The sequence below is a fragment of the Condylura cristata genome, unplaced genomic scaffold (genome assembly GCF_000260355.1).
Source record: "Condylura cristata isolate star-nosed mole 26May11 unplaced genomic scaffold, ConCri1.0 scaffold00009, whole genome shotgun sequence".
Classification (NCBI taxonomy): domain Eukaryota; kingdom Metazoa; phylum Chordata; class Mammalia; order Eulipotyphla; family Talpidae; genus Condylura; species Condylura cristata.
The window spans coordinates 38208812-38280900 of NW_004567110.1; the positions used below are offsets into that span (position 1 = coordinate 38208812).

Below are 72089 nucleotides of genomic sequence, written 5' to 3' on the forward strand. Positions count from 1 at the left end.
TATACACAATTAGAAAAATTTTTATCTGATAAGGACTTTTAAGATCTACTCTCTTTAACAATTTACCATACAGTACTATTAAATTTAGCCACTGTGTTACACATTACCTCCCAGGATTTACTTTTTAACTTCAAGTTTGTACCTTTCGAACATTCGCCTATATACCCACATCTCATTCCCTACTTCTGACAACCAACAATCTGTTCTCTTTTGAGTTTGTTTTTTTTAAGATTTCTCATATATAAGTGAGATTATGTCAAAAACTTATCTTTTAGTACTTGTGTAAATTATTATGAGAAAAAAAATTCTTCAGATAAACAGCAATAAAAATGTGTTCACATTTAAGTCATTCATTTCAGCAAGAGACAACTAACAGATTTTTTATAAATTATTTTAGGCTATATAATGAAGTCATTATTTTCAGAAAATAATTTCTCTTTCCAATTGCTTGAAACCACTGTCATAATAATTTGATTTAGATTGGAAAGAAACAATCACAGTCTCTTTTCAATTAAAAGACATACTTCATTTTCCAATACCATCATTCTCTTCACTTCTTCTAAAACTCATTACAAGACAAATATTTTTATTCAGTCCAAGAAACTTCTGGAAATACAATAAAGGGTTACAGTATAATTGTAAAGTTTTACTGTTGTATTTTATTTTTGTTGGGAACATTATAATAGGTAGAAACTACAGTTTTTTTAAATATATATAATAGTTTATTTTTACATCATTTTGTCCATTTTTCCATCTCAGAAAATATTCCCATAAGGTCGTACATCTACTATAAAAATAAAGTGTAGGAACACTATAGCTTTCTCTTGTTACTAGTATGATATAATATCATTAAAATATATTGTAAGACATATATCAAGGAATATGACTGTTCCTATATGGTCAAAGAGAATCCAAAGAAAGATTTTTTAAAAAATGACTACAATACCAGTTTGGAGATTTTTAAAGTCAGCAAAATCAAAATTCATCCCTCCCAATACACGCTTTTAAGATATAATTTCACAGAAAAATAAAAGACTATTCTTCGAAAAGTTGGTCATCAAGCTGGACTTTGCAATAACATATTTAAGGGCTAAAATAGGGCTCATATATTTTTTATTGGTTAAATGTATTTACTTATTTTCTTACATCATTATTACTTTTTGGAGAGGATTTGATTTCTCTCCTCACATGTAGTCTCAGCAGTTCTCCCACCACCATACACACGTGACCCATCACCACAGTTCCCTGTACCCTTCCCTCCCCTGTCATGACGCCTCCCCCTCCCACTGCCCTGCAGTGTGTCTCAGATCTATGGTCAGCTTGCAAGTTTTGTGTTTTTCCTGACCCTTTGTAGGCCTTACAGTTTGAGACCCAATGCTATATTTATTTTGATCTTGGACCATGATTTCTCTTTAATCCTAGAAAACAAAACTATTGCGCAGGTCTAGGACCAATAATTAAAATTCTCCATGTCTTCATCACAGATCTATCTAGCTAAGCTCCAGGACTGAATCTACAACTACCACGTAAAATCTCAAAGCACATCTGACACTTAACCATTCTAAAGCACTTTCACTCAAATTACCTAATCTGGGCACAATAACCATATTTTAAGTTAAACAAGTTCTACTATTCCACTAATTAAGCTAGTGTGAATCATATTTATATTTATTTTATATTAAAAATATTATTCATATTTATATGTATATTTACAAGCATTTGTTGAAGCTTTACTTATAAGCAAGATTCTCATAATGTTAGGTGTTATCAGGGTACAAAGGTGTTATCAGGGTACAAAGATTAATAGGTGTTATCAGGGTACAAAGATTAATCAAATTAGACATAAATTCTGCCCTGAATAAGTAAGTGTTGCATTTGAAGAGGTAGAAAGTTATAAAATATGTTCACATAATAGCATAATTTAAGCAAAAGTGAGTAGGTGATATTAGAAAGATACAAAAATATGATATAACCCATTGTCTTAGTTATCTATAAGATAACTAACTCTGAATTTAAGTTATTTAAATAAATTTGTTTATTCATAGCATCCCACCCACAGCTTTAATTTCAAATTTTTCTTGCACATTGTAAACCAGAATATAAAAATATTATGTACTATATTTTGAGAGCGACCACATATACATTAGAGTATATTATTATAATTATTCCCTTATATTATTAATGCTGTTAATTTAGTTTGCCTAATTTATAAACTAAACTTTATCATAACTATGTATATATAAGAAAAAAATAGCACAGATAGGTTTCAATACTATCCACAGATTAAGATATCCTCCAGGCATTTAGTAACGAATCCCCCATGGATAAAGGGTGACTGTATCTCTTTTAAGAACTTATTAATCCTAAAAGACTCTACCATGCAATGGCCAAGTGGTAAGCAGACAAAGTTAGTAACAGGTAGACATGATCACTTGTGAGGGCTGCTCCACTTACTAGTTGTTTGGTTAAGACAGACATTTAGCCTCTCTGAGTCTCTATGTGGTGAATTGTATTTTCTAAAATTGGCCACATCAATACTACTCTTCAGAACTTCACCACCCTTCTATCAAGAGAAGTCAACTTATTCTCCTCTTGAAACTGGGCATTCCTCATAGTCACAGTTACTCAATGAGTAGAACTTAGCAGGAGCTAAAGTTGTCATGACTTCTAAGGTGACACACACTCTCTTCTTCCACCAATCCAGTCTATTTCTATATCCCCACTCACCTTTGAAATGTATCCACCATCCTCTCAGGAAGTATAAACCAAGTTTGTAAAAATATCACAGAGGTTCAGCATCCGCCACTCCTCTTGTGAAAGGATGAGGCTTCAATAATCTCAGGCCCAGCTTTCAAGTCTTCCAATTGAGGCTTCATTTGGTGAACTCCTGGCTATCTATGGAACTCCTGGCTATCTATGAGTATAATAAATGTTTGAGCATAATTTGTAACAAAGAAGTAACTACCATACTCAATTCCCCCATATGTGAAAATAGAGTAAGAAAAATATTTGGAGGTTCAAGTTTAAAATGAAAAAGTAAACATTCAATGCAGTATCACTATATTTTATACATAATAAATATATGGAAATTACTAGTAACATTTTAGTCCTTCTCAAAGACTGTACTCTCTATTACATCTTGCATTATTGTGCCACCTCTCTCTTCCTCCCTGGTAGAAAAGACAAGCCCAATTATGAAACTGAACTCCCAGAGATAATTCCAGAGTTAAACCATACTTTAGTTATAAGGAGAGAGCAAGCAGTTTGTACACTCCAAATCCCTTCCAGAAAACTACCAGTCTGAAGTTGCGAATTGAGATGAAGGGATTGACTGAAATAGCCAAGCAAGAACAAAATAAACACATACCCCTTTGTGATAAACCTTTCAATTTTTCTTCTATCATCACTAGAGAAACACACACACACACACACACACACACACACCTGCAAAGAGCACTTGCATAATCAGAAATCATGGTGATTGTTATTCACTTCCAGATTAATCATTTCATTTTTCATTCATTCATTCATCCTTTGGACAGACCTTTACTAGGTACTGTGCAGGTACTAGTTATTCATTGCTATCTTTTACCTGGTCTCTCTACCTTTGAAAATTTACAGTCTAGAGGTAGAGGAAAACACATGAAAGTCTCTGTGGTTTTGAGTTCTTTCTTCTGCCAAAAAATACTTAATATTTTGTTTACATAAAATATGTTTTAATTTGAGTTGTCAACATTTAAAACAAGTTGACATTAATGCATTTCCAATCTATATTGATATCCTTCAAGAGTTATCTATATTCTCTCATCATCACCTCATTATTGCCACATATATCAACCACCACTATTTCAAATATATCAGTTTGTCTTATCTTCAGTAAATGAACAAAGTTAAATAATTACGATAGTACCATATAAGTACAGAGGTTACAGTACACAGACTGCTGTTCACATGAACTTCATAATTACTTGTTAAACAGAGAATTAAAATGCAATTCTATTAAAAACAAACTTAGTAAAAATAAAAAGAATCAAACACACTTTCTACCAGTTACACTACTGCTACCTGAAGTGCCCTGTTGTTCACAAGAACCAAGTCCCCAGGAGTGGTCTTGAGTGGTCAACATTCCTGTAAACTATCATATTTCATGATGCTTGAGAAAGCACCAACTTGGAAAAATGTTTAGTATTCACAGCCAAAGAGCTAACTCTACAGCCTCCCTGAGAGGTTACCAGAGTAACTCCATTTTGCCACATAGTCCTCCTTATTCAAGTCTTCACCAAAAGTCCAAACTCCATGTCGTCCTTTATCTCACAATCAAACCGCTTTTTACATCCCATAATTTGATGCATGTCTCTTCTCTTTTCCTTCTAACTAAACTCCCTATTTTCATAGGGTTGGTTTCCTCTCTGTTCCTCTCTGTTCAGGTCTCACATGAAATGTATTCTGAAACATCTTCTCTAACCATGCCATCTAATTTGGTTATGCACTATTATAGCTCTCCTTACTTCATAGCACTATCAGAGTTGTAATGAAAATTTTGGTTTTTGTTTACTTGCTCATTACTTTTGGTTTACTAACTTATTACTTTGCTTCCAACTTGGACAACAAGATCCATAAAAGTCAGGGTAATAACTATGTCACTTAGTACTCTATATGTAATGGCTCAATAAGGTTCTTGCACCAGTATATGCTTGATTAATATAGGTTGGATGAAAATTACTAGATAAATAAATAGGTAAACAAGAATTCATCATTATGGGAGTAATGAAATTCCTCCCATAAATTTAAAATTCCCAATAAATACCTCTGGATAACATTTGCTAAAGTTAAGATCAACTTATATACCAGAGAATCCATACTAATTGACCTGTATACAATAGCAATAGCTTTATTTTGCTATACAATAGATTACTTTAGAGTGACTTAATAACATTTCTTTCAAAATTTCTAACTGTGAAATGCCAAATTTTGCCACAAGGTGGCTCTTCTACATTCTAAATTAACTTTCATAAACAGTTCTGAGCATATAATTTCCATAGAGAATATATTATCTCTTACATGTTCTCCCAAAGAAAAAGTAGCACAATTTCACTGTGGTCCTCTCTTTCATTGAATGCTGACCTTGGAACCCAGTCACCATCTTGTAAGGAAATACGAACAGAAAGCAAAGAAAGGTATGGGGAGGTGCTCTGGTCAACAGCCCTAGTGAAGATTCCATTCATACTCACTGTAGACGTGAGTATGGATGAAGCCAGGGGTGATTCCAGTCCTGAGCCTTGAACCTGCCCAGGGGTCACTGAGTGGTACAGATCTGAATTGTTTCTGCCAACCCCTGCTCACAGTTCCAAATACATCAACAAAGCAAATGCTGTTACTGTCTTAAGACACTAAGTTTTTTCATCATTAGTCACCCATCAATAAGTAATCAGAACAGGCACTGCAACTCATAAAAAAAAAAAAAATGTATTCCTTCAGAGTGGCACAGACTAGCCCAGTCCTCTCAGTTCATTGTCCAATACCTCCTGACCTCTGCTACAACATCTGGAAAATCAAGGTGATTAATACCTGCCCTTTAAGAATTGCTAACTACTGTAACAAATAATCTTTCTTGAATCCTGCCTCTCTCCAATTTATTTTGGACCCCAGCGTCATCTGTTTGACAGTTATTCTGAATTCCTTCCCCTGACTTCCTATTGCCCAATCCTAAAAGTTCTTCTCTAAGCTCTTCAACCTTATTTTCAAGGTCCTTAGGGTCCTAGTCTTTCTTCACTATGTTGCTCCATCATGAGTACCCTGGAATCTACATTTTTTTGGTAAGAGCTCTGATTTTATTTTTCCTTTTTCTCTTCTTACCTTTCCTTATGAAATACAAATTCCCATTGTCCAACAAAGTCCAGTACCTACATAGTGTTCTGGACACAGAAACATGAGTCTCACGTTCAAAAGCTTCAAGGATGGAGTAGATCTTAACTATGAGTTTCTGAAAAGAGGTGACATCGGATTATCAGCAAAAGCTGCCTAAACATCCTGTTCATGTAACAGTCCTTTCCCCCAAGGTTTACCATCCTAAGCAGCAAGGAAAAGTCTTTTTCCCTCTCAAAACAACACTTTTACATCTTCTCTCTCCATTATACCCAATTCCCATCATTCACTATCTTTAATCACTAGTCTTACACTCAATCCTACAGCAAAATTAATCCATTCTAGAATATTCTAGATCAAAGAATCCTGAAGGTACAGGTTCCTAGATTTCCCTCAATTCTTGAGAAGGGAAACATATAAGAAATTAGTCTGAGCCCCCTTTTGGCTACTTTGCTTATTAAATAATAGTAATAAGCCCATTGACAGATAATGCAAAAGACCTATATGCAAGATTTAACTCCTTCACCTTACAGTCAAGGATCTATGGAAAGAACACTGTAATATATATTCATATAGTCACATTTTGCCCCTAATGCATCTGACTTCACCATATTTTTCACCTTGAGACTTTAGGAAATACTTCCTGCCTGAAATACCTTTATCTCTCCACTTCACCTGCTTAACCTCTAATCACCTTTCAAGTTTGAACTTAGATTCTATTAATTCCAGCAAGCCATCATTGAATACCCACCCTAGAGCCTGGATTGGCATGCCCTTATTGTGTGAATACTCTGCTCCCCACTCTGTCTCTGATGAAGCCTCTCACCACCCCTGCACCTCTGGCCTATACCCCAGTTCTGTATGAATAAATAAATAAACCTTACCAAAAAAATAAGCCAATTATGGTACTATCTGCACTGTTTGGTCTGTCTCCTCCCAATGTACCATACCAAGATGGCAACAACTAATTCTGTTTTGATATTTTTCTCTTGGTTTAGTGTGTGAAAAGCATAAGTGCTTAATAAATACCTGTTGTTGGTGAAAATAAAAAATGAGATAACATATATAAAGTGACCTACAGAAAATATGACACTTAATCCCACATACAAGTAAAATGCCCCTCTCTTCTTTATATCTCTGTGAAGAGATCCACCCTGGCAGTTAGAACACTTTTGTATTTTTTTATTTAAATGCCTATTGCTATTTAGTTACTGACAGTAGTTAATAAATATAAAGCTAGTAAAAATGTTTATTTTTAAATTGCCAGCACTTAGAATACTTCTTCACACATACAGAGCATTCAGCAAATATGGCCTAACCAAATGAATGGAAAGACAACTATATTATAAAGGCCAAAATCTATACAAAGGACAAATAAGAACTTAAGAAGAAGGAATGCCAACTAAACTCAGAAACATTATGAAAAACCACCTAAAGGATTTTAAATGTGAGCTTTAAGAATGGATTCTTTTGAAGGAAAGAGAAGAAATATCATAAACAAATGAAAGGAGGCATTTCATATTTATGACAAGTACTTCCAGCAAAGCAGGGAAAAAAATAAAATTAAAAATGACTATACTGTGGACCTCCCTGGTGGTGCAACGTGTTAAAGTGCAGCACTGCAAGCGAGCAGCAGCTGCTTGAGTATGAGTTCAACCCCCAGCCCCACAGGTGACCTACATGGCGTGGCAGACCTCTCCTGACCTGCCCGCTGCTCCCCTCAGCAGTGTACTTTGTCAATATGCCTGTTCTGCGCCCCACTCTGTCTCTGGTGAATCCTCTCAACACCCTTGCTCCTCTGGCCTATACCCCAGTTCCGTAGGCATAAGTAAATAAATATTTTTTTAAAATTTGGTTTAAAAAAATTGGTATACTGCAATGGTAGGCAGTGGTCATATCATAACGGTTTGTAGGTGTTGGCTATCAGGCTAAAGAATTTTACCATTTACCTCATAAGTGACTGAGCAATAATAAAGGACACATAATAGGTGAATTATAATGCATGAGGATTTGTGTTCCAGAATGTTCACACTAGAAGAAAAAATTAAGAATGAATGTCTGATTTCAGTGAGTATCTGCATAATCTGGAGTTTAATAATTCCAAGGCAATATACGTGGATGTTTGAAGGAAGGTATTAGTAGCAACAAATGAAAGAACAAAGATTTGAAAGGTATTTAGAGAAACACACTTCTTCAGAGTATAAGAAATAGAGAAGGGGAAATCTGGGACAATTCCCAAGTTTTAAGCTTTGGATGATCTGTTAGATAGGAATATCAACACCAACAAAAGTAAACAAAGGAGACAAGGAAAAAATATTTTAGCATTCTATGGGACATTTAGGTAAATATATTCCACTAGCTACTGGAAATAAGCCTAAGCAGTATACTCCTTTCATTTCTCTTCACTTCCAGGGAAAGGAAAACCGGGGATAGGGTCAACCTTGCCATTTTTCCAACCGGGTTATGTTTGCTGGGCGGATGCTCCTTGTTACTAAGAATCCACAATGACATCACTACCCCTGTGCATCACTAGAGGGAGATTCACTCCCTCACATCTATTTTACACACAATAAATGAAAACAGATACTACTGGAAGTATAAGCTGATTTTTATTGAGAAAGAATTTTTCAAAGCTATCCCAACCTTTTTCTAAAAGCTATTCATCTTTACCTATTTAATTGGGAGATGGTCACTGGAAAAATAATCACCACTGTGGTGAAATGTATGAGTAAAGGAGATTTATTTTCAAAATCAAAGATGAGGCCTAGCTTGGATCCAGTGCCAGAGAGTTCTGGTGGACTGCACAGACCTCAGGCAGGTTATAGCTAATATAGAAAGATCATGCTAATATTCTGTAACAAAATATTTGTTTTAGAAACAGATACTCGGCAATCTCCTTCGTCTGGCAGAAGATAGGTGGCTGGTGAGTGCATCAACTCTGTAGTCAGATGCAGTCTACATATGAGAAATGTAAGAAATGCAAAAATCAAGAAATGCAAGAATCATATCCTTTATTTTAAAGGGCATCTTTTTGTGTGGACTTTTGGGTGTGGGCAAACACTCCATTGTTTATTCTTCTTGCAGTGACAGCATGGTGTAGGAGGCCTGGAACAATGGCATGTTAAGGCTCTGGGCTAAGAAAGCTGACTTAGCCCTCTACTGCTCCTCCTGTGCCTAAGACTGACGTTTCTACTATTTCCTCCTACAGACATTATGCAAGCTGTTCTTCCCCTTATCTATGATTCATATACATCTCCGTCCTTGAGCACCTCTCATTATGTCAGTAACTCTCCTTGTAGAGATCATTATTGTTTTTCAACATCCAAGTTCAATCTCCTTTCCTAAGAGCATCCAAGTTTTTACTGAGATAGCTAACTCAGCCCCATCTACCCCATAAAGTTTGGGTAAAGTCAATTCAAAAGTCTCTACCTCAGGGGGAAACCTGGGTTGACTTAAACAAGCAAATATGTTCCATTCTTCCAGCCACAGCCAACTGGAATATTTTGCTGGTTGAAATATTTAGTCCAGTTAGTATATAACCCAAGACTTTTGCTCAGAATAGTCAAACAGAATTCCTTTATTTCACCAGAATAAACAAAGAAACATATACCTATTATTTTTGGCAGTCATCCCATATAGTGAAATTCTAAAAGATAGGGTATTGTGATACTAAGCAGCACAGAAAATGGAACCATTTGGTCATAAGATCATCCACACCTGACATTTCTCCTATTTCTGGATTTTTTTCAGGTAACTGTTCTACTGCATCATTTTATTATTAATGTTTCAGTAAGTATAAGCCATATTTTCTATGAAATTTATCCCTAAGTCATATTAAGGCATTCATAATGTGGTATTTAAACATAAAAAATGAGCTGAGTGAGAAAAGCATAAAGCAGGGCCTATTCCTGGCTGAGGAGCTGGCCATTTAATAAGATTGAAAATTTACTCATTAAACTGTTGACTATTGTGATGGGAAAGAAACAACCTCTTTTTACAAACATTACTTTTCTCCAAAAGGACATGCCATCTTTCAACTTCAGGCCCCCTCTAATATTAACTAAGTGATGTAAGTGACTGAATCACTTCTCTGAACTAGCGCCCCTTAAAAAGAATTTTGGAAAACATGGTTGGTTCCAATACTTGTGCACTATACTCCTAGAACATAGAGTACTTAGTAACCTGATTCCTCAGCTTTGGAATTTAGCTGCCATTTCATTAAAATATAGAGACCTATCTCATTTTCACCAAGTTATATATCTATGTTTATATCTATAGTTATAGTCATAGTCATAGCCATACATACATTTACATCTCCATTTATGTACACATGTATGTCTCTCATCCACATTCATCCAGGTAGCTATGTATCTGTATAAAGCTATACATTCAGCTGCATATAAAAAAAAAACAAAAAAAACATGCTATTGTACCACTAAGAGTGTTATACTGTTAACTGAGTTAATAAGTATAGGTGCTCTATGAATATTTATTCAATGAATGAAAAGTGCCTCAATAAAGTATAGGCATGATTGTATTAATCACAGTAAAGGTAGTAACAACAGAAAATCTCAATCTTAAATGGTTTATCAATGAGAAAATTTATTATTTCATCACTTCAAATGCAGAAGTAGAGCAGACTCTAAACATAGTAAAATCAAAGGCTCAACAATATTATCAAGATGTTTTATTCCCTCTTTACTCTGCCACCCTCATATTGGCTTCATCCCAAAGTGATTTCCTTGCAGTTGCAAGATGACTGCCAATGGCAATCAGAACTCAGTGTTCTTGCTTGTACCAAACTGAAGAAAAGAAGAGAATACTTCCCCCCCAAGCATAGGAATTAAGTCCTTCCTTTCTCTTGATCTTTTTGTCCTTCTCTTCCACTGCATATGTGGCTAGCAGCCAAAAATGGCACTGTTGAATTTAAAAGTAAAGGTGTACTTTTAAGCATAATAACTAGTTCACAGAATCTCTCAGAAGCTGGAGGACGACACAGCCATGAACAAAGCCTATAACCAAACCACAAAACTACTCTTGTGAGTATGCTGCTACTACTGAGCGTTAGGCCCTATACCTTGGACAATGACAAGCATGGGGAAGGATTCACATGATTAGCAATGCCTAGGGCATGTATCCATACTCTTGTCTCTAAGGGAGACTGATGCAGCAAATAAATGTCAATTTAGAAATTCATAGTGGAAAGAGGGCTGTGGCCTTTCATGGAGATTCACAGAACAAATAGCAGGGAAAAAAAAAAAAACTGACTACAACAAACTGAAAAGTTTCTACACAGCAAAAGAAACCACTACAAAAACAAAAAGGCAACCGACAGCCAGAAGAAGATCTTGTACATCACATATCTGAAAAGGAGCATTATGTTACCCGAGATCTACAAAGAACTCACACAACTCAATATGAAAACAAATAACCCAATCAAAAAATGGGGCAAATGAGCTACATACACACTTCTCCAAGCTATATGTAAGTTACAGATAGCTTACAAATACTAGAAAAACTGTTCATCGTTATTTATGATCAGAGAAATGCAAGTTAAAATAGGAAGATAACACTTCACACCTGTAAGAATGACCCATATCAAACAAACCAGAAACACCAAATGTTGATAAAGAGACCCTGATATACTGTTGTTGGAAATATAGACTGGTCTAGCCCCTATGAAAAATGGTAAAGGGGGTTGTCAAAATATTAAAAATAGAACTACCATATGACTTAGCAATTCCATTCCTAGGTATCTACCTGAAGAATACAAACCACTAAGTTGATGGGATATATGCACTCCTGTGTTCATTGTAACACCACTTACAATAGCCACGTTATAAAAACAAACTTAAGTGCCCAACAGTCGGTGAGTAGAGAAAGATGTGGTATACACAATGAAACACTATTTAAAAAGATGAAATCTTGCCATTTGTGATTACATGGATAAAACTGGAAGGGAAAGGCTAAGCAAAATAAACCAGAAAAAGAAAAGACAAATGCCAAATGATTTCACTCATATCTGAAATACTAAAAAAGAAAATAAACAGACAAAACAAACCCTAGAAATCTGACCGTACACTTGAGTCAACAAGACTGGAGGGTGGCAGTGAGGAGTATAGGGAGTAGGGGATGTCCACTTTACTGTGGTGGAGGACTAAGGGTGCATTGGTGATGGGTGTAATGTGGTGGCAACACACATCTGAAGAAATGTGAACCTGTAACCATAAATCATATGCAGTGTTGTGAACTATTATGTCAATAAAACATAAAAAATAAATATATTATTTATTTCACTATTACCAAGAAAAAATATACTTAAGGATTTTTTTTAAATGGGGCAAGAAATATGTTCTTCATTTCTTATTTTAAAGAAAGTTTTGTTAATATTGTCAGAGAATCTGCTTACATTCATTATACACCCTGAAATAAGTTCTTATATATTAAAAATTAAAAATTGAGATAACATATGATCCAGCAATATCACTCCACAGATGACAGGATACAGAATGTTGACTCAACAGAATACTACAAGCTCTTTACAATGAGGAAACATTGTACCTTGGGACAACATGGATGGACCTTGAAGTGATTATAGTTATAATAAGTGTAGTAAGTCAGAAAGTGAAAGAGAATTACTGAGTGGTTTCATTCATCTGAAAAATATAAATAGAAAAAAAAAAACCCGGACTTGAAAAACACAACAAAATAACCCGGACTTGAAAAACACAACAAAATAACTTAGTGGTAGATATTATGGTTACCATAGGTTATGGGTACACAGGGGAGAGAAAGTAGGATAGGGTTAATGTAATAGATAATAACTTGGCACTGGAACTCTGGAGGAGAGAAGCATGTGCACAGATTAAGGTATGAAGTTGTACTCCCAAAATTGTATTGTTAGCTACACAAATGGCAAGTCAAAAAAAAAAAGCTGAATAAAATAAAAGATTCCAGGGGTAGGAATTACCTAGACACCAAAAGATCCAAGTAGTTGGCAACCAACAATAAAGTCCACTTCACAGCTATTAATTCAGTGACTCACATGCTATAACGCTCCCTGGGGAAAAGAGTTCCAGGTAAACAAAACTAAATAGGCTGGCTCATCAGATTCCTACCACTTCAGGATTCAAGCAAAAGTGAAAATCCTCCATTTCAATTGGTGCACTGCAGGTCTTGGTTCAGTGGAGACAGAAATTCACTGGAAGCTCTCCAGCTTGCATCTGAAGTGTAAGTTTGACTCAAAAAAGGCTGAATGTCTAATCTATTATTGGAAAGGCTAGTGTAGAACTGTCAGGGCAGGCAGTGACTCAGTCACCAGCAAAAGCAGTGACAGCAGCTCAACCAGCAACAGTGACAGGGAGCAATAGCCAGAATATATGCCTCAGAACACAGAATACACCCCTGGGGGTGTATTCTGGTCTCTGAAACTAGAATTTCTTAAAATTAAATGGGGTCTTGAAACTAACAAGATTTGGATATTAATGCTAAAAATGTCTCAGAGATAGATGGATCGCATGTGTGATTAAGAAAATATCTGTCATCTTCTTTCCTGGAATCAGCTCCTAGGAGAAAAAAAAAGCATTTTTTTTTCCCTCTTCTTATGCAACTTGTGAGGCAGATTTCTCAAAATGCTGTGCCATCAGATTTGTGCAAGATTTCTTGTCTTCTAGACAATCTCAGCAATCAAGATAGAATCTTGAGTACTGATTTGATACCTCAGTATAGAATTGATTCACTTCCCCCTGCACCAGCCATTCTGATCATATTTCTCTAGTTTATTGTCATTAAAAAACATAAATTTAGCTAAATTCTTAAAGTTTATTTCTTGTTACATTTATTGTCTGGTTCTACAGACAATAAATATTCATTCACTAGATTATGAACTCCATGAGTAGAGTGACTTTGCCAGTGTTGTTACTGACAAATTCCTGTAGGCTTAGCAAAGTAACTGACACATGTGGTAGGCACTCAGCAAATATTTGCTGAATGAGTATTAAGATCTGGTTCCTCATAGAGTTGAGGTCATTTAATGCCACATAAAAAGCAAAAAGTTCATTTCTGTAAGTCTTTAATTCAAACAACTTTGTCTCCCTTTATCATGCAGCTCTATAAAAAAGATCTCCACTTCCTGGAATACCTTACTTCCCCTCCAGAAACATACTTCCACCATGGTCTTTCTGGTTTGTCCAGTCTTTCAACAAGGAAAAAAATGTGACATCAGAACCAGTATCAGAGAACAAGTCAGAATAACAATAGAGGGGCCACTGACAGAACAGGCAGAGAATAAGTTTATCAAGCACAGAGTAAGTTTTATTCAGGCACAGAACAAGTTTATCAAGACAAATTATTTATAAATTAAAGCCAGAATCCATGAATTAACTAGAGCTGATAACAAAGAGAAAGAAAAAAAATCATTTGCGATAGAAAGTAAGATGTTAAGAGGCATGAAGAACACTTTGTTTTCTACCAACGCCTTGCTGAGTGTTGTTCTTTGCACATAGAGGCATTCATTGCTCCTCACAGTGCTGGAGAGTATAGGTGAAGTAGGCATCTAAACATGGGCTTCAAGGAAAACAAAACTGGGCTTGAGTCCCAGCCCTGTTATTCTCGCAGAAATAACATCCCCATGTCAAAAGGACAAGCTAATCAAAGACTCAGGGACTCAAGCTGTATAGTTATCTATTATAATAATAAAATCTACCTCATGGGATTATTTTGAGTTATTAAGCAAATTAATGCTAGCAAAAGCAATAGTGCAGTTTTGTATTTATAGTTAACCGCTTTTCATTTATATATAGCAAATAGCTCTTTTCTAACTTTTTGGAGTAGCTGAGCTATCTCGTTGACTCAAGAAGTAATAACAGTTATTGTTCATTTTGCCGGGCATTGTATTATGCACTTAACAAGCATGATCACTTCAGTTTTCACAGCAAGCCTTTGAAGAAGCACTATTACTGTCATATATGACAAATGAAAAAGCTAGAAGTAATGAAAATAAAAGACCCAAAGACAACCCACATGATTTAAGCCTCCTTGAAGATGTATCACGATCATCTAGAAGATGAGCAGGAACGCAGATTGGAGGCCTGCCACTTCTTCCAAGGTTATAATTTCCCCTTGAAAGCATTTTCTTTTTTCTGTTTTTGGAAGGCTTGCTGATACTCTGGATTATTGAAACCTGGTACTGGAACCTCAAAAATCAGAATTTTTTCTGCATGTATAAAACAGGAGGTGGAACATATCTCAAACTTAATTAAAATAAAGAATTAAATATACGGTAATATCAGATTCATTGGTCTATTTAATTCAGTTTAGCTTTCTTTTGCATTTTATTTATGCTTTGGCTAATGCCTTTTACAGATCACAGCCAACCAGTCTGTGATATCTATTCAGTTATCTAATTCAGGTTTCAAGTGACACACATAAAGTCACAATATAGAATTTCAGAAATCACCTAACTATGCCAGTGGTTTAAAATTATGTTGAACAAGTGAAGGAGTCCTCTCTCTTTACTCTTTACCAGAGTTGCTTCATTTTGTTTCATAATATGAGTTTCCATTTTATGTTTCTTTGAAACCAAATTCCACTGAGAATGTGTAGGTATGTTAAAAGGTGTATCAATACAATTTCTAAGCTGATATATTCCTGGGTATCAATTGCAGAGGCACATTTGGGGATGAACTCTAATGGCAAAGGAAACAAAAGTAAAAATAAACAAATGGAACTATGTAAAACTAAAGAGCTTTTGTACCAAAAATGAAATCACCACAAAACCCAAAAGGTGACCTATGGACTGAAAGAAGATAAATGTACATCATACATCTCGTAAGGGATCAATTTTCAAAATATATGAAAAATTCATACAACACAATCAAAAGTGGACACTTCTCCAAAGAAGACATTCAGTTCCTATAGACAAATGAGAGAGTACTCAATATCACTCATTAGGAGGGAAATGCACATCAAAACCACAATAAGACACCATCACCTCACCCCTGATAAGGAACTATTTCAAAAACTTAGACTCAACAACTGCTAGTGAGGACTTGAAGGAAAAGAACACTTACCCATTATCAGAGGAAATGTAACTTGGTACATACTCTATGGGAAACAACATGGAGATTGAATCTTCAAAAACATAAAATTGGAAGTAGCTGTGATATAGAAAATACTACAGAATATGACAACTAATATTAAAAAATTTATGAACTCCACATTCATAGCAGCTTTATTCACAATAGCTAAGTCTTGAAACCAACCTGAATGTCAATCAATAGATGAGTAGGTAAACAATATATGGAATATATATACTCCGTGGAATATTACTAAGCTATTAAAAAGAGAAATCGTGTGTCTTGGGACAAAACGAATGGAATCTGAGGTGTGTATGCTAAGTGAAATAAGTCAGAAAGTGAAAGACAATTGGCAAGTTATTTGCCTCACTTGGAGAACATTAAAAAAAAAGAAACTGCCAAAACAAACTAGCAATGAAAGTCTTAAAACTATGAAAAATATATTGGTTACCAAAGCAAATAGGGAAAAAAGAGGAAGTAATAGGGGAAAGTAGATGACACTTGGAGTCTTGGTGGCAGATGAGTGGAACATGTGCACGTGTTGAGGTATGAAGTTGTACTCCCAAAATTATAGTTATGTGAACTACTGGAAAATCAATAAAATTTTTAAAATGTAAAAATGCAATTATCCCTTCCCAAAAAAGTTTAAATACTTCTTTTCACTCATTTCTTCATTCATTTTGGCAAGACCATGTGCCAGAGGTCCTGCAAACCCTGGAGAACAAAGTCTCTGTCTCAAGGAACACACGTTTTAGTCAGCAAGCAGACATGCAGAGGTAACCAGATCGCAATGGCAGGAAGGTGATAGCAAAAGCTTTTAGAGAGCATAGGGAAAACATGGTAGAGGAGAATTCAAGCAAGTTTTTGGAGGGAAGGCCTCCTAGAGTTCAGCCTTAGAAATGGAATGAGAGAAACAAGTGAAGTCCAGACAAAAGCAACAACAAATGCTAGTAATATAAAATAAATAAATAAATGGAAAACTCAGAAAAATAAATAATTGATACTGGCCAAACATTGAGGTTCACTGCTTGTGATACTCAATAAATAGTTCACTGGTTGAGTAAATCATTAATCTAGAGGAAAGAAGACTATAAAGCTAGATGATAGTCAGTTCCTAAAGAGAATCTAGCCCTACACAAATAATTTGGATACAATTTTTTTTAACTACAAGTTGAAAATGCAAATGGTTACGTGATCTTACAGAAAATACAAATGAAGTGGACCCAATTTTTTTAAACTTTGTAATAATGGGGACTATATATGAAAAAGTTGCATTAATTAGGTACCAGATAAGGTACTGTCAACACACAAATGTCTAATATATGACCCATGTTCTTAGGTTCCACACATAAATAAGACCTCACAATATAGTGTGATGACTAATTCCACTTCCATACCAACTATGATGGTATCACAGAGGGATTTGTTTGATTACATCTAAGGAAATCAGGAAGATCGTGCAGATGAGATTATGTTTCAGATGAACCTGAAAGATGAGGGTCTATTTCAAGCTATACTCTTAACACTCTCCCTCCAATCCAATCAAACTGGTTTCTTCACTGTCCCACAACACTCTATATGGTATGTACTCTCTCAAGTCTTTCACTTTATTTAATGTATCCTACCTCCTTGTTTTACTTATCTAATTACTTCTAACTCTTAAAGACCCAATTCAGGCCTTCCTCATGCATAAAATCTATAACTATCTCCTAGTTATCAAGTAATAATTGAATTGTACAGAATCAAGATACTACTGGAAGGTTGAAATACGTTTAGTAGACAACAGAGTGTGGATATGCTCAGGAAAGGGTATCTTATTATGTGTGACAAGAATGAGGGCCCTCCCTGGTGGCGCAGTGGGTTAAAGCACAGCACTAGGAAGCTTAAGCCACTTCTGCATGAGTTCGATTCCCGCCTGCCCAGGAGGAGATCCATATGGCATGGCAGACCTCTCCTGACCCTACCCGCTGCTCCCCTCAGCAGTGTATACTTCGTCGATCTGCCTGTTCTGCTCCCCACTCTGTCTTTGGTGAATCCTCTCACCCCCCGCATCTCTGGCCTGTACCCCAGTTCTGTATGAATAAATAAATAAATCTTTTTAAAAAAAAAAAAAAAAAGAAGAATGAGTCAAAGACTCACTGGCTTTGTGATATGTGGTAGATCTTTTAGCCTGTTTTCTTCAATTGTGTTAACTCTAAAAATAAAGCCTTATCTTCACACGGGTGACTTGGTGATGGGAAACCCATGGAGATTACAATTGAGAGGAAAAAAAAATGTACAAAATGATGTAAAAATAAACTATTATATTATTAAAACATAATAAATAAAGCCTTATCTAAATACTTTCAGTTAAAAGATCATAACGGTGATTTTTGAGAAGGAATTTGGTCAGGATATTCCAGCAGGATTTCCACATATGCTTTCAATATTTTCCTTATGTACAATGATTTGAGTGAAAAATCACTACTCAGAAGTAGCAGTATTGAAGAGTATCTTCTTATGGATTATAAAAGGTCATATAATCCTTATCCTGGATTTAGGAAATCTCACAGGTCACTGGTTCATAGCAATTAAGTTAGTTGTCTTATTTCCGTTACCACTTTGGTCACCTCCTGTTACTCTAAGAGTAGATTATCAGTGATTCTTTTTGAAGACTTTTATAATTTCATGGCAGTGACAAACAGGTATCATTGGTGTAGAGATTTTAAGTATTAAAATTACAGATAAACTGCTTTCAAAATGGTATCCTTATTCCTTTGGCATAAGGAATCTATGAAAGTATGCCAAACTAATAATTGGCATAATAACTAATAATTTTTATGTTAGTTATCATAAATCACTGAGAATGAAATGCTTGCATTTTATCAAGTTTTTGCTACTGATATTCAATTTGCCTCACTCCAACTTTCTGTATTAGTTACAAGCAAAAGAACAAACTCTGGCTAAATTTAAGCAAATCTACTGGCAAATCTATTGAATGAACACTTAAATATTAGATGAATTCCCAGGGAAAATCAAATATGGAGAAGACTCGATCAACTCTAGGGACCTGAGCAGTGAGATTTCATGGACTTCTTACCAGAGAATGTCATTTTATCTGACTTTAGTTCCTGTGACTTTCAGCCTATATTCCACAACCCACACACCCTTTCAATTCCTGGGAGACAGCATCTTTTCAACACAACTGGGTCAAATGTCCTCCCTGGGCATAATCCACTATTAGGAAAAACATGTTACAAGAGTAATATAATATAAACATACTCACTAGGGTCGAGCCTCACAGAAGAGGATCAATTTCCAGAGAAAGGTTGGGAGCCAGGAAATAACCTCAAGAGTACAGCTACAAATTATATTGTCTGCTATGATTTTTACCCTTCCCCAGCCCTACCCTCACTTTCAGCAACCAGCATCTATTTAACATTGCCTAAAATTGTATACTGAATAGTATCAAATGGTTTTCTAGTAGACATATTTTATAAAACTTCTAAAGGCCATTATTTTAGTGGCCCCCTGTCACTCTATAAATCAAAATGTGCACTTTGACTCTGTATACTAATTCACTTTGACTCTATATACTATATAAAGGCAGTCAAGCTTCACTAAAATATACCATAGATTAGCAATCAGATACAGTCTGTGAGAATGTAACTGTTACTCTGACAACAGGATATTCTTTCTCGATTAACACAGATATTCAGTTCATTTTCTGAAAATAAAATCTAGATAGTAATCAACATCAGATATTCTGCAGATAAAGGCACATACAGTATATTAATATATAGACTGCAGATATGGTATATTTATACAATAACCTGTATGTGCCTAACAATAACCTGTTAAAAAAAAAAAGAAGATGTTTTTGGACAAATTTAATAACCCCTTCTAGATCTTTACCCTGATCCTAACCGGTATCTGTACACCTTTACTTCTTGAAAATCTAACTTTTCTTCTGTCTTCATATTGAACTAGCAGTTGTTCCTTCTTATAGGTCTGTTTTGCTGCCACCTGCAGCCCTGACTATGAGAGAAATATTCCAAGCTCATTTTTCTTTTCTCTCTATACCTTTACTCACTGAACGTATCACTATAACTGCTACCTCAGGGCCTTGATTGGCAGCGTATGCTGAAAACTACTCCATGTTTTACTCTGCTGTTTCTTTAAAATTATATTTTTATAGATCTGGAAGAACAATATTATCACCCTCAACAAGTATTATGTCACAAATCAGAGCACCTCTTAAAATTACAACTATCCTAGATTTCCCTAGTCTTAGAAATATTCCAAAGCCTTGGAAATCATGGAGTCTTTATATCAAATCGCACGGTTCTGATAACAAACCTGCAGGCTGAATCGAATCTTGGTACTTCACTATCAAAAAACGACTTTCCATATAATGTTGCTGTGGTCATCTAAATTTGTATCATTTGAGATAAACATGGTCCCCCAGATGGGGAAGGGAGATACTAAAATTAAGACAAATTTGTGTAAGAAAATTAGCTGTAGCGCTATGCCCTTGCTCTATCCATTCATAGACTTCAGTGCCATCCCTTAAAGTGCTTCTAAATCTGGAAAACCCATAACCTATTACAACCAGCCTAAATTGGCGGCTCATGACTACAAGTCCCATGATGCAAAGCAAGAGCCCGGACCAAAATTGGGTGTAATTCCGCCTGAAAACTGCAGGGTTCTGATCACCTCCCGTGAAAATAGGCCATCAGGCCCTCCATTTCTCAAAAGTGAACTTATAAAATAAAAGTTAGGACAAAAATGGTGAAGTTTTTACCATGATATTGGCAGGAATCCAATTGCCACTGAGCGTGGGCCCCCAAACGCAACTCAGCGGCTCCGAGGGCGGGCGCGCTTGTCGTGACGCCACTTCCTGGAGCTGCGTCCCGCGTCTGGCCCCTCCCTCCACCTCGCGAGGATCCGGGGCCGGGCGGCCCGGGCAGAAGCTAGCAGCTACTGATTTCGGGTCCGAGGATCACGTGAGACTTGTCCCTACTTGTGGTGGAAACGAAAAGGTGAGGTTAGGTAGGGTCGTACTAACCTGTTCCCGGGAAGCGCGCTCCAGCGGTATTGCAGAGTGGGCTGAGGTAGGAAAGGGTTAGCGGGTTAGCGGGCGGTATCCTGGCGCTGGTGCGGTGACACCTGCGCCCCGGTAGCCTGCTGACGGTGGACAGGGTTGACTAGGAGGTTAGAGGGGCGTCATGGGAGCTTCTAGTCCACCTTCAGGACCCGCAGAGTCCGCCCAGTTTCTCAGAGTCGCTTACCGCGCCGTGGCCAGCGGACGTGGGGCCGTTTGGGGAGTCCCCAGGAACCCAGGCAGCGATGGATCTTGCCACCAACCCAGCCGAAACCCCGTGGCCTGTTAGGGACACCAGCCGGACTTCCCTAGGATCGAAGGGTTTTGTTTTTTGTGTGTTTTTGTTTTGTTTTTGTTTTTGTTTTTGTTTTTCACTTTTCTCATCCTCATCGCATTGCAAAGGCTCAGGCTACCTCACCTGCCCAAGGTTTTCCGGATAGGACTAAGATGATGGTTCTTTGGAGCATCTCGACCCCTGGGCAAAAATGAACAGGCTCTTAAGGAGCCAAATATGTTCTCTTAACTTTTGGAGAGTTCGCTCCTCTTTGCTTGTCAGCGGTTGTGTTGACAGTGCTCCCGCTCTTTCTTCCTCTGTGCTGCTGCCCAGGTAGTAGAGTGGCAAAGGGCAGCTGGATGATCCCACAGTCCCTGAGAAGGTTGAGTGTTCGTTCGGACTTACTTACTTCTTTCTTGGGGAGCCATTAGGCGGGACCAAGGAGCAGTTGAATCAGCAGCTCAAATTTACTGACGCGTTAGTGATGGGGAAGATTGCCAGAGCCATATGCGGGATTGAAAATCTTATTTCTGCATCTTTCCAAATTTGTCTTAACGAGTCCCAGCAGTAGAGTTGACTAGGCAGACCTGTTGCTTTATATCATTTCTCTGGTCTACTGTAGTTCTTCCTTTGTCTTAGTTTATTATTTAGCAATACGGTGGTGAGCCTTTTCTCCTTTGCATTATTATGAAATCATTTTTAGATTGGGTAAATTAGTCCATTGACAACACAGATTCAGTCTGAGTTATAACGACTTGTACCCTCAGTTTATGATATAACAGAATTAATGGTGATCTGGAAACTAAATAACTTTTATACTTAGAATTATTTAATCTTGTTGGTTATATGTTTTTGGAGTTTGATGTGATTGATTAAAGTTTTACTTTTTTCATATACATTTGACCCCCCTGGGTTTCCTGGAGTGTTACTTTAAGAGCAGCTGTAGCATATAAACTTCACGTTCCCTGTTGTTAATTCTTTAGTTTAATCATAAAGCAATTAAGGAATTTTCCTCCCTTTCTTTCCTTCTCTACCTACCCTCACCTACTCTGTACTGTATGTAGTACTATCAGGACCCTAAGCAGGGAATGAAGCCTCAGAAAGGTTCTTACCATTCTTCCTCTTTTCAGTTCTTTCTTATAAATGAAATCAGGTTAACGTGAACATTGCAGAAATCCATCAAAGGAGTTAAAATGGGAAGAAAGAATATGTAATAAGGTCAAGAAAAAAAGTATGGAGTAGTTCTGCTCTCTTTAAATCAAAGTCCCTTTTAAAAGATATTTAGAGATAGGTGCAACGAGTTAAAGCGCAGCGCTGCAAACAAACCTCAGCCACTTCATTGCTAGTTCAATCCCCAGCCACTAAGGTGATCCACATGGCTTAGCAGACCTCTCCTGGTCCGCCCACTGCCACCCTCAGCATTGTACTTCATTGATCTGCCTGTTCTGTTCCCAGTCTGTCTCTGGTGAATCTTCTCACCACCCATGCACCTCTGTCCTGCACCCCGGTTCTGTATGCATGAATAAATCTTTAAACAAAAAAAGAAAGAAAAGAGATAATCTTTTAAAAAAGAGATTAACAGAGGAGGTTTGAGGGCATGTTTTTATTCTAATAGAGTGTCACAAAATTAAATAGATATGAATATTGTGTTTTCTTTTAGATAATCCTCTATTTTAAAGGTTAACCTTTCAACATGTCCTTCTCATTTTTAGATAGTGAATTTCTAAGAAGAAAATAATGGATTGCCTAATAGTTATTGTCTAAGTGTTTGGACTCAACAGCAGCGTGTAGGTTTTTGCACAGGCCAGAAGAAGATGGCAACTCCTTATGTCCCAGTTCCTATGCCCATAGGGAACTCTGCTTCCAGTTTTACAACCAACAGAAACCAAAGAAGTTCTTCTTTTGGAAGTCTCTCAACAAGCTCAAACTCTTCCAAAGGCCAATTAGAAGACACAAATATGGGTAATTTTAAACAGACAAGTGTACCTGATCAAATGGATAATACTTCATCCGTCTGTAGCAGTCCCCTCATTAGGACTAAACTTACAGGTGCAGATTCTTCCATTGAGTATTCTACTAGACCTAAAGAAAATGAAGAACAAAATCCTGAAACAGTGAATTGGGAAAATAGACCTTCTACACCTACTATACTGGGTTATGAGGTGATGGAAGAAAGAGCTAAATTTACTGTGAGTACAGTGACTTACGCTCTGTTCATCAGTAGAAAGTTAGACATTGACTAATTTGTGTACTAACCCTGTGTTGTTAGCCTAAGTTTGTAATTTCTTGAACTTAAAATTCAAATGGTTTTTACCCCTTAATTCTTTTGTGCTAAATTTTTGTTTTACTTGAATGAATTTTCATAAACCAGACACACCTATGAAACTAGCACACTCCAAGAAACAAGAACATTGCTGACATCCTAACAGCCCCATCCCCAAGCTTTCCTTCAGTCATTACTCATACTTCTGACAACCTAGATTAATTTTGCCTATTTTGGTTAATTAGCTAAGTGGAATTATGGCGTATTACTCTTTTGAGTTTATGTTTGTAAGATCCATCCTGCAAGCATGCCAGTTATAAGTCTGATCTTACATATAGTTGTAGGTAGTTCATTCTTAGTACTGATAGTATCCTTTGTGAAAGTATCAATTTGTTTATCCATTGCACTGTCTAGTATTTGGATAATTTCCACTTTGGCCTCTTAACAGATAGACTGCCATGTTAGTGCCTGTCCCTCAGTAAACACATGTACACATTTCTGCTTGACATCTCCCAGGAGTAGAATTGGTCCTCCATATGTCCGATCTTATAAGATACTGGTGTGAACAGTATACCAGAGTAGTCATATGATAAACAGTGCATGAGAATTCCAGTTAATGCACATGTTTCTAGGATGTGATATTTTCCATCTCTTTCACTTAATCTATTTTAGTGGGTACAATGGTAATCATGTTGTTTTAATTTGTATTTTCTTAATTATTAAAATGAAGACTTGGACATTTGAATAGTCATTTTGCGAAATGACTTTTTGTGAAGTGTCCGAGACTTTTGTTCTTTTGTGTTTGGGGAAGTCTTTTCCACTTTCATTTGTAGGTTTCTATGTTTTTTTGTTTTTTTTTTTTTTTTTAGTTGAAATCCTTGCTGAACATGTGACTGTCATCTCTCACTCTCAGGCTTGCCTTTTCACTTAATGATGCTTTTGATAAAAGTTTTTCATTTTAATATAATCCAATTTGCTAAGTTTTCTTTCTTGGTTACCACTTTTTTAAAATTGTTGCCTACTCCCAGATTGCAAACATATTGTCTGGTGTTTTCTCCTAAAAACTATATAGTTTGCCCTTTTACATTTAAATTTGTAAACTACCTGAAATTGATGTTTGTCCATAATGTGAAGTAAGGATCAAGACACATTTTTTTCTCCCATAAGGGACAAGTAATCAGGTTATTAGACCACCCACTACATGTGCACTGTTGTCTGTGTTATAAGTTAGGTGACCATAGACTCTCTGTCCCATTTTCTCCCCTTTACCAATGCTGCATTGTTAAGACTAAAGATCTGTAGTAGGACTTTGTATCTTGCAGCTTCAATACTCTAACTTTGTTGTTATTCTTCAGCATTGTCCGACTGCTCTTTTCCCTCGCCTGTGGGGTTGTGTTGAAGGGGGGGATCCGAGGCGGAACTGACATCCTTCCTGGGATCTACAAACCTAATGCATTTACTTTCATTTCTTTTAATAATATTTTATAGTTTTCAATAAAAAGGCCTTATGTCTTGGTTAATTTCTCTGTAGGGATATTTTTTGATGTACTCAATATCTTTAGTTTTATTTGCTTATTGCAAGTTTACATATTATCTGAATTCATGTATATTTATGTATCTAGCAACCTTGCTAAATTCACTTATAAGTTGAAACAGTCTGTTCTTTCTATTGGATTTTCTTGAAGTAAAGTTTTTATACTTCAAAATTTCATGACATAAATACATGACAGGATGGAAGGACCTCTAGGAAAACATTATTGACATAATTTATGGAGAAATACTCTAGAGTTGTCTTAAGATTGCTTATGTTGTGGGTATCTGCATACACTTGCCTTTTTTGAGAGTGATTCCAGAAGTTACAATAAACTGGTGGCTTATTTCCTTACAATGACCTGCCTACCTTGCAAAGGAATGAGCCTCCAGTGAGGTGATATGTATACTTGAAAATACAGGTTTGTGGACAAATTTAAGGCAGTGGCATATCAATTATCAATATAAAGTCTTTGAAAACACTACAGAGGAAGAGGAAAATGGCAGATATGAAATTAGTCATGTCATTTATTCATTAACTCAGCATTTTTTTTCAGTGCCCATTAAGTGCCAGGCACCATTCCAGACAATAGTTGTACAGCAATTCAGATAAATGAATGAATAAATGATAAGTGCATATCTTAAAATGCTGGTGTGAGTGCTAAAGAGAGAAAGATATAAGGGGTAAGGCCTGAAATTGGAGTTATGATTTAAATAACCTTGTTAGACAAAGAATAGATATCAGCACTAAGAGGGGGCAAATCTTGACAATATCTGTTGAAAGCGCTTTCCAAAAAGATGGGAGAGTTGCAAAGACCCTTGTGACTGACAGCAAAGTAAGCAACTGGAAAATTATAGGAACTAAGATAACAAAAACAAGGGAGTGTGGCACACAGATCAAGTAGGACATGCAGACCAAGTAATTCTTTAGATTTTACTCTGTTAAAAAGCTAAGAAGACATTTCTTCAAAGAAATGCTAATGGCCAATAAGCACATGAAAAATAAGCTTATATTATAACAGCACTTATTATAATCAGGGAAATGCAAATCAAAATTACAGTGAGATACCACTTCACACCAGTAAGAATGGCACATGTTAAAAAAAATAATAATAATAACAAATGCTGAAATGCTGGCGAGGGTGTGGAGAAAAAGGAAGCCTTTTATACTGCTGATGGGAATGCAAACTGGTCCAACCACTATGGAAAGCTGTGTGGAGGACATTCAAATTACTAAAAATAGATCTACCATGTGACCCAGCAATTCCAACCCTAGGTATCTACCCACAGGACATGAAACCATTAATTCAAAAGGAAGCCTACACTCCATGTTCATTGCAGTGCTATTTGCAATGCCGAAAGATATGGAAACAAGATAAATGTCCAAAAACAGATGACTGACTCAAGAGGATGTGGTATAGATATGCAATGGAATACTACTCAGCAATCAAAAAAGATGAATTCATGCCATTTGCAGCATCATGGATGGAACTGGAAAAGATATGCACAGTGAAATAAGTCAGAAGGAAAGAAAAATATAGAATGGTTTCACTAACGGGAGATATATAGGAAAAAAAGGGGTAGAGAAAGAAATAAATAGAGGCAAAGTTTGCAGGCAAACTATAAATTGGAGATATTCAGCAGGTAAGGAAGAGGGATCAAAATGGGAGGGAAAAGCACAAAGACTCTGGTGATATTTCCCAAGTGACTTCATGGTAAATTTTACAGTGATTACACTTGAAAAATCAATTAAAAGGGGGCAGGTGCTTTATGTTGCTTTAGGTGAAAATCTTTGGGAATAGTCACCTGCTCTGACTTAATTTTTTTAAAGACACTTTCTGGCCACTAAATTGAGACTAGGTTTTGTGGAAGAAGAATGGAAACAATAAGCAGTTAGGTTCTTGCAGTAATTTCTCAGAGATATGATGACATGCATGGAGTAAGGTGGTAGAGATCCTGAGAAGTTATTAAGATTCTGTATCTATTTTTGAAATTAGAGCCTTGGAAGCCTATTGGAGGAGAAAGAAAAATCAAAGATGATCCCAGAGTTTTGATTTAATCAATGAGAGAAATGAGGTTGTCATTTAACTCGATTTTTGTGGGAAAGATAGTTATGTGTGAGATGTGAGACATCACAATGGAAGTGTCATGTGTGTTTCTATGTGCATGTGACTTTGTACACATGTGTGGAGAAGTATGAGCTTAGAGGAGAGGTTGAGCTAGATATAAAAGCTTAAAGTTTGTTTGTAAAATAATTTTTCCTAGATATACTTTTGTTAATCTACTAACTGAAGTATTAGAACTTCTGTGAGTTCTTACATAATGCAGACTCTTTGAAAAGATTGATTAAAAATAAAAAGTGACTAGAATGAGTCATGAGTAAGATTGGGAAAGGGACACAAGATAGGCTTCTTATACTAGTAATGTTTTGTTTCCCGATCCTGGTCCTAGTTTCATGGGTGTGTTCACTTTGTGACAGTTCAGTAGTTATATCCTTATAATTTGTGCACTTTTCTATATGTATTTTATAATGAAATGTGTGCTTCATGTTGTAGTTTATAGTCCTAGAATAAGAATTATCTAAAAAAGTAGTACCTATTAAGTTTCAAATAGAGCAAAAACAATAAATGATATTTGAAATGATTAGTTCTGTCTGTCCATAAAGCTGTTGTTGAAAAGTACTACTTAAACATGTAGAAAGGAAAGAGAACTTTGTACATAAGCTAAAACACAGAATTCTGTACTTTGTCTTTCCTGGAGAAGTGAGTATTCAGGGACTGCTATGGAAAGTAGTTTGGATAGAAGTGGATTCATTTTTTAAATCAGGAAAATAAATACAGATTATGTACAGATAAATCTGAAGTTGACTTTTGTCCTGCATCAGTTATTCTAATTGGTAGCTCCTTAAAAGAATGTTTCCTTTGTCCCATTAGAACTACCTTAAATCAGGACTTTCTGGAGACTTTAAAGGGTTTCCAAATGGTCTCCCACACCTCTTTACATGTTACAAAAGCAAATTGTTTTTACCCCAAAGTTAAAGGATTCCTCTTTAGCCCTTGCTGACTGTTACTCTTGAGAAGAAAATTAAATGATAAGGATGATCTATACTACCTGTGTAATGACTTTTCTCTAGAGCACTCTATCCAATAGGACAATAATATATATGAGCCACAAGTATGAGTCATATTTCTAATATTTAATTTTCTAGTAGCCATATCAAAAAAAATAGTAAAAAAAAGATAGAATTGTTTTTATTTATAATATGATTTCAACATGTAACTAGTATAAGGTCATTGTAATGAAGTATTTTGGCATTTTTCATCATATATCTTTATATTAGCATGCATTTTGCACTTAAAATACATCGCAGTTTGATCTAATTATATCAAGTGTTCAATATCCACATGGCCAGGATGCAGCTCTTATAGCTACAGCTGAAACTGACTGTACAGCAATAATACTGAAAGAGAGTTTACAGAGTTTTGCTCATTCAACAAATTACTTAGCACTTCCTATGTTATATGTATTTAGCTTAGCCTAAAATACTGTACTAAAAAACCAAGAGGTGTTTCTGAGATTCTGTTGTAAGTAGTACTCCCTCAACAATAACTCTAAAATAACATTATGAGGGGGGAAAAAATCTATTTTTCTTATGTTCTTTTAAAATAAATTGACTTGCTTCAACCAGGTTTTTTTACTTAAGCAATTGTGCATAATTGTAGAAATGTGAATGTTTATCTAATGTGGGTGTTTTCGCTTCTATTTCAACTTGAATATTGAAACATCAAATTTATTTGAAAACTTTGATAGTTGTTTAAACATTATACTGATTATGTCAACAGTGGCTGTTTTTCATAGTTTTTTCAATATGATTGATTTTTTTGTCACTTTTGGAATATGCTGCTATAAAATAAGCTTTGCAGATTGATGAGTTCATTACTAGTGTCAGAGAAAAAAACATACTAGTAATGCACAGATAACGCATTTGTCATGTTTGTCTTAAAAAAATCTTGTGACCACATTATTTGTACATTTGATGGTAAATGATTTCTGACTTTTTTTTTTTTGCATAATGTGATGATCTGGGTTGTCAAGTAAAAGCTTTTAATATATTGGTTTGAATTTTTAAATATCTTTCTCTCTGTATAGGTATATAAAATACTAGTAAGAAAAACCCCAGAAGAAAGCTGGGTAGTTTTCAGAAGATATACTGACTTTTCTAGGCTTAATGATAAGGTAAGTACTTTAATAACTTATGAATGGCATTTCAGTTTTGAAATTATTATTTATCACCTAAAGTTTGCATGCTATATTTGTGACTTTTTCTTCCTTGTTTATGATTTGAGTGAAGTCAAATCTTTGCCACTTAATAAGAAAATTATTTCATTTTACTTTAACAATCTGCAGCCCCATCTCTTGCATTTAACTTCCCTTTTTGGAAACCAGCAATTATTCACTATAAAAAACGTGAAAATTGCTAACAAATAAATATGTTTATGTAATTTTGTGAAATTTGAAAGACATATTAAAGCACACCCATTTATTATCTACTGCCTTGTGTGGGCTAAACAAGATTTGATGCTTAAGGTCAAAACAAGCTATGGACTTAACACAGGGCTCTTAGCAGGTAGCTATGGGAAAGAGCCAGCTTCCAGGTTCATTTGGGTCCTTGGCTGCCTCCATTTTCTTACAGTATAGGAAATAAGTTCCCTGTTTCCTTGTTGGCTGTCAGTGAGAGGGTGTTCTGGATCTTTGCGCTTGGCCCCTCCACCTTACAAGCCAGTTCCCCTGACATTCTCTTTTACTACCAGCCAGGAAAAACCTACTGTACTTTTAAAAGACTCTTATGACAAGATTAGATTCACTTACATAATTGCCTATCTTAAGCTCAACTGATCATAAATTCTAATTAACATTTGCAAAATCTCTTTTGCTCTGTAACATGGCAAAAATCTCAGAAGCAACATCAGGAGCAAAGATCACAGGGCCACCTAGAATCTGCTTGCTATACCTATGAAACAGCAAAGATTAATAATAAACTTCATTATATTAAGAACCCTTATAAATAAAATAGACCCCCAAAAAAGTATACCCAAAAGTGAAAAATACAGCAAATAGTATCTGGGTAATACTACAAGGAAACCCACAGAAAAAAATTAAAGTACCAATAAATTTGAAAGCCAAAGTGTAAATGCTAAACTATAAACTTGCAGAGGAAAAAAATGTTGAAAATCTCTTCAACTATGGTATGAGCAAGGTTTTCTTAGATATGGTCTATGAAAAACAAGCATAAACCATAAAAAAAAGGACCAATTCAGTAACATTAAAATTAAAAGCTTATATGCTGTTAAAAGGAGAGTCAGGCCAGTCTGGAAGAAATTTGCAGTGCATATATCTGACAAAGGACCTGTATCCAGAATATAGAAGGAACTCATAACTTAATAATAAAAGGACAGCCCAATTTTCTTAAGCAAAGAGGTCAAAACATTTGAATGGATAATTCACCCAAAAAAATATATGTTGATTCAAGTAAACGCATGAGAAGATATTAAAGTTTGTCAATAGAGAAGTACAAAATTAAAATCTAAAGAAAATTCTACTACATACCACTTAGAATGACTAATATTGAAAAGACAAACAGTGCCAAGGGTTGACAAGAATTCAGGGCAACTTAACTACTGTCTTACACAACTAGTAGAAATGAAGAAATACAAGATGTACAAAGAAGCTTTGCTGAATTTGATTATATTCTTTTAAGGTTATGAATAATTTCATATTGTCAACAGGATAGATTTTGTATAACTAATATAACTGAATTGAATATTGTGTTTTCTTTTTCAGTTAAAAGATATGTTTCCAGGCTTTCGATTAGCACTTCCACCAAAACGCTGGTTTAAAGATAATTACAACACTGACTTTTTAGAAGATAGACAATTAGGATTACAAGCATTTCTTCAAAATTTAATAGCTCACAAGGACATTGCTAACTGGTATGTAACAAAATGAGAGGTTATGAAAATGCATTCCAAAAACTCAAATAAATCTAGGACCATAATCATTCAACTACAAGCATATGAACATATGACATAGTAGGAAAATTAATTTTCCCCTCTAAGAAAGGTGTTGGAATTTTTCTTTTTTGTATTTGACTTGTTATTATACTTTGAAATAGATGGCAAAGTAAAAAAATTCAGTGCACCTAGATACTGTGATTTACAGTCACCCGACTGTAAGCCCAAGTTTAGTATTAGAACAAAGTGGCCAGCATATTGTGGGATTTTGGTTAAAATAATACTGTATAATTTTCAGAATAATATTCTTTATATTTCTCCAAAATAATGTAAAAATTGTGAAGTTGGGTTAATTTTATAGAAGGTGAAGTGAAAATACCACAACTATTATAAATGGGAAGAAAGACTCCATTTGAGTTTTTGTTTCATACTATATTTACAAGAAAGCTGCTTTATTATTTTATTTCAATAAAATAAAATATTTTTCAAAACTAGGCATCTAGTTTTGGGACTTACATTCAGATGTTAGAACCATGTTGAATAAGAAAAGAGATTACAGTGCATCAATAGCATATTGTCAACACCTATGTCAGTAACCATCTTCAGCAGCTTTTCACATATTAAAAAACTACCCTGTATCACTTTTTCTACCTGCCCTTTCTTCTCAGTCTTCTATGTATAGAATCTTATATATCACACACTTACTAAGCATTTACATCTTACTTCTTAGTGTGTGCTGCATGAGCTTAATAGCTCTTGAGATCTTTACCCATGCCCTTGTTTTCCTCTGTGAAGGAAACTACAAACCAGAGCCCTTCTCTCTATTTTTGTAGATGTAATTGCCTCAAGCAACTACTTCAGATATCTCAATGACCTCAAACTTAAATGCTTGCTCTCCATTTTCCCCAGCATCATCAATTACCCAGAACTTGGAAGTCATCCCTGACATAGCCCCCAGTACCCTTAATCCCTTTATGTTTCAAATCCCATTCAAATATGTTTCTCTAGTTCTGTGCCATTACCACCATAGTCAAAATTGTGAGCTCTTACCTTAGTTTTTGCAGAAACTTTCCTCCTTCATCTACTTCCTCACCCATTCTTCTATAACCCATTGGATTTCATGGTAATTTTTTATAATACAGTTTGACAAAGTCATTCTTTCTGCTGTCTGTCTGTCTGTCTGTCTGTCTGTCTGTCTGTCTATATACTCTGTCTTTCCAATTGCAAGGTAACCCCATTCAGTTACATCAGCCGTATCAGTCTTTTAATTCTCTAAAATCACCTTGCCTTTGTCCCTTAGGGCTTTCAAAAGACAGTGTTGCACACCAATACCCTCAGCCCTAGCCTAAATAACTCTTAAATATTCTTCAGATTTCAACACAAACTTCAAGGATCAGCTCCTAATGTCTTAAGACATTTTTGTATACAATGAATTAACTTTGATAGTATCTCGGCTGATACTAGCTATCCACTTAAGATATCTAAAGAGAACTAAGGAAACAGTCGTTAAATCATTGTCAGATGAGTTTAATTCTTATATAGAGTCCCAGCTGAGAAAGGCTAATCAGTACTTTAATAGTATTTCAGTTTGTAACTATTTCTGTTATTACTCGAGTGTATTTGTCTCTGCAGCTTGTAAGGTTCACATATAGCAGAAGTATCTGTTGCTCTTTTGTTCACAGTACAATTTGTAGTGCTTAGCACAGAGCTGACACAGAATTCACACTTAATAAGTACTGTTGGAGGAACAGCAAAATTGTTGATGTTTGCTATTGTACTTTTTATACAGAAAAAGTTTGACACAAATATGATAAGACCAGTTGCCTATTTTAGGTTGTAGGAACACTGATGCTCCCTAACTTGTCTAGATATATTTTACTTTTCTCAAAAGAGGAAAGATTGTTCGTTAAAAAACATTAAGCAGGAATAAAAACAAACTCTAAAATCATAGAGAAAGTGTCTGAATATATTTTATACCATAAAAGAAGACTTTAAGAAGTGAACACATTGCCTTTCTTTTCTCCTTTATTCAGTAAACCATCATGTCTCTTTTGAAAATGTGATGAACTGAAATCAAATTTATCTTGTAAGCAACTATATTCTAGCTAATCAAATATTAAATAATATGAACCACATTAAATAAGTTTAATCTTCTGATTTCTTGATTTTTTGAATAGTTAAAGTGCATGTAAGGATGTGTTTAAGTTTAACCCTGAGTGTGGTAAAAGTGTGTCATTTTTCACTAGCTGATAACTGATCTCCATCTCTGAGGTAGGCATTACTGCATTGGAGATCCTGTGGTTTCTGACATTGCATACTGTAACAGTGGTCTATTCAATTCACAAGTAAGTGTTTCAGGAAAAGAAAGATTATTTGACCAGATAAATTGGAGAAAGGTTTCATTTGTCTTTCATAGAGTATTAAGATTCTAAGAAAACTCACATGAAAGAATCTGATATGCTCTGTATCTGTTTGCCTGCCTACTTTTCTCATGTCACATCAGATATTTAGGAAAAAGTAAGATAACTTAAATTGAGCTGGAAATAAGTTATGTCTTGTTTATTCTTAGGGCCCCCATTGTCTTTTTTATGGGCAGTAGGTAGCATTTTTTTAATTTCACACTATAAGAAATTGCTTAATATTCTTCAAAACACACATGAAGGAACTGAATGCAGAATAAGTCATCTGTATTTGCCCTGTACTATACTATACTATACTATACTATACTATACTATACTATACTATACTATACTATACTATACTATACTGAATGTGACAGAAGCAGAGGGCAGACTCAATTTGGCCTTAGAATTTATTTGAAGATTTCTGCTTCTGTTTGTACAAAATAAGTAGTTTGATAAAATGGTACCTGGCATGATAAATGTAGCAGAAACACCAAGAAAAGTAAAAGCAAGGATCAGGCAGCATAGGAACTAGGAAGTAGGATTTGAAAGCCTTGAAATGCTGTGGGTTAGAAAATGAGTATGAGTCAGAAAGAAATAATTAAAAAGGTATCTTGAAAGTCTGAGGTTACCACATAGCCACTTATGAATTGAAAGTCTCTTCATGAAAACCAACATAGTACTTTCTACACTTTTTTTTCCAGATTTTATCTCACACCATCATTACTGTTCAGAAGTTATAAGGCATAGGTCCAAAACCAGAAACAGTCTATAACTCAGTTTTTCAAAGTGAAGGATATATATAAAGGCAAGTGGGGGTGCGGGGGAGTCGTTATTGTACAACCTGTTATGGTAAAATATAATTATTTATTGCTCTAGTCTATTTTAGGCCATTTTCATAATGGTGCATCATAACTAACCACAGTAAATATCTTACTGTCCTTTTTTTCAAAGGTATCATGTATGTATCTTGATTACAAAATTTCTCCTTTTTCTTTAAAACTAACTTGCCTATTTTGTTATATCAGCAGAACCAACTTGTTTAACACTGTATCTTCAAAGTAACTTCTGCTTTTTGCTATCTTTTATATACTTACTTACACCCCAGCTAATTTTTTTTCCTTTGAAAAGCCTCGCAGTAAGAGAATTTCTTTGTCTGGATGATCCACCGGGTCCATTTGATAGCCTCGAAGAAAGCAGGGTAAGTACTGTATTACATATCACATGAAAAGAGGAACAAATAATACAGTACAATAACTACATTGTTTTTTGAAGGGAATAGCCCACAGAATATTATAACTTTGGCCCATGCTAGTTTTGCACAGAAAGCTTTTAATATTTCAGTCAAAGGTTTCTTTCATTGGCATAAATAGCTAGTTAAATACCTAGGTCAGTAAAAAATGAAAATTCATACATATCATATACTCAGTGCAGCTCTAAAATCTAATCCCATTATTTTCTTCTCATCAGTGCAGCTCTAAAATCTAATCCCATTATTTTCTTCTCGTGCTGTTTAAAAAACTACTTGGAAATTTATTTGAATTTAAAACTACTGTTTGTATACTGCAGTTTCTTCCATCCAAGCATCAAAGAATCTACAGTTAAGATCAAATTTGAGACTTACATTTAGAGGTGAAAGTTATTGTCTTGTTACCAATTCAGCTCAAGCTTGATGCTACTCAGATTACATTAATTGACGTGCTCAAGTGGCCTATTTCTCAAAGCAATTGGCTAGATGGACAAAATAGATTGGGTAATAATGGACCAGGTAGGATTTAGTTTTTCCCAAATGTTTAATTGTGTTTAAATGGAATAGATTTAATTGCTGGATTTGTAATGTCAATTTTTTGTGCTAAAGTGAATGGCGTCATTTTTTTATAACAGCTTTTTTGAAGGTAAATTTTCATCCATAAAATTCATCCATTTGCTCTTCTATATCATTATAAGTACATAATAACTTTTTTAAACTTAGAGAGCTGTGCCACTGTAGCTTTACTATAATCCAGTTTTAGAATGTTCTCATTGTCTCAAAGAAAATTCCTGCAAACCATTTTGCAGCCCATACATCTAGCCTCAGATTATCGGTGATCTGCTTTCACTCTTTACGGGTTGACACTTTCTGTGTGTTTATGTTAAATGAAATAGTAATTTCATTTATATATAATCAGTATTTAATATACATAATGTTCTATATATACAGTATGTCTAATACACAGTACATATAGTCTGCATCTAGTTTGTTTTCAGTATCATCCTTTTCAATGATTATCATTATTTCATTACTTCTATTTATAAATGGTTTTCCTTTGTATACATATAAATATACCACATTTAATGTTTAGTCTCTCACCAGTTGAGGAAGTTTTGGATTTTGTCCAGTTTTGTACTATTATCACTGCTACAAGAAACCCTCTAGAATGCTTTAGCATGCACATGTTTTCATTTCTCTTGGGTTAACTATTCCACAGTGGTGGAATAGTTTGGTTATATGACAATTAATGTTCAACTTATTTTTAATGATTTTTTTAAGATTTTTTAAATTTATGCATACAGAACTAGGGTATAGGCCAGAGGTCCAGGGGCAGTGAGAGGATTCACCAGAGTCAGAGTGGGGAGCAGGATGAAGTACACTGCTGAGGGGAGAAGTGGGCAAGACAGAAAAGGTCTGCTGCGCCATGTGGGTCACATCCTGGGAGGGGACCAAACTCACACCAAAGCGGCCATGGCCAGCTTCACAGTGCTGCACTTTAACCCACTGTGCCACCAGGGAGGGCCCTGATGTTCAACAATTTTAAGAAACTTGCAAACTTTTTTAAAGTGGCTGTACCAATTTACATAACCAAAGTATGTGAATGTTCTCATTTCTTCACACTCACAAACATTTTTTTATTATCACAAAGTTTATTTTTACATCATTTTGCACATTTTTTTTTCCATCGATTGTAATCCTCACGGGTTTCCCATCACCAAATCACCCCTGTGCCACCAGCATAGTCCCGTGCATTTCCCTCCCTCCCCCCCCCCCCCGTTGTTTTTCATCCCACCACTCCACCCCCACAAAATGTCTCTGGTATATGGTTGTTCATTATTTTTGTTATTTTCTCGCCTGGTCCATTATACTCCTGCTATGAGTGAAACCATCTGGTATTTTTCTTTCTCTTTCTGGCTTATCTCACTAAGCATGATCTTTTCCAGCTCCATCCAAGTTGCTGCAAAAGACATGTGTTTCTCTTTTTTGGTTGCTGAGTAATATTCCATTGTATATATGTACCACATCTTTCTAATCCAGTCATCTACTTTTGGGCATTTGGGCTGCTTCCATGTTTTTCCAATTGTAAATAAAGCAGCAGTAAACATGGGGGTACAAGTATCTTTTTCAATCAGTGTTTTTGACACTCACAAACATTTTTATGGCATCTGTCTTTTTGTATTAAAGCCATTCTCAAGGGTGTATAATGCTATTTTATTGTGATTTCAATTTGCATTTCCCTAGTAATCTCTTTTGCTGATCACTTTCTTCATGTCGTTAGCCACTCAGATGACAGTGTTTTCTCAAGTTTTTTGCCAGTTTTCAGTTGGGCTTTTTCTCTTATAAGAGTTTGAGTTCCAAGAGTCTTTATTTTGCATACAAATCCTTTATCATATATGATTTACAAAAAGTTTCTTTAAATCTGTATATTCCTGTTCATCTTTTAATAGTATATTTTTAGTGTAACTTCTAGCTTAATTTTCATGTGAACACTTCTTTATGGTCTGTGCCTATACATTTGTAGTTTATGCTGTGTCATAAGATCTCTTTTCCCAATGCAGGATCACAAAGTTTTTCTTCTACATTGTCTTTAGAAGTCTTATAATTTTAGCTATTACATTTAGGTCCATCATTCATCGTGAAGTAATTTTTTTATAAGGTATGAACTACCAGCCTTAATTTCTTATATATACCTAATTGTTCACTATGTGAACAATGTCAGGTGAACATAAAAGGAAGGGTTTGTGTCTAGGGTTTAATTCTCTTCCTGTCATCTACCTACTTATCCGTAGTCCACTGTCACACCAATTTGTTTACTGTACTTCTTATGACTACTGTTTGCATAGTGTATCTTTCTCTATCATTTTACATCACTCTGTGTCATTCCATCTAAGAACTGTCTCTTACACATAACATATAAGTGGTCTTGGTCTTTTATTCAGTCTGATATCTCTGCCTTTGGTATCTGTAATATTGCCATATTTTCTATCTCATCTGTTTGGCCATCTTCACTGCCTACTATTGTGTGAAATAAACATTTTTATATTAAAATACCAGTGAATTTAAAATGACTCCAGTATATCTCCCTTTTCCTTCCCCTTGTGGCTATTGTTGTATTTTTTACATCTATACTTTTTGTAAACCCAACAGTGCAGAATAATAACTTCTTTTTACAATCCTCTATCTTTTAATGGGCTTATATGAATAAACAAGAAAAAAATATTTTATACAAATATTCTATACACTTTTATATTTAGCCATTTGCTTGTTATTTCCAAGTCTTTTCCATTTCTTTCTTTGGATTGATAATATTGTATTACATTCTTTCAGCCTCAGGGCCTTTCTTTAGTATTTTTTGTAAGGTAAGCCTACTGACAAGTTCTCACAGTCTTTGTTTATCTAAGAATGCTCATTTTCATTGGCAGGCTTTGGATTCTTTTTACTTTCTGTACATTTGTATTTTATTCTGCTGTCCTTTGGTCTCCATTATTTCTAAAATCAATCTTTATAATTAAATTGTTGTCATGTATATGATGAGTCTTTTTGTCATCACTACTTTGAAGATGCTTTTCTTTGCTTTTAGTAATTTGCTTGTGTATATCAAAGTATAGATCTCTGTTTATCATAATTTGAAATCTTTGAGCTTCTTGGACTTGGCAAATTAAATATTCTACATCAGATTTGGAGAGGAATTCATTATTTTTTTCCTAGGGTTCATCTAATTAACTTCAGAAAAGTCTGAGTAAACTTAAAGGCCAAAAGAGAGGTAAAGGTTAAAATGTTAAGGGAGAGTGTAAGTGATAGAGTAAGCTTCCAAAGGAGATAAGGCTTAATTTGAAGAGTCCCCTGTTCTTGAGAACAGTAGGATGCAGATATAGTTAGGATTCAGTAGTAGTAACATAGTGTAGGGGATTTTTCAGGGGTGAAGGGTTAAAACAGCCAAGGACAAGAAAGAGTAAGAGAGAAAACTGGGAGTGATTTTAAATAATTCATCAACAATACTGAAAGCGTCATCAAAATAACGTTATCGAACGTTTTTTCATGCCATTATTCTTCATGGTAGTATAATTTTGTTTTTTGTTTTAATCTTTATTTTAACAATGGTTAGTATCCTGGATATAAAGAATAGAATATCACTTTTGAGTTAAAATGAATAAGAATCAAGTGCATGCTGAAAGTGCTATTAGTTTTTAAAAGTTGCTATAGTAATATATATGCTGAGCTACTGCAAATGGAATCAATAGCCCAGTTTTTTAAATTGTAACCATCTAAAACTGGTCAAAAATAGGAGAATGGAAACTAAAACAGTTGTTATTAGTTATTTTCTTCCTAATTCTAATTAGATATTACATACTCACTTCAGGCATATGGGTTTACTTCTTAATAATTCTCAAGAAAGGGGACTTGTAGTTTAAAAGTTCTTCCCTTGATAGGGACCAAGAGAACAAGGTAGCAGAGATCTCAGAGGTTAGTGTGAACAAATCATTTGGGTTTCATACTGTGGTTTAATTACCCATGTTCTTACAACTTTTCAAAACTTGTGCTTGATTGAAATACTGTGTAAGAAATTTTATTCTCTTTCTGCATGTGTTTTTGGCTTTAAGGCTTTCTGTGAAACTTTAGAAGAAACTAACTACCGTTTTCAGAAAGAACTACTTGAAAAACAAAAAGAAGTAGAATCACTGAAGAAACTGCTTACTGAGAAGCAACTTCATATAGACACTCTAGAGAACAGACTCAGGTGTGTTATGATATTTACAGTTTCAGTCTCACTGATTCAGCTCTGATTCTTATTCTGGCATAACTGCCTTTTGTATTGAAATATGATTTAGGAAATTTCTGATTATAAGTTATGGACTGTTGGCCCTCCCTGGTGGCACAGCGGGTTAAAGCACAGCACTGAGAAGCTAAAGCCACTTCTGCATGAGTTTCGACCCCCGTCTGCCCCAGAGGTGACCACATGGCGCGGCAGACCTCTCCTGACCGCCCGCTGCTCCCCTCAGCAGTGTACTTCGTCGATCTGCCTGTTCTGCTCCCCACTCTGTCTCTGGTGAAGCCTCTCACCGCCCCTGAGCCTCTGGCCTGTACCCCAGTTCTGTATGAACAAATAAATCTTTAAAAAAGAAAAAAAAGTTATGGACTGTTGGCACATTTCCTTATAGATTGGGGAAACTTCCTTTTTTTTTATTTAGGAGACACTGGACATTTAAAGGATGAGAAAAATTAGTATATAGATATACAATAAGATAAATACTGTATTTAACAGTATCTTTGGTATCATCTAGGCATTTATGCCAGCTTTTCACATATGAAAGAGAGAAAGTTTGCTCTCTGCAAAATATATTGAGTTGATGTTGAAATCATTTTAAATTAAGTACCATTTGTCTGTTACAACTTAGCATTTTATTAGCCATGTGACTACATTAAGACCTAAGAGCTGGAGACTACTAACAGCTACATATGTTTGCAACAATAAACATATACATATTGTATTCACAGAAAATAACTTGTTGCTGTGTCTTACTTTTAGAACATTATCCTTAGAACCTGAAGAATCACTTCCCATGTCAAGAACAGGAGAACAACAGTTACTAAAGGTGGAGTCCTCTGCACTTGAAGTTGACCAGGATGTCATGGGTGAAGAATCTAGGTATATAATGTTTAGCTTATTGTGGCCTAATCATCTAAATGATTGGATAGAAAATACCCTGTATCTTGAGTCTGGTGATCAAGCAGAGAAAGATTATAGATATTCTAAGTGTTTATAAAAATGAGGCTTTGGCATCCAGATTATAGGTTTTCTATTACTTAATTTGAAACTCTGCTGAACTAAGTATGCTCTGATTCAGTTAATTCATTCATTTTTCAGTATTGAAAAGTTAATCTTCCTTGATTACACTTTTACACTTTTTACACTTGGTTACACTTTTTCCATTTAAAAGGTGGGACATTATAATAGCAACCACCCTGATGAAAAGATAATATATTTGAAAACAAAATTTTTATTGCATATAAACCCAAGGTAATTATTACTACTTTAGTAATAAAGGTTAACTGTAATTATGAGAACAAATTATAAAAGTAAAATTATAAAGTAGATTTTTATTGATAAATATTTCTGGGGAAACTAAAAAAGTTCGAAATTATCTCCTAAGTTGTTATATGGACAATAATTTTCTATTTTCTTTTGAAATTAAATGGATATTTTCCATTGAATATTTCATTATTTATGTAAGGTAAAAGATCTGACAGGTAATAGTAAAATGAAATAGTACATATGCAATCTCTTCATCGATGTTTCTCTCCTTTTTTTTTTTTGTAGAGCTGATAATAATCCATGCTTAAGTATTAGTGAACCTGAAAATTCTATGTCAGAGATAGAAGTAGCAGAAGTGGCATATAATACTGAAGAAGACTAATTCATCACAAGAAGTTCCCATCATTTTTATGTTTTAGCAAATTTAGAGTAGAATGACAAATATTTAAAAAGAAAAAAGTAGACTGGAATATTTACAGAAAAGAGCTAGAATAAACATGTATAAAATTTATATAAAGAAAAAGCTTTTTTTTTAAATTATTGGTATAGAAAATATATTCACTGCTGCTTTAAAATGTTTTATCCAACCTTTGTATTTAATACACTAAAAAATTCTAGTTATTAGAGTTCTGTTATCAATGCCCACAGTTCTGTTACACTAAAAAATTCTAGTTATTAGAGTTCTGTTATCAATGCCCACAGTGCAGGAATTATTTTGGTGTTTTTCCAGTATGTTGCTCCAAACTAATGTGTGCATGTGTTGTGTGCATGTTTAAGTTACTTAGAAAGGACAAATGGACATAAATTGCATGTTGCTATCTATTTGATAGATATGTCTTTGTAACTCTGACATGATATATTTTTATTAGTGGGTTAAATTAGTGGCAAAGATGAATGGAGTTTTAGATAATGACATGTTTACTATCCCTAAATAAAAATTGCTTACTTGAAATGTTACTGCTATATAAAGGAGAAATAAAACTTTCTAGAAACAAAAGAAAACAGTTTAAAAGAGGTGTAATAATGTAACTAAAGTGATAAAAGAGCCTTGATTTTAAAAGTTAATTCACTGATACAAAAATACTATAATTATCCAGCTTACTGTATTATACTTGTTTATTTCCCAAATATATTTATCTTAAATCTGTATCTGTAGAACCAGTGAGTTTGCCTCTTCCAGATACTACCTCTTTTTGCTAATAAAGGCATACTCTTTTGAAAATATACTATAGATTCTAAGTAAATAAAAAAGTCCAAATAAAAAGCCATATTACTACAAAGTTCAGCCCTGTTGAATCCTGGCATGGCATTTTTATTCCTACATATGTGACTATGTTGCTATAGTGTATTATGGTTGATTTTCTTTAATATATTTAATCAAATGATGCACTTTATGATAATTAAACGTTTTGTGCCAAGTTTAATTGATAAATTTCTTTAATTGGAGTTATGAAAAAGAATTATGTAGTGCCTTTACTCTTTTGCTTTGTAGAAAAGTCTTGTAGGGTCTGTGAGTCAGCTTTATAAAAAGTACTTAATGCATCACATATTGTTGTTGAAAGTGCCTTATTTTTATCATATGAATTTAGTCATTTATTTTCTACTTCTGTTGTTTTGCATATTGCTGTTAACAAGGACTATAGTCATGTTGGCATTTTGAAATACCAGATGTTAATATTGAAGTACATATGCTTTGTAAAATGGAGGGAAACTTACTGGGGAAATAAAATAATCTCCAATGTTTTTTCTTTCCTAGCAAAGTTTATCAGTATTTTAATGTATACATTAAGATGTGATTGCTTAAATTCTGACATAGTGTAAAATATGCATTAGCTATTGATAATCTTTAAGCTTAAAAAAGACTGCTTTTTACCAAAGTACATAGAATTTTTAACGTCTTTGTGAAAAGGCACATGTGCTGTCTCAAGACAATATTTTCCACAAAGTGGAAATATGTATTAGGAATGTGTTTACTCTTCTGAAAGGCAAAGGGTTTACTTGTTCATTTAAATTATTCTAGATTTTGAAAGGATTTTAAAAGGATGGTCATTTAAGTTAATATCATTTCAGTCTAATAAAACAGGATGATCTTCGCTAAATTTCACATATTATAGTGCTTCATGTCAGTGATATAAAGTAAACCACACACTTTGAAAACCTGGCCTTTAAAAGGATTGTATTCTAAGTTTTGGATGGGTCAGGAAAAGTTGAACCACTAGTATTTATAGAATTTACCTTTTTTACTTTCATAATCATTTCATTCTCAGTATTATGTTCATTTAATAAATTATTTTTTCAGTACAGCAGTAGCTGTGTTGTTCAGATGTTGATGCCATTTCCCCCTCCTCCTATGTTCTTATCCCAATCTCTTATTATTGTAAATTGAACTATAGTTAACTACTGCATGTCCCAGATGTTGACAGTCTATGGTTTCCTTTTTAACTTTCAGTTTATATTACTGATCATTCTAAGTCTTTGTGAATAGGAACAATGTACTTCAAATGTAACCAATATTATATTAAAAAAAATTGAACATATCTGAAACAAGTAAACACTTTTGTTTATAATCTTTTGACTTTTAAAAATTAAATTCATATGTTGGTAGTATAACCATAAAACTCAGAAAATGTGTTTTATACATCTACTATGCAAAAACTAACCATTTTAAAAGCATATTTATTGAGAATAACCCTAAAGCAGATTCAACTTTACCTCAGTGAACATAATTGGTGGGGGAGAAGACCCTCCCTCCCAAAAAAAAACACTTTATTTAGCTGAATCATCTGTGTAGTCTAGTCTGTGTAGTCTACTATCACTGCCTGTGATAGTAGAAAGAAACAGGAGCCTTAGGTTTAAAAATAATTTGGTTCTGGAGTTTATTACTTATGGGAATAGAGAAGTTTGGGTATTATGTTAAAGCAGTTTATTTTTTCAACTACAGTTGTACATCACATAATAGATATTTCAGTTGATGACAGACCACACATAGGATGATTGGTCCCAAAATTCCTACTGCCTGGTGACACAATGACTTTCCTTCATTGCAGGATGTTACACAGACAGCTGATTCTTGCAGCTAGTATCTGTCACATCTCTTGATATCATTTTTTACCCTGTGCTTGATTTAATCTCATGTTGAATTGTTCTTTATGGTCCTTTAAGCATATACAATTCACTGATAAAGCTCCCAGGAAAAGGTCACAACAATGACCTGAAACTGAAATGAGAATTAAGGACTACAAAAGCAAAAAGTCATTGATGGTTATTGCTCACAAGTCAGGCATGTCCTGCTCTACTAAGTGCTAGGATTTGGGAAAAGCAAATTGTTAAAAAAAATCTGCTTCAGGGAACCTCCCTGGTAATGCAACGGGTTAAAGCGCAGCATTGCAAAGCTAGCCACAGCCTCTTCAGCACGAGATCGGTCTCCAGCCAGGGAGAACCCACATGTTCCTGCAGACCTCTCCTGTCTCGCCCACAGCTCCCCTCAGCAGTATACTTTGCCAGTCAGCCTGTTCTGCTCCCTACTCTATCTCCAGTGAATCCTCTCACTGCCCCTGTACCTCTGGCTTGTACCCCAGTTCTGTATGCATAAATAAAAAATGGAAAGCAGCAAGACTGACAAATTCAAAAAGGACCTATAGCAGATATGGAGAAATTTGTAGTAAACTGTAATAAAACTAACAATAATCAGAAAGAGTCCTAACCTCTCAACATGATAATCATAAGCAAAGCAAAAATTTTGTGGTGTGGGAATACTGGGCCTAACTATAATATTGAATTTACTACTAACTCTAAAAGATTTCATGATGTGATAGTGATGAGTTGTTAGTGCTGATGAAAGATAGTGAGAAAGTTTTTGGAAACTAGATTATCTTAAGTTACTTACCAGAACAAATATTCAATGTGGATAAAAGCTTGTCTGAAAGGACTTTCTCTGAAGGAGAGCTAGTGCCAGGAGAGATGGAAGCCACATGTGTTGCTGAGGGTATGGAGAAAAGAAATCCTCACTGTTGGTGGGAATGTAAACTGCTGTATGGAAATTGCATTAAAACTAAAAATAGAAATGCCATATGATATAGCAATACCACTCCTAGGAATTAATCTGAAGAATATGAAAAAAAATTCAAAAAAAAAAAATGTTTGCCTCCCTATGTTCTTAACAGCGTTATTCACAATAGCCAGTATACAGAAACAACCTAGATGCCCATCAGTGGGTGTCTAGATAAAAAAATTGTGGGGTAGGATATAAATTCAATGGAATACTATTCAGCTAAAAGGAATTAAAACCTGCCTTTTTGCAACATGAATAGAATTTGAAGTGATTATGCTAAGCAAAAAAAGTGAAATACAGTTGCGGAATGATTTCACTCATGAAATACAAATAAAACAAACTAATTTACTAGTAAATGAATAAAAATGAATAAAAACTAGACAATTGTCAGAGGTTAAAGAAAAATGGGAGGACAAGTAGAAGGGTCAATTTTGGAATGAGAATGGCACTAGAACTTTTTTGGTAATTGAAGTGATGTATATATTATATTAATATTGGAGTGTGAAGCTATACTGAGAAATTATTACTGTAAACCATGGTAAACTGCTAAAATCTTATTAAAAAATCAATGATTCTAGAGTTTTTCCTAAATTATATACAGTACTGTAAATCAATAATATCTCAAGGAGAAAAATAAAGATGATTTTTAAGAACAGTAACTATACAACAAACTCAGAAAACTAGCCAGTTGTAAGCTGTGGGTGGGTTTGGGGCCAGAACATAGTATTAACCTCAAGTTATGGTATCAACCATACCCAGAAATTAGAACAAATCCCTCTTGATACTTTCTTAACAGTGTTCACTAATAGAAAAGTATAACAAGTGTTATCTCTACACAGAACAAACAGCAATAAAAAGCAATACAGCCAAACAGGGGAGTGGGGAGGGAAATGCACAGGATTATGGTGATGGCACACAGGTGACTTGGTGATGGGAAACCCGCGGGGATTACAATTGAGATGGAAAAAAAAAATGTACAAAATGATGTAAAAATAAACTTGTAAAATTAAAAAAAAAAAGCAATACAGCCAATATATACTCAATAGATGAAAAGTAACATTTCATCATAATAGATACAGGTGAGATTAGGTAGAGACATTAAATACCCTAAAATAATGCCTGCAGCCTAGCTAATTATATTTAAAGAGGTATTATTGGTAGATGATGGGCAGAGCCTATTGTATGGCCTTTACTAACATGTAAAATGTACAGCTCCACCTTGGGTGACTAAGCTCTTAATTGGAGGATTCTCTAGAATAAGCTTATCTGCCTGTCCAGTTCCCTGTGTTGCAAACACTATTCAACAGATCTTTGCATTCCGTTTCTCTTTGCCACTTCTGAAAAAGAATAGGATAAATACTTCCTTTCTCCTCCCCACTTGCAGCTAGATTTGAGCCTGTGGCGTGATTATGACCGATGACATGTAGAAGTCTGCTGGTAGCTTCTGGGAAATTTCTTGCTTTTCCCATAAGACAACAAGCAGGCAGCTGATGAAATGTGTACCCTTTCTCCTAATCTCAGGTGATGCTCCTAAGTACTACAGCAGTCTTCTTGCAAAAATGAGGTGTGATAACGATGAGGAACCACTATGAAATAGTGTTTTGTTAAAGTGTACCAAGATAAAAACCATCTTAAATTTGGATTGTAGATTGTAAGCATTGGGGAAGATGAGCAGGGCTGTGAGAGAGCTTTTCAAGGAAAGCAGCATCTACTAGACATCAGATCTGCTTTTGACAAATATGAAAGAGAAAACCACTGTTCTCCTTGTATGTGTGTGTGTCTATGTAAATTAATATGTGTTGATCATATTAATATATATGTGTGTGTTAACCTGCCCAAGCTGCAACAACAAAATAAAAAAAAAATCAGTTTTGTTCTCACATTTCCGGAGGCTGAGAAGTCCAAGATCAAGGTCCAGCAGGGTGCCCGATGCAGTTCTCTTCCCTCCTGTTGCACCTTCCTACTGTGCTCTCACCCAGCCTTTCAGTGCAGTGCTCTGATGCCTCAGAGGGATAAGGACACTAATCCTGTTAGATAAGAGCCCACTTTAATTCTTTTAAGCCTAATTATCTCCTTGTAGGACCTTGGCTTGCAACTGTCCCCAGGGCGGATAGGTTCAACATTTGAAAGAGAATTTGGGGGCCCTTAGTATCATTTTCAACTAGTTTCAATGGTGGAGGGAAAGGGGGACAAGCCCGCAGGAAGACTGCAATTCCAGCCTCCTGTGAATCTCTAGCCCTGGGCTTCCTCTAGCTTTCTTTTACCGGCCCTTAGCTGTTGCTCCTCCTCTCGAAGCGGCTCTTTGAGTAACACAGCTCTTATATCCGGGACTTCTAGGCGCAGATGTGCACATGCGCACACTCCCTGACTTGGTCCACGCCCCACACGCCCTCTACATTAAGAAGATCAAGGCTGCAGGTGATGGTCACAGAGGCCATCAATAAAGCCTCACCAACTTCATTTACCCTACAGACCTCATTTTCGAATACAGCCATTTAGGGGTTAAGGTTTCAACGTATGAATTTGCGAGGTGGGAACAAGTTTAATAAGCATTCAGTCCATAACAATATAATATGGACATAACATCATTAAATGTTTACAAAGACATTTCTCAATCCAAGAAAGTAGATAGCTTTTTTTTATTTGCTCATTCAACAAATGCTAAGTGTTATGTGTTGACACTGAGTTATAAAAATTACAGAGAAGCATACGTTCTCTCCAAGTTCAGAGCAATACTATTATTTATGCATGCATGCATGCATGCAAGAACGGCATGCGGTAGATGTCAGAGGTGAAGGGGCAGTGAGAGGATTCAGCACAAACAGAGTGGAGAGCAGAACAGGCGGATTAATCAAAATACACTGCTGAGGGTAGCTGCGGTAGAGACAGGAGAGGCCTGCAGCGCAGTGTCCAGTGACTTGGAACAGTTTCCTAGTGCTGTGCTTTAACCCATTGTGCCATTAAGGAGGGCCCCAGAGCAGTAAGATTTTTTTATACAGTCTGACCTGTATACTATACAGTATTTTGAGTACTGTAATAGAAGTTTTTGTAGTAAATTATGGGAATGTGAGGGCCAGAAAGTAGAAAAGCACAATTTTCACTATTTTTTAATCCTGTTACCTTGTCTCCTTTTTTAGTCTTCCAAATTCTTTGATCTAGAATCCCCTAAAAATGATCATTTGTTCTCATATTTTATTTCAGATGCTATTAATAAACTCATGTAACTTTTAATTTTAAATGCAGCTGATATGTGCAAATTTAGAAACAAAACTTGTTCTTGGTAATCATCAAACTGAGAGACAAGGGACAGACAGTGCAGCGAAGGGGGAAGAGGACAGGAGTATAGGTCTTCTAGGAAGTGGCCCACTAGCCGAGCATCAGGGAGTGATGGGTGGCACTGAGTGTACTGTCTAGAGAAGAAACTTTTGCAATTAAAGTGCATTCTGAGGTTGAGTGAAGAAATGACTTAGCTAAAAGTTAAATGGCCAGTTTTCCTCCCCGCTGCTGTCCTCCTGATCCAAATCGCCAAGATATCGCAGATGAACTACTGCAGCGGTCTTAGTAACTGACTCCCTGCCTGCACTTGTGTCCCACTATAAGCCAGTTTCCAACAGTAACAGTTTTTTTTATCCTAAATCACATTTTTTACTTAAAAATGTTTAACACTTTCCCATTGTGTTTAATATAAAATTCATTATTTCCACACATGATACCACTGCCAACTACTCTCCCTGCTGCCAAACACTTGGCCACCTTTCTGCTGCTTGTGTCTGTTAAGGTCTTTCTTCTATGTCCTGCCATGCCATGCCCTCAGCATGCCCTCTCTCTAGAATGCTATCTCCACCATCCTAATGGGCTGCCGTTCAGGTCTTAGGTTAAATGCTGCTTCTTCAAGCAAACCAACAGTCATCCTAAACGCCTGGATCCCAAATTTCTTACTTTCTTCTTGGGTGTTCACCTGCCCACCTCTCTGGTGATTCTCAAAATATAACAGGGTTTGGCCTATTTATTTTTCTCTGATCTCTGATCCTCTCCCAGTTTAGAAGAGAATTTGGCACATCATAATTGTTCAAGGATAGCTATCTGATTATGGATACAAAGTCTGATTTTGGAAAATATTAGAAAGTCTAGAGGAATTTGGGAGAAAATTTAAACCTTAGAGATCAGTGCTCTCTGAGAAGATTGTTACACTAACAGAATGAGAATGGCATGGGGAAGAGTTTTGGGGAGGCAGAGAGCCGATTCAAGTTGACTTTGAAATTGTGTAGGTGATCCGAGCACAGCTCAACAGGGGAACAGGCAGGTAGACACAGCTACCCAAGAATTAGGGAAGAACTCTGCCTTGTGGTGTTCAAATCATAGTAATTAGGCTATGAGGACATGTTCTTCATATTCCTTTCCCATAGGACAGTGTGCAAGAGTCATTAGAGTCTCATGTTAGGAGCACTAAAATGAAGACCAGAAAAGCATGATACTGTTTGTACCACGGTGACAGCATCATGGAAATATGCCTGATGGGCCCAGGTGTCTCATCCAGTTAATTTGTTTTTCACTTCATAATTTCTTGTCACGAAAGATCATGTGTTTCTTCCTTCAGAGAAGATGCAGTATTAGTACAGTATGACAAATTTTGGTCTTGTTTCTTTCTTTTTCTAATGTGACATTAAAAAACAAAATTTAAGAAAACAAATTCAAATAGTAAAATGAAAAAGATTTTACCTTACTAGGAATTAAAGAGATCAAGTGCAACAAGAAGGCACTGCATTAACAAAGTTTTTAATAGTATTTTCACTAGAGTATAGAAATAAAATCTATTGCTGGTGGGACTAAATTGGCTTAAGCACAGTATTTCTGGGCAGTTCTCATCCCAAGGCTGCCCACCCATGTCTATGCAGGTGCCTCTTCTAACCTGTTCCTTTCAGAAGCAGCTCTTTTGTGTGTGTGTGTGTGTTCAAGAATCTTCTTGTCTTTTCCTAATAAATGTGTCCTTTCTAAAATGTAAAATAATATTTCTGGGACTAACTTGGCTATATGTAATATAACCATTAAAAATGTTGTTAGTCTTCAACCCAGAAATTACATTTCAAGAATTTTAAATTATAGAAATATCTGTAATGTCTAAATATTGAACCCAAAAGAGTCTAGCACATTTATCACAATACAAAATATCCAGGTTGGAGGTGGTAGATTAGATATTTTTGTCATATTAAAAGGTGGCCCTTTCATACCCAAAAAGTGATGTTGTAGCAGACATAAGGGTGAACATGATGTGACAGCAACTGAGAGCTGGTCACAAAATAGTATATCTCACTTTTATGAATAAAAACTATATAATTTATGCATTTGTACACAGAAACAGAGGTAGTTCAGTAACAGCCATTGCAATCTATATGATAAAATTATGAATTTTGTTTTCAAGCCTAATACCCTCAACTAACTTGTCATCCCACTATTTACCCTGTGTTACATCTGGAGGGTTTGAATGGGCAGTATCTGGAGTAGGGATGGGAGGGAGACAGCAAGGTAGATAACGGAGGGTAACGGAGGAGTGTGCAGTAGAGGATGGCGGAGGACTGTGGGCAGTTGGTGGTGGAAAAGCTACCGTGAATGCCCTGATGGAAGAAATCCTTTATTGTGACAAAAAAAAAGATGTTTAAAAAAATAATAATAGAGGCCCTCCCTGGTGGCGCAGCGGGTTAAAGCACAGCACTAAGAAGCTAAAGCCACTTCCGCATGAGTTCGATTCCCGCCTGCCCCGGAGGCTACCACATGGCGTGGCAGACCTCTCCTGACCCGCCCGCTGCTCCCCTCAGCAGTGTACTTCGTCGATCTGCCTGTTCTGCTCCCCGCTCTGTCTCTGGTGAATTCTCTCACCCTCCGCATCTCTGGCCTGTACCCCAGTTCTGTACAAATAAATAAATAAATCTTTAAAAAAATAATAATAATAATAATAGAATGTTTTATTAAAGTCTGAAAATACTAGACATTTGTATAATGTCTGCCACGGAAAAGAACAACTTTGAACTGGTAAACATAATAATGTAATAACATTTTTATCTGGGCACAGGGTTTGAGGGAAGCCATTCAGAAATGAAAGAAAAGTGGAGACTTTGGTAAAGAATCTAATGGAAGATTTTAAAGCCCAGTAAAACCCATAGAGGTGACATAGCAGGAGTATAATGGACCACGCGAGAAAATAATAATAATAATGAGCTATACACCAGAGTCATTTTAGGGGGGTGAAGGGGGGAATGGGATCAAAAACAGTGAGGGGAGGAAAATGCACGGGACTATGGTAATGGCACATGGGTGATTTGGTGATGGGAAGCCCATGGGGATTGCAACTGAGATGAAAAATGCATAAAATGATGTAAAAATAAAATTTTTAAAAAAACATAGAGATGATAAAGGTTTGAAGTCTGCTAAAAGATGACAACTCTGACTGCCTTCACTAAATAGACAGTGTTAAGATTTATGCCACAATGATAAAAATGAGCAAGTAGAGCTCCCAGATCCCCCTGGTTCTCCTCCCTGACGTCTGTGCCGCCATCAGGCCTGGGTAGGGTCTCGTCACCCCGCGGGCTGCCAGTGTGTAAGGGGGTAGCTTGCAGTGCCGCAATGAGCTGTTAGCTCTGCTTTTTCAAAACCAACTCATAATGTTCCCAACCTTGATAGAAGAGGAAACAAATCAAAAAAGGATGAAGTAGCTGTATAAGATCAAAAAGTCATGTAGCTGACACTAGGTCTGAAGCCCCACGGCTCCTGTGCAGTAAGGATCCCCTGTGCCTGCTGCCTACAAAGCACAAAGCCAGGCTACTAGTCTGAAATTTTAATATCATCAACATACCGAAGTGTAAGCGATACCATTATCTAACACATCATGAAGGCAAGGTGTGCTCCAGTACATTGGCAAAATGTTTAATTAGCACTAGATCATTTTATAGTAGTAGGGCACATGAGTGTCTACCCTCAGCTACCCCCTGTCTCCATATTCTACTTCTACCCAAAGTTTTCACATGTTCACACACAGGAAAACTGCCACATCTTTATTAGTCTTCTGAAAATTCCAAAATTGCTAGTTCTTGGCCCAAGTTTTTTTTTTTTTTTTAAGATTTATTTATTCATACAGAACTGGGGGACAGGCCAGAGATGCGAAGGGTGAGAGGATTCACCAGGGACAGAGAGGGGAGCAGAACAGGCAGATCGACAAAGTACACTGCTGAGGGGAGCAGCGGACGGGTCAGGAGAGGTCTGCCACGCCATGTGGTCACCTCCGGGGCAGGCGGGGATCGAACTCATGCGGAAGTGGCTTAAGCTTCTTAGTGTTGTGCTTTAACCCGCTGCGCCACAAGGGAGGGCCCAGATTTTTTTTTTTTTTAAATTACATTATATCTGAGTTAGCATTGGCTTACAATCCTGTATACAACTTCGAGGTACAGACTCACGCCTCCGAGTGCATGTCACCAAACCCACCCACCTCCAAGGCACTAGTCCAGCACAGCACACTGCCTCACTTGGCTTCCGCCCTCTAAATTCTCCCTCTGTGGTCTCATGTCTGCATTCATATTTTAGGTTTGTTTTCGTTTGGTTTCTGACACTTGTATTTTTTTCAGTGTCTTCATGCATGCGTAAGACAAGTCATGGCCTGTCACACAAGGGCTGCAGAGGAGAAGGCTGGCTCTAGATTTGGTCTGTTTAGCATAGTCTTTCCACCACCAGCTCAAGTCATATTCGTATTAATCAAAATAAAGGCTGTACTTTTGCTGAACACAGAATAAAGATTACCCTATGGTAGTACTTTATTACCATAGGGTAATAAAGATTACCCTATGGTAACTGGACAGGAGTTAGAAGACAGAAGAAGAAGTGAAATTCTGCCCACGGGAGAATTAAACTATACATAGTAGAAGAAAAAGTCACAACTTCATGAAGACACCAGTCCTGAGAGCAGAGACAACCACATGAGTAAACTGAGTCTTACAAAAACAGGTGGACATGCAATCTGGGGGCTGATGAGTTTGTGTGTGTCAGACTCCTGTCCTCCAGCTACTCAGTCAAGGATTCATTTAGTTTGGTGTTGGAGAAATCAGTTTTATAATATATGAACAACTTTCATGTTCAAAACAGACCGTCGCTATATGTGTTGAAAAACAGAATATACTTAAAATGTCTTTTGCCTTTTTAGCTAAATAATGCATTAATTATTCCCTATAAGTTGCTGTAGCCTTCATAAATCTATACTTGCATGCCTTGCAAAATATATCTTTTTGAATCTGTTAGGTTGGCTTTTCTGAGCATTTCACATCTGCAAAATATTTCCTAATTTTCTCCAGTTCTTTGAGCCTCACTACCTTCCAAGGTCACTGACACTTTTTTTTTAATATTTATTTATTTATGCATGTAAGAACTGGAGTACAGGCCAGAGGTGTGGGGGGTAAAAAGATTCACCAGAGACAGAGTGGGGAGCAGAATAGGCAGATCAACCAAGTGTTGAGGGGAGCAGCAGGAGAGACAGGAGAGGTCTGCAGTGTTGTGGGGGTCACCTCCCTGAAGGGGGATCAAACTTGTGCTGCAGCACATGGCTTGATAGTGCTGAGACTCAACAGGGAAGCCATTAGGTCACTAACTCTTAATCCAGTTCTAGTAAAGAATATACTTTAAAACTGAGCAGACCTGAGTTTGAATTTTGGTTCTGATTCTTACCAAATGAGGCCAATCATCTTGCCTCTCTTAGTCTCAGTGCACTTTAATCATGGTGCTCCCCAGATTGACTTGCTGAAAGGAGCACACGTGCAAGGGTGTGGTCATGGTCATGGTCTCCTGTGGCCTGGAAGCAACTATGCACCTGCCGGCCACCTCCCCCAGCAGTCGGGAGTGTTGTACAGGTACTAAGCGAGGCTGCGAGCCATCTCTGAACAAGCATGAAGAATGTGTTCTTGTCAGGTATTTCTGTCTCAGCCAGGGTCCACCAAGACATTATAAAAAAATAATTTGGGGCCGTCCTGCCGGCACTTCAGTGCGAGTTCAATCCCCACCCCGGAGGTGATTCACCTGGCGCAGAAGACCTCTCCTGTCTCACCCGCTGCTTCCCTCAGCAATGTACTTAGTCGATCTGCTCCCCACTCAGTCTCTGGTGAATTCTCTGACCGCCCTTGCATCTGGCCTGTCCCCCAGATCTATACACATAAGTAAATAAATCTCTAAAAATAATAATAACAGGCCCTCCCTGCTGGCGCAACGGTTTAAAGCACAACACTAGGAAGCTAAAGCCACTTCAGCATGAGTTTGATCCCCGCCAGCCCTGGAGGTGACCACACAGTGAGGCAGACCTCTCCTGACCCACCTGCTGCTCCTCTCAGCAGTGTACTTCGTTGATCTGCCTACTCTGCTCCCCACTCTTGTCTCTGGTGAATCTCTCACTGCCCCTGCATCTCTGGCCTGTACCCCAGTTCTGTATGAATAAATAAATAGATCTTTAAAAATATGTAATAACAATAATAATAATAATAACAATTTGGTGACAATATGGAGACTTAGAACAAAATAAAGCTCCCTGCAGTGCTGAACTCTCCAACCACCTTTATTCCTACTTTCAACAGTCTTACTCAGTCATGGTGGAAGTTCTGAAAAGAAACTTTCAAGGATGTATATTTCTGACGCACCCAAGTTGACACTAACTTGGAGCCCACCTGACACTCCTAGCCTTTTTCATTTGGTTCAATGTTCTGAAGATTTTCCTGCCTCAAAGTTTCAAACAGAATATTTTCTCTCAATAGAAGAGCAAACTAGAGAAATCTTAAATTCCTGCGTCTGCATTTTCCCAACAATGCCTTGTTTCATTAAAGATGCTTACCAATTGTTTTATAAACACTGAAAGTTTAAAAAAAAAAGTTTCAATGTAAAAGTATGAAAAAAACATTCACATTATAGGACACAAAGAAATAGGGAATTCGAGAAAGTTGATCTATTCTTGTTCTCTTAATATCAAGTTCCCTTAAATTTATTCTTGGAAATATATTTCTTTTCGTTCAGCCTTAGCTTTCAAATATGTCAGAGAAATAATATTGATTCAGTATGCTGTCAAGGTATAAAAACCTGATATGAAAGCCACTTCCTAACTTTATTTTCAAAGTGTAAAAACGGTTGCTGTGAGCAAACAGTGCGGCTTGTGCTTTGGTAGGTTCCTCATTCAATTACAAAGCAAGCTTAAACTTTAAAATGTTTGAAAGTAAATATTATTTGAGTAACTTTATTCCATCCCCTCTTCATAAGCTCTGTTGAACGGAACCACACTCTAAGAAAATTGAATCTTGAGAGATGGAAGAAAGAACTTCCTTAAATTTAACCAATATACCTAGATATGCTAAGATTCCTGTCCCTGTCCATGAACAAAATGAGGACAACAAAAATATAACCAATAGTGACCTTGGATTCTGGCTACATTCTCAGAACTGTTTCGTGCATGGTTCTCAGTTAGCCCGCACTTTCTCATCCGTCTCCATTCAGGCTGTTAGCCAGCTAACACTAACCACCCTCTATGTGTGGCAGGCATGCACTGGACCTTTGCTCGACACATCAAGTCTCTGTGACCAGCTACTTTTCCTATCCTCACTTTGAGCTCTCAGCCCCAGGCACGCTCTGTCCCAGCTGTGAGTGTGATATTCTCATGGGGAGGAGCAGAAATGAAAACCATAACACCTTGTGCTCCTCTTGTTCAGCTTACTACTTTGCATTGTGCTCATTTGTGTTAAATCCTGAAGCCCTTAAGGCTCCAGAAGCCCTTCACTGCTCAGGCCTCTGAGCTGGCATTTATACACCAGGTGCGCCACCTGTCACAGAGTTCATGTGAATGGACTGTGACCAGTCTCAAAAATAACATTAAAAAATAGTCAATTAGGCCCTCCCTGGTGGCGCAGCGGGTTAAAGCACTGCATTGAGAATCTAAAGCCGCTTCCGCATGAGTTCAATTCCCGCCTGCCCCGGAGTTGACCACATGGTGTGGCAGACCTCTCCTGACCCGCCCACTGCTCCACTCAGCAGTGTACTTCGTCGATCTGCCTGTTCTGTTCCCTGCTCTGTCTCTGGTGAAGCCTCTCACCGCCCCTGAGCCTCTGGCCTGTACCCCAGTTCTGTATGCACAAATAAATAAATCTTTAAAAAAAAAAACAACAAAAAACAGTCAATTAGTGGCCCTCCCTAGTGGCGCAACTGGTTAAAGCTAACGTCACATCAGCATGAGTTCAATTTCTGGCCAGGAAAGTGACCACATGGTGCGGCAGACCTCTCCTGACCCACCCACTGCTCCCCTCAGCAGTGTGCTTTATCAGTCGGCCTGTTCTGCTCCCCGCTGTGTCTCTGGTGAATCCTTTTACCACCCCTGCTCCTCTGGCCTGTACTTCAGTTCTGTATGCAGAAATAAACCTTAAAAAAAAAATCATTTCATGCTCTATAAAACAGTTCACATGTAATAGGTGCTCTATTAAAACTAGAAGTAATTTAGAAGTTATCTGGTCCCAACTGACCCTCATAGTAAGTCTCCATTCCCACAAAAGCAGCTGGGACTTGGCAAGCCCTGCTGTGTAGACCTGTGGGGTAGCAGTTTGCACACAGCTCTGCCTTGCTAGATTTAACTCCTAGAATATCATGCCTAAAGGAGCTTGTCACATCTGTCCCAACCTCTCATCCTTTAGATGAAACCTCAAACCAGAAAGATTACATGAACATAGCGAGTGAAGGACACAGCAGCATCAGGAAAGCAAGGCTCTCCGGCTCCTGTGTATTGCTGCTTTATTTCATACACCTCCCTCCTGTGTGTGCTTAAATCCACAGAGACATGAATGGTAGATCAGAACTATTTTTATCTATAAATTATACTTTTCCACAGCCAGGGCACAGAACGTTCTCAGGTCTACCTCTAATCCAAGGTTCCAGTTCTACCTCTTTGGTTTAGATTGACAGCAGATGGGTGGAAGAAGGGTGATGAGCCACATCTGACATCAATGGCCAGGGACTAAGGGCTTTCAGCCTGAGCCTCCTGCAAACATCACACCCACCTCCCTGAATTCTTTGAAAACTGCTGTCTGTTCCAAGCAGAGAGCTGTTTCTCTGACTTAACTGAAATGTGAGCTCCTCAGTCACTTGCAGTCCCGTTTCCTCCCTGTCAGTGGGCAGTGAACATCTTTCTTCTCTAAGTTGCTTATTGGGGAAGTTACCTTTATTGTGTGCATGGTACCGCCAGCTTGTTGAGTCCTGCAAATTCTTTGAGAAGCAGCAGTAGGTTCTCCAGATGAACAAGGCTGTTACCACAGTCTAGGGCATTTGTACTGAGAAGTATCACGAGGTGGGGATGCCCACTAGAGACATCAGACCATGCTGGTATTGCCACTTTATTGGTCCATTCAATGCACCAGAGTCTAAAAAGAAGCAAAAACAAGAATTCTAAAGCCTATACATGTTCAGGGTCAGTAAAACCATATGGCTTGCCTTTTTGCCTAGTTTATGAAGAACTTCTTTCAATTCTAAAGTCTCAATTAATAAATCCAGAATGCTATCAACTTCCTACAAACGGAGCTGCCTATGGGCAGATTTTGCTGGCGTAGAGTCCTAGCATTTATGATGAGCTTAGAGTGCCGCCTAGTGGGAATGAAGAGTAATAGCGCCTACTAACGTTCATCTGAATATTGGCAATGTTCAATTTGCAAATCTGAAAATCTGCATAATTGGCTGCTGGACCTAAAAGAGATATACAACAAAGAGATTCTTCTTCAGTGACTATATCATCTAACAATATGCCAAAATACTAACAAAGATGTAAACCAATGGTACTGCTATAAAAATTTATTTAAGAAAATCAGATTATTTAATAGTTTTTAAAAAAGGTTTTCATCCCAGGTAGATCTCAAATATTCTAAACAGAATATTTTGGTGAACTTCCCCCTTACCTCCATAAGCTAGGAAAATGAAATTGACCATTGCCTTATCCATTTTTGTACTGAAAATATAAAATGGCATTATCAACTTTTTAAATGTTAATAACTTTTCCATCTGTTATTTTATCTCTTTTCCACTGGAATGCCAGCTACACAACATTGAGAGCTGCCTATTTCTAAATGTTCTCAAAAATACCAACACTGCTCCTATATTATTCCTTTATCATGTCTCATATTCTCTTTGTTCCTTTACAAAATCCTTAGCTCTATTGTTCAAACTTCAACTTGTTTTCTAAAAGTGGTTTCTGTAGGGGCATCATTTAAAAAGGTTAAAATCTAAGCCACCACCCCTTGCCCAGCCTGAGGATTCGTGAGGCTTGAATAAAGGGAATTGATTTGGTTGCTATGGGAACAGGCCACAAGTTGAACTTGACCCTAAGGAAATAGGGCCAACACAGATTCTGTATTAAAGGTTGACGCCCAAGACAAGAAGGACTTCCCATCTCTAACTGGCCCAAACCAACACGAAGGGCCCTCTCTTCCCCCAAATCTTTCTTCACTGGCTGCTTCTCTTTGTGTATGTCAGTAAATCTTCCTTTGCGCTTCTCCACTATGACTCTGTCTCTGATAAATTCTTTCACTTCCAGCCTACTCTTCCCCCACAAAAGTGTGTGTACCTTTGTCACCATCTCTTGAAAAAATAAAATTCTCCTTATTAATTATTCCCTATCTTCCTTTTAAAGGGGAGTCTGATATTCTGAAAGACGTGACTTTATTCTAATTTAAAATATAGAAAGCGCTACTTAAATAGATGGACATTTTCCATCTTGTCAAAACATATCATAGAAGCTAAAAACAAACAGGGCCCTCGCTCCCTGTTGGTGCAACCGGTTAAACCACTGTACTACGAAGCTCTCTGCAGCCACTGCAGCATGAGTTCCATCCCCAGCCAGGGAGCTGACCTACATGGGGAGGCAGACCTCTCCTGCCCTGCCTGCTGCTCCCCTCAGCACCATTTGCATGGCCGGTGAATTCTCTCACCCTCTGCATCGCTGGCATGTACCCCAGTTCTTGTATGCACAAATAAATGAAACTTAAAAAAAAAAATTAAAAGGAAGCTAAAAAAAAAAAACCCCAAACTCCTGGATTTTCTATTCTTTATCCAACTCTTTAGAAATTCTTTACTTAACTCTCCTCAGCTGCAGTTTTTGCAGTGGTCTACCCTCCACTCCACTCTGTTCTCTGCAGCCACAACTTGCTGACTCTAACTCTGGCTCTTAGGCAATTTATCCTCTGTGCTACAGTCCTGTAATAATCAGTTGGCACAAAATGCCTCGGTTCTGGTGTACAAAACCATTCAAAGCCTTCCCAGACACAGATCTGCTCCTCCCCTCATCTCCTAGAAATGAAGTGGCACTGACACCTGCCAAACCACCCCCACTGGAATTTGGGGGCTTTCTCTAACTCCTTGCTCTCTTGGACCTTGCTTCACATCCAAGCCCACTACCACCTTCAGTTCACTGCTGCCTCTTACTGGGTCTCCCCATATTCACTTTGCCCTTCCCCAATCTATTCCTATTTTTGTGTTAGGTTGGACCTTGTAAAATGCAAATTGATTACTACTTAAAATAAAATGCCTCCATTAACTCTCCAATGTTTTCAGCATTTATTCAAGTTAATGGATATTCATACCTTTACTGTCTGGCTCCCCACCTCATCTCACCCCACATCTGGATGTTCCATTTGCTAAAGAAGTTAAAACAAGATAACAGGCCCTCCCTGGTGGTGCAATGGGTTGGGACATAGCACTGCAAGCTAGCTTCCGTGTGAGTTCTATCCCCACCCCGGAGGTGACCACATGGTGCAGCAGACCTCTCCTGACCCTCCCACTGTTCCCTCAGCAGTGTACTTTGCTGATCTGCCTGTTCTGCTCCTCATTTTGTGTCTGGTGAATCCTCTCACCACCCCTACCCCTCTGGCCTGTACCCCAGTGCTGTATGCATAAATAAATACATCTTAAAAAAAAAAAAAGCAAAATAACCTTTGTGACTTCTAACCATGTGTGAGGCACCACTAGGATGTTACACATAGTGTTAGCTTTAATCCTCATATTGATCTTATAGAGTATTTTTAAAAGCTGATTTTACAAATGAAGAAAATGAAGGTCAACAAAGTTAAATAATTATTCGCTGCAATGTACTTGTTACAGGGCAACACCAATGTGAAAGGGGTTGGCCTGAGTGTGAATCCTCACCCGTGTTGAAAGGGACTTATAGTGATACTCATCTGCAGGCACACACCAAAAACGTTAGTAAAGTGTTTAATTGCAGAAAGGGGAAATGAAGAGAAGAACAACCCAGGGAGAGTGAGAGATGATGATGAATGCGTCCTACCAGTTCCATTGAGCTGGGACCCCATCGCACCTGAAGTCAGGTGAAAAAACAACACGATCCCCACACCCACAAGTCTCTGGTATAAAAAGTCTGGCTGCTTAACTCCACGCGTAGTTCCCAGCAATCCTCTTGTCAGTGGTGATGATATTGTAGGACTTGCAGTCCTTGGTCCTTGGATCTCACGGGCAGTAGGCGGAGGGGGAATCCATAAAACCTGAGTTTGTGGAGTGTGTTCAGGACATCCTCTCACTGTAATATGTTCAAATCCCTGCTCAGGATAGGGCTAACTCCCTCATCTGCTTGGAATCTTGTAGATGACACTCCTTACCCAATACTATACCCTCTTTTCCAGGCAGCCATATTCAATAACTGATCCTCAGGAAATGGCTTAACCCAGATCTCACATTAGAGTATCCAGTGGTCACCTTTGAGACTGCATTGCCACTCTATTTCTTCTATCTAAACTTCTTCCCTTTTTTTACCTCTGATTAATGAGGCCAGAAGTAGTCCATAATAAACTTTCTGTATTCTCTTCTCCATTCCCAAAGTGTGCGTCCAAAAAACCTGGCCAATATTGGCATTGTTAGTCAATGATAAGCCAACACTTGCACCAGGTAACCTAAATCAGTAGTTGAGCTCTTGACCCACTAAATGTACCACTTCTTATTATCACTAGCCATGTGTATCTTTATATCCTTGGTACTAAGCATAGATAGTCAATAAGTACATGCCAGATAACCTTTTCATATATTGCTTAGGTCAATTGGTTTGATCATTTGTTCATCATTCTTGACCTCAAGCACCTTACAATCCAGTCTATTTCCACAAAAGAGCAGGCCATGGAATAATAGTCTAGCATTTATGATTTTAGAAAAGTCAATCAGCTTTTGTTTTATTTATTATAACTTTTAGAAACTCAAAAAATTTAAATATAAATATAAATACATATTTCTACTTTTTAAACATAGCCTGGCCCAAGTCTTCTTTATGTTGACTTGTAAATATCTTTTAAATCATTAAAATCAAAATGTTTACAGAAGAAGGAGAAAAACAGCAGAAGATGCTCACAAATGTAAGAAGCTGGGGTCTAAAGAAAGTGTCTATGTCAGGAATTTAGCTTCCCTGTACCTTAAAATCTGAAGCTGGTGCCTCAAGCTGTGTCTCTCTGAAGCCAGAGATGGTGACAGAGTGAATCTGCCATTGAATATCTGCAGGAGAGAAACCAGAGTACATATTGCTCACATTCCTTTAAACCTTAAACTATCATCTTGAACTCTTTTGATTTTGACTAACAACTAGGCTAAAGAAGGGATCATTTTTCAAATAGGTGCTGAAGAGAGCACTTTTTTTTAAACCAGTGTTTGAATTGTTACTTGCTTAATCGTTTTAACTGAGGTTTGCTTTTTTTTTTCTGCAAACAAGGAGACAATTTTTTAAAAACTCTGACAGAAAAATATGTTAAAATTTTATAGTCAGCAAACATGTCCTTTAAAAATATGAGATTAAATTATTTCTAGATAAACAAAAACGAGGAAATTCATTACTAGACGACCTACTCATATGAAATGTAAATAAAAGAAAATTTTATAGTTGAAATGAAAGGATACTAGGCAGTAATTTGAATCCACATGAACTAATAAGGAGTCCCAGTAAAGTTTCTAAATACATAAATATAAAAAATGTATTAACATGTATTCTGTTTATAGCACCTTTCTCCCACAATTTGATTTAAGACAGTCCCTAATGCAATACCAATAAATCTATCTTGATGGGCACATATAAATAAAGATGTAATTTATAAACATCAAAGTGGGGGGTATGAATATATAGGAGCAAAGTTTTCATATTCTATTGAAATTGTTGGTATTAATCTAAACTGGATTTTATAATTAAGGTGCAATGTATAATCCCCAAGGAAGTCACTAATAATTCAAAATCATGTAGTAAAAGAAACAAGAGAATGCAAATAGTCCACTAGAACACATTTATTGACTTCCTTAGTGATGGAATGGAGAAAATAAGGGAAAAGCAGACGTAAGACAAAATAGAATTGCAGATACAGGAACTACATTAAAGGTAAATGATTACTTTCTCCCATTAAAAGATAGAAACATAATATCCATTTATATGTTCCTACAAAGACTCACTTTAGATTCAAGCACAGATATAGCTCCAGAGTAAAATGATAAAGTGCTACAGTGGCGATACTGATATCACACAAAATAGTCTATGACAAAGCTGTTGATATTGAAGAGCTGGCAGGGAAACTAGAGGGAAACTTCAACTTCTACATTGGGCTACATGGTTAGACACATGAAGACAGGGACTGTTTTATTAAACTTCATTTCCCATTGTAGCTCACATTTCAGGGTGTGATATTTAGTAAATGAGTTGACCAAATGAATACATTTATGTAGGAACATTGAGTTATTCCTATAGAAGTGATATTATTTTAAAGATTTATTTATTTATGCATACAGAACTGTGGTACAGGCCAGAGGTGCAGGGGTGGTGAGAGGATTCACCAGGGACAGAGTGGGGAGCAGAACAGGCAGATCGAGGAAGTACACTGCTGAGGGGAGCAGCGGGCGGTCAGGAGAGGTCTGCCACGCCATGTGGTCACCACCGGGGCAGGCAGGGATCGAACTCATGCTGAAGTGGCTTTAGCTTCTTAGTGCTGTGCTTTAATTCACTGTGCCACCAGGGAGGGCACAGAAGTGATATTTTAAAATGAGTTCTATGACAAGGGTAGAAAGAGGAGTGAGTGAAAAACTAAATCATGGAAGTGTGAAAAGTTTCATATTTATGAGGCGGAAAGACTGACTTATCCCAGAGAATGAAAAATAAAAGTTGGAAGTAAGGAAATACTGGAGTTATGAAGGACAAGGAGTAGTAGAGTTTCAAAGAGAACAACATATACACATACTACATATTAATCTTCTACATGGTGTTAATGTAGAGCATGTTATGTACATGAACACGTAAGCCTACATAACTGCATTTTATATATTTATAACTGCATTGTGTAAAATCAAAATCATCGACCACATACATGCCACCCTTTCAGGATTCCATCAAGAAATCTAAATTGGAGTTTTTCCTGTCTGCTGAAAGGGAACACTTAATCCTCCTGGTACCATAAATAGTAGTATTTATATAACCTTCAATAGCCTATGTATACTAAAAATGTTCCAGAGAATCTCTCATACTCAGAGGCACTGCCTACTTGCTCAGTGTTTGGACAGCTCTCTTTAAATCACAGCTATTGCTTGGCCCTGTTTGTCCCTCCTTAAAGTATACAAAGTCTCTTTCTTCTGAAAAAAATCTCAAGTGTTGTGTATATAGTGCAATAAAAATTCCCATAAGCCAAGAAACAAATGATGCAAAGTAAATTTGAAGTTGGAGGAGGATTTTAGCTATTTGAAGACACTTTCTCCAGCAGAAACATTTATATCTGTCTTAAATTAAGGCAATGGGAGGAAGGAAGTACAGAGATGAAATAGAAATTGACTAATATTTCATCAATTTGTTCCCTAGGGCTGCAATGTAATGGTGCCAGATATCCTTATTAGTCCCAGCTCCTACGCTTTTCCTTTCTTCATACTTGAATTACTAACTTTGCCACATTATCCAATTTGTTTTCGGAAGAGACATACCAATTGTGGTGTATAAAGTATTTGCTGCTCCAATTTATACTAAATAAATCAGTGCTCAGATCTATGCTTGCTAACAAAGAAAATGTTGCAGTTTCAGTGAACAGCTGTCGAATGGTCATGTATTAAATGTCTTAGGTGACGTTTTGGGATATTAGGTGATGGACATTTGTTCCTATTTCCACAGGTTGGCGCACCATGACTACACGTTGACAAACTTCCTTTCTTGCTTTTCAGTTCATGAGCATCCAGATGAGTGATTCCACAGATAATTACATGAGCCAGGAGTGGCCAAAAATTAGGGCTCTAGAATTTAACTCAGGAGCAAAACAGTTGCTCCAAAGGGCAGTAGCTCATCTTCCGCTGCAGTTGGCAGTTCAGGAGTTGCTTAGACTGGGAGCCACTCTGGTTCTGATCTCTCAGATTTGCACTTAAGCTTTTCCTTTTATTCTGGGAATTATCCAAATCACCTCCAATAAATCCAAGTTTTTTCCAATGTATCTTGAATGTGCTTGTTGCAACCAAAAAGCACAAAACAACCTAACAAGTTGGAAAAGATTTTATTTAAAAATACAAGCCCAAGGTACAGCACTGCCCAAACCAAGGTTCACCATGAGGTTCTGCTGTTACGTAGGGTCCATGCCCATGGGTCAGTTCTCTGCAGACGTCCAAGGGTCTTCTTCCTCCCCACCCCACTCCCCATCACCTCAGCTGAGCACTGGAAATACTCACTTCATTTGTTTCTTTCTCTCAGGAATCATAATCTAGTAGAATCATAATCTAGTCTCTTGAAACTATTGTTTCATACTTTTGTCAAATTTCTGTAGTTGTTTGAGGATGGAAGATAATCCTATTCCATCAAGGTTCAAAAGATGCAAAAACATAACAGCCATTAATTGATAAATATTTATGGAATGCCTACTGTATGTAAGTGCAGGGACACCCCAATGAACTGAACTCCCCACAGTTCGTGCCCTCATGGATACCATAATCTAGCAGAGAATAGCAACAATAGTTAAGTAACCATTCAGGTAAATATGCAACATACACCAGGATACATGACTGTAGAGAGAGTACCATGAAGGCAGATAATGGAGAGACTTGATTTAGCCCATGCAATCAGGAAAAAATTCCCAAAGCCAAGAGTACTTTAAGATTTAAGGCATTAGTAAGATTTGGTATCTGTATTGTGGAGCATGGAAAGATTATCAAGGACAAAAGCTTATGGAAGAAGCCTGTGACAGGTGATATGATTAGCTACCATGAAGTCCAACTCTGAGATCTCCCATGAAGAAGCCAAGACTCAGTGTAGGCCATGTCTGGGCATACTGTATTAGTGGTAAAGCAGGGCCTGGAATCCACCTTCAGGTCTAGTGTCCTTTCCATTTTACCATGGAGCTATGCAAGTGCAGGAAATAATAGCATGCTTCATGTAATGATACTTGGCATGTTATGGTCCATAACATATTATGTGCAATCCATAAATATGTAATTTGCTGTCATTTATAAAAAGTTATGGACAAGAGTTTAATCAAAGTAAACTTTTTTAATTGTCTATATTTGTATGTATTTACAAGAAATATGCTGTAAAATGTAAAGAAATATATAATAGAGTACAATAGAAAAAAGAATGAGCATTCACACATTAGCACGCTAAAGCCATAACAGCATCATAATGGCCTGGGAATGTTAATGCAGCTCCCTAAGTGGCTAAATTACACCCAGAGGATTCTTGCTCAGCAGTGTAAGCTGTTAGTGCTTTCAGACATTTTGGGAAATGCATCCATTGTCCCATTCCAAGCTTAATTGGCATAATAAATGTCAATTAAAGCTCCTTTAAGATTTTAAACGGCAAAACTCAAGTGAAACTACTTATGGATAGACTTATACAAGACATCTCTATAAGAAGTCCCTCCTAAGAGGCAGTGTGTTTACAATTACCATGGGCTATATCTCTGCTAATGTGGGTCAACACAGCAAACTTGTACTTGCATAGTAACAAGAGATTTCCCCCACAGTTATCCTAAACATATCTCTCCTAAATTAATTACAAACTGTTATGTGCTGTTTGTGTTAGCAGAATTCAGTTTTCTTTCAACAAACACACAGAAAGCACCAACTATGTGCTAGAATTGGAAACACAGTAGTGATCAAGGTAGGATTCCCCCACCAGTGAGGAGGAATCCTTGAAGAAGCTGCCAGAGAGTCCCTTTTCCCCCTGATTCTGTCTACATAAGACTCCTTTTATAACTTTTACTTCTGAGGCTGAAAGGATAATTCCTCTAGTGCAAATATAAACCAGTCTTTTTTTATGAACTTCTGAACTGGACATTTTTTTTCATGTCTTTGTATAGCTCATTAAAAAGATATAAAAAATTCCCATGTTAGTTTAAGTAGCCCAGGCTGCCAATTGTTTGAAGTCATCATCTTCTTCTGTCCTCCTGGAAGATACTAAAGCATGAAATGGATACAAATTAGTAATTGGTGATATTCAAATTTTCAGCACAGAAAATAGGATACAACTTATATGTGAAAAGATATATATTTAGGAAATTAAAAATAACTGTTATAAGGGGGTTGAGGCCTTTCCCTGACCACAGGGAGTTAAGAAGGGGAACAGACCTGCTCGGGTTCGATGTACAGAGGACATGCTTGGCACTCGGTCCGGCTGTGCTGGGAGTGAGGAGGAAGGCACATTTGGAAGTCGGATATTTGTCATCTTCTTATTTAGTTCCTCCTGCTCCAGTTCTTCAAGTTCTGCCATCAACTCATCCTGAACAGAGGAGAAAGAAAGAATTACGGAGTTAACGTTTCAAGAAGTGGGTTTCCCCAAACACAATAACAAGAACATCTGCTACCCAATTGATATGTGAGAAGCCAGTGAAACGGAATATTTATGTTAAGACTAAGTCTTTTTTGCAACACTGAACAATGATTAAAAAATGAATATTTGGGGTTGTGCAAATTTGTTGCAGTTAATCTTATAATACTTCAGTAAACAGATATTCAATCTATGCTTGCTGAAAATATAATCACCACAGTTTCCAGGAAACTTACACCTTGCCTGTCATTTTCCCAATGTGTCTTTCTCACTTCTGTTGAATTAAGAATCTATGAAACTTTAATTGGAGAAATAAATATTTTCATTTAAGCTAACACTACTGGAAATAAGTCTAGCAAATCCATAATGTACAAAAAGTAAAAAGAATCAAAGGTAGCATGTTCCCTTTGCTACAATACCACAGCCAATATAAATCATGCTGTATGCTTGGATTAAGAATGTTACCACTCAGGGGCCCATCTGGTGGCACAGCAGGTTAAAGAACAGCATTAAGAAGCTAAAGCCACTTCAGCATGAGTTCAAACTCCACCCCGGAGGTGATCCACATGGTGCGGCAAAACTCCTGGCTCACCCGCTGCTCCCCTCAGCAGTGTACTTCCACAGTCTGCCTGTTCTGCTCCCCACTCTGTCTCTGGTGAATCTTCTCACCACCCCTGCACCTCTGGCCTGTACCCCAGTTCTGTATACATAAATAAATAAATCTTAAAAAAAATGTTACTACTCAAAGTAGATACACTGCATTTTTTTTCTTTTAGCAATAGTGCCAGAGAACATGGTGTAATCCTAAACTATTTTCTGAGCTAAAAACCTTAGATTTTAACAGTATGAGTTACCTGAAGCAAATCTAATATGACTTGTAGTTGTTCAGCTCTAGCTGGCTTCAGGGGTTCTTAGGGGAAGTCCAACCCCCTCAGCTAAGTTTGTCATCACAGCAATTCTGTTGCTGTCATCCTTGGAAATAACCTAAGACTCTTATATTTGACCAAGGAGACTCTTTTGTATTCACTCATTAATCACTGAACAAATGTACTGAGAGCTCACTCTGGCAAACTTTAAACTCAAAACTGGGAAGGCAAAGTTGAACCAATGGTCCCTGCAATAAAGTGCTTATTACTGAAAGTGGGAAAAAGGCATCTGAACAATTATCCTATATTGAAATGAGAGCCACAAGAGAGGAGGTCTCTAATCCAAGTACAAAGTTTGATCAAACCAACGGGTCAAACTTGCAGCAAGAGGAATGATTATCTTGCCTTAGTTAAATCTACTTCATGAAAAAGAAATAAAACATGAAAGCATTGACCATGTGAATGCCAAACTGGAATGTAGTATGTGCTTTCAGGTTCTCTATAGAAGATATAAGTAAAGAGCCTTTAGAATTAGCATTCTCATGTCCCTTTTTTTTTTTAATCTCAAAACACTAGGGGTAAAAATAATAAATATGGGAAATGGTAAAATACACTATTTTACATTGATGTGTGTTCAGAATTCCAATAATGCTTCACAGTGATCAGTAGCACTGAAAATATACCAATGGTTTATTTAACAAATGAAATAACAGCTGTCAACTCCTCCATCATTTTCAGTCAAGTATCAAAATACTTATTTGATCATTGATAAAATAATTTAGAATTTAAGAGACTTTAAACATAATCTAGTGATCTACTAAATTCTACTTCATAGCTGAGAAAACTAAAAGTCAAAAAAGGGAAGGGACTTAACAAATTTTAGTAATAAATGGTAAATCCAGATGCCCTCATGAGTCCAGACCCCACTCTACCAAATCATACTGCACACCTTAGACACCTGTTAGTCTAACCAGGGATTGGCAAACTTTTTCAGTAAAGAGCCAGGTAGCAATATCTTAGGCTTTGCAGGTCACATATAGAATCTTTGCATAATGCTACAGACTAATGTGACTGCTATTCCTTACAATCCTTTAAAGAGGTAAAAACCATCCTTAACTCATGGTTGGGAAATATTTGGCCTCAAAATCAATTTTTTCCAATCTCTAGTGACACTCAATTCTCATTTCTAGGATCAGTGGAACTCCAATTCTACTTATTAGAAGGATATTTTTTAAAACCATATCAATACAGGAAGTGAGATTCTTTGTTAGACAAATCTGAGGATTATTAGCTATTCAACATATATACTCATTCTATTTGTGCTTTCCATAGCACACTTGAAATCCACAGTACAATATCGCCATTATAATTGTAGCTTGCATTATTGAACTGATTAATCTAAACGGAATGTGTGTGTTAATAACACACTCCACATTTATTTTGTTTCACAGCCTGAGTAATAAACAGAGGCAACCTAACCTCTAATTTAACAACTACAAAGCATAATATGTCTGTTCCTTGCAGAGTGACACAGTCTGCTTTGTTTTGCCCAGATGTTTGAGCACTCAATTCCTCGTAATGGGGCAATTTAAGCTTCAACCATTAAAAGTCACTAACTTTACATAATCACATGCTGCTTTTCCTTAATAGCTGAAAACTTAATTAGGGGCTGTTTGCCAAACTATATTAATCTTTCCTTAAATCAGAACCACCAACACTTCACTTACTTCTCATGAGAATTACGTTCCTAACAAATATTGCTTACTGTTTAAGTGATAAGGAATCCTGTCTGCTAGATACAGTGGGGAGCTGTCCCTTAGAGTAGGCACACTGCCACATTCTTTATCAGAGTCACCCACCTCATCAAAGTCATCGCCAAATCCGACCCGTTGAGAAAAAGCTTCTGAAATTTCTTGGGCAATATCCTGTTGCTCTGTGACCTCTTGCATCAAATCGTCTATTTTGTTTAGATCCCTGGGAAATAATATTTTTTTCGAAACAGTTTAGAAATTTTGTTTCAAATGATGAACTGAGATATAACTCCATTTGAAAAATGAGCCCATTTAAAAGAAACTCTTAGTTATTTCAGTAGAATAATGAAAATTTCTGGAGATAATACTTAGCGATTTAAAAAACAGCTTGCCTTAAGTAACTAGTAATCCTGTATAGGGCAGATTTTTTTTTATATAATATAATAGTTATTTTTACATCATTTTGTACATTTTTTTTTTCATCTCAATTATAATCCCCGTGGATTTCCCACCACCGAGTCACCTGTGTGCCATCACCATAGTCCCGTGCACTCCTCCCTCCCCCATTTTTGATCCCATTCCCCACTCCACCCCCACAAAATGTCCTCTGGTATATGGCAGGCGCAGATATTTTAAATATTAAATAATAACCATTCCATTTGGAAGTCACAAGAGATAGAATTATTTTATAATTTAATATGTGTAGGCTCATTTGCAATTGTGTCTGGTAGGAAACAGGTAAAATTTAAACATGTTGCTATGTAGCATCTCTGCAGTAAATGGTGCCAAGGACCATGCAAGATCATGCAGAACCACCTTGACTTAGGGCAGTTGTGGCTGCTCTCAGCCAGCTACCATCTGACAGCAACCTTTTGTTGCTAAACTCTGGAATGAAAGATCTAGTTTCTAGAAAATTTAGTGACTCAGAGATACTGACTCCCTGAAGTTTTTCTATAACTGCTGATGCCCTGGAAAATTACTGATGAGTACAGGGTTAAGTCTATGAACCCTAAGAAGAATCAGCAACTTCAGCAAAAGTATGCAGGTTACCACTGGCCCAGAATGGACAGGTGTTTTGAAGACATGTTCCAGCACCTGAGCACCACTGGTCCCCAACCACCAGCCTGAGTTGTAAGTGGATTCATTTCTCTAGCCCCCAGACTCAGAAACATTCCTCCAATTCTGAAACCAGGCTGAACTGATTAGAAACAAAGGAAGTTCCCTCATTGTTAATGAGCTAAACAATGAATTTTTGATTCCCAGTGGAAGGGGGGGAGCCTTTTTGCAAATTTCCCAGACACTATATACAAGGAAAGTTGTATATTTTGAGTTAATTTCATATAACCAAAAAAACCAAAAAGAAGACTTATATACCCACATATCACCCCTTTTTCAAATTCTTGTATTTATTATGAACATATAAAGAATATTTTATTTTTAAAAATAAAATATTTGTGAAATGTATGGCTAAAGTTTGATAAAGTTTGAGCCTGGGACTGAAATTTTCTCAAAAGGAATGCAATGTGAGGATGCTGTAACACTAACTACCTAAACAGAAAGGCAATGGTTTCCAGAAACATTTTAGCAGTCGCTATACTACAACCAGAGAGGATTCTGATTCTGATAATGAAACTAATGACCTTTCAGAAGTTGTCTAAAATGACAGCTGATTGTCAAGACGAGAAAATGTTAGCAGGGATGTCTCCACTGGCCCTTGGCAATCCATGGAACCTTCTCTAAATCCCTCAGGTACTTAATGCTCTTGAGCATCTTTGGCCCAGTCTTCACTCTGCTATCTAACCTCAGGAAATAATTAGGTCCCAGTAATTGATTTCCCAGTGTGAATATAAACCAAATTGTCACTGCCCCAATACCACACTCAATATTAATCACTGAGAGCTTGCCCTATGATGGGAACTACATCTAGTGCATTATATCTAATATTTCAGTGAGTCTCATGATAACCACCAGGAAAGTACTATTAATACCCTCCAGTGTACACATAAGGAAAGGACCAAGAAGAAGCAAAGTACCTTGCCTAAAGAGTGGAACTGGGGTTATAACCTAGAAAAATCTAACCCCCCATCCATGTCCTTAACTAATACTCTATGTCAAGATTCTCAAATACTGACTAGTATCAGAATCACCTTAAGAATTTGGTAAAAGCAAACAAAAAAGGCCCTCTTTCTTGAAGGAGCATTTGTATTCTTTTTAATAGCTCAACCAAATTTTGATTTCCACCAAAGTTTGATAACTACTAATTCTATAGTTCTAATATTGTTCCAGACTTTGACATTCAAAGCTTTTATGAAATTACGGAATGAATCTATTTTAAAGGTGGCGTGTAGGCAATAGTGAGTTGACTCAAAATCATTAACAGGAAAGTAAATGTCCTTTTCTTCATGTTTTGTTTTGCTTGTTTCCATTTACCATGGCAGCTTCTAATCTTTTTCTGAGGAAGCATTCCTGTCCAACACATCATAAAGCCTCAAATGTAAGCCCATTTCTGGCAAACTCATCAGCTAGTCCCCATGCTCTTCCAACACATACTCAGAGGAAAACAAGTCACTTACATGTTTTCATGGACTGCTTTCATGGCTTTTGCTGCAAAGCCCATGTTCCTTAACACCTCGGTGTTGGTGTGTGAGTTTTCCAGGGCTTCTCTCTGGAACTCAATGGTGGATAGTGTGCCATCGATCTGGGTGAGCTGCTTCTCAAACCTCTTCTTTCTCTTTAGTGCCTGTAATGCAGCTAAATAAGGAAGAGGCCACATTTATAAGCAAGGACCTAAGTCACTCACTCGAGACACCTGCTCAGTACCAACCAGACTCAGTG

General features: G+C 36.7%; 2 protein-coding genes across 3 annotated transcripts in view; one reads left to right on the top strand and one right to left on the bottom strand.

Moving 5' to 3' along the window:
* The first annotated feature begins 20851 nt into the window (after window positions 1-20851).
* On the top strand, window positions 20852-43327 carry SNX16 (sorting nexin 16). 2 transcript variants are annotated; one of them, XM_012723084.1, is made up of 9 exons: window positions 20852-20962; window positions 23011-23260; window positions 23348-23487; window positions 29241-29327; window positions 30933-31081; window positions 34636-34705; window positions 39358-39494; window positions 40284-40403; window positions 41076-43327. In XM_012723084.1, exons 2-9 carry the CDS (start codon window positions 23113-23115, stop codon window positions 41170-41172), a joined length of 948 nt encoding a protein of 315 aa, XP_012578538.1. In that variant the 5' UTR covers window positions 20852-20962; window positions 23011-23112; the 3' UTR covers window positions 41173-43327. The 2 variants fall into 2 exon arrangements, with proteins under 2 accessions (XP_012578538.1, XP_012578537.1); XM_012723083.1 differs by having other exon boundaries at window positions 23011-23487.
* Window positions 43328-65408: 22081 nt separating this feature from the next.
* CHMP4C (charged multivesicular body protein 4C) overlaps window positions 65409-72089 on the bottom strand; it is a 20619-nt gene continuing 13938 nt past the window's right edge. Inside the window, exons 2-5 of the mRNA XM_004679766.2 lie at window positions 71828-72005; window positions 69363-69477; window positions 66439-66589; window positions 65409-66267 (exon numbers count right to left, since the gene is read on the bottom strand). Coding sequence (XP_004679823.1) covers window positions 66206-66267; window positions 66439-66589; window positions 69363-69477; window positions 71828-72005 — 506 coding nt within the window. The 3' untranslated portion in view covers window positions 65409-66205. The remainder of the gene's footprint in view (window positions 66268-66438; window positions 66590-69362; window positions 69478-71827; window positions 72006-72089) is intronic.

Excerpts from the sequence above, each read along its gene's own strand:
- SNX16 (XM_012723083.1), top strand. The coding sequence starts at position 23,113 with ATGGCAACTCCTTATGTCCCAGTTCCTATGCCCATAGGGAACTCTGCT. Across the intron at positions 23,488-29,240 it reads AAGAAAGAGCTAAATTTACT|GTATATAAAATACTAGTAAG; the intron begins GTGAGTACAGTG and ends CTCTCTGTATAG. Across the intron at positions 40,404-41,075 it reads GTCATGGGTGAAGAATCTAG|AGCTGATAATAATCCATGCT; the intron begins GTATATAATGTT and ends TTTTTTTTGTAG.